We start from the raw sequence: 52,403 nt of genomic DNA, 5'->3' as shown, positions 1-52,403 counted from the left end.
TTTGAGTGATGGTGTTGGAGGCGAATATTGAAAGTGCCAAGGGCTGCCAATAGAACCAAAACATCTGTGTTGGAAGAAGTGAAGCCAGAGTGCTCTTTGGAGGCCAGGATGGTCAAACTTTGTCTCTCATACGTCGGACACATTTTCAGGAGGGTCCAGTAATTGGAGATGGATATCATGTTTAATAAGATGGAGGGTCAGAGAAAAAGAGGAAGACCCCCAGTAAGATGGATTGGCAAAGTGACAGCATCGATGGGCTCAAGCATGGCAACAATTGTGAAGTTGGCCGAGGATCGGGCAGTGTTTCGTTCTGTTGTGCATAGGGTCACTATGAGTCGGTACTGACTCAATGACACCTAACAACAACAACAACAACAACAACAACAACATCCAATCCTGAGGAAGGGAAGAGAGGAAAGATTCGTCTCCTCTGAGTCACAGTCCCAATCTCCAGAGCAAGAACTTCCAATGTATTTTAGGGATAGGGGCGCTTTCTCTCCTTGCGGCCACCTAATTTTCACAGGGCAAAAGCTGTATCTCTGTTTCTGAGCACAGCATCAGACACATATGTAGTTTTTTAGGAGAGTAATTTTATAAAAAGTTCAAAGGAAACTTAAAATCAGGTCATGTGCCTGCTTGACAGAGAAGCAGCTGCACAAATGTTACAAGAGTTCTAACAGGGCCCAGAAGTCAACAGTGGCGAACTGAAAGTAACACAGAGAAGTGGCGAACTGAAAGTAACACAGAGAAAGTAACACAGAGAAGAGATGCAGAGCAGACAAGGAGCCCTTTGCTGGGATGTTGCCATTGTTAAGTGCTGTCATGTCATTTCCAACTTATAGAGACCCTGTATAGGGTTTCTGAAGAGTGGCTGATGAGTTTGAACTGCCAAATTTGCAGTTCAAACTGACCTTGCTGTTCAATGCTTATTCTACAATGCCATACCAGCTGTTCCTCAGAAAAGGAATAATACAGAATGGGAAGCCAATAAAATATTTTGAATATAAGTTGTATTCCAATCTGCTGGAAACTTCTATGGATTCAAATGGAATACACCTCAAAACTGAAGTTTAAGAGATGGAAGAGATAAACATTTATCTCTAGCTCCTGTTCCCCTTGGGCGTAAGTTGCCCCATGGGATATGAATTCCCTCCACTTCCCCACAGGGCATGGATGAGTACCAGGTGGTTTCTCACAGACCTCACACATAGTGATTCCAGAAGAGCCTCAGCGCAAAGGTAAAAGATCTCAGCTCAGTTGATACATGGTTGTGACAGGACCAGCTGGAATGGAGTTTCTGGGTGGTAAAAATGGTTACCATTTTTGACTGAGAACTAAAAGGTTGACAGCTTGAATTCACTCAGGGGCACCTATGAAGAAAGACCTTGTGATCTATCCCTAAAAACAGCCATTGAAAGCCGCATAGAACACTGTTCTACTCTAACAAACGTGGAGTCCCTGTGAGCTGAAATTGGCTAGAAGATAACTGGTTTGATTTCCATGTGCCAAACCGAGTTTAAAAGATAATAAAGAATAACACACACACACACACACACACACACACACACACACACAAATTAATCCATGTGCAGTGCAGTCAATTCTAATTCCTAGTGACCCTGTATATTTTAGAGAAGACTGTGTTTCTTAGTGTTTTCAGTGATTGTAACCGTTTGGAAGTAGATAACAGGTCTTTCTTCTAAGATACCTCTGGATTGACTTAAACCTCAGTTACTAACCTCTTAGTTAGTGTGGTAATAGAGTCACTTGTAATTCCTAGTGACCCTGTATAGTGTTTCTGAGGAGTGGCTGGTGAGCTTGAACTGCCACCCTTGAAGTCCAGAGCATGATCCCACAGGGCCACACCAGAACTCTAATGCTCAATATTTAATGATACCATAGGGTTACTAACAGACCTGAATGCCTTACATGACCTAGTCCTGTTTCTCTAACTTCATTTTCTAATAACACTCTCCCTGTTCATTATCAACATGCCATCGACATTGCCAACTGATGTTTCAAAAACTCACCAAGTATGTCCATAACTCTGGACCTTTGCTAGTCCCTCTGCCTAAAGCACATTCCTCCATGGCTTATGCCTCACTGCTTTCATACCTCTACTCATTTTTCTGTTTATCCAAGAATAGTTACTTTTCCACTCACATCGTCTACACTCTTGCCCAATCTTTTCCCATATGGCATATATTACTGGGTGGCATTACCATAAATAGTCACTCCCCCCCTGTTTCTCCACTGTAGTGAAAATGGAATAATGACAATGCTATTCCCTATTTTATTTATTCCTGTATCCCAATGGCCTAAAACAGTGTCTAACACCTAATAGCTGTCCAATGAGCATTTGTTCAATGCCCGCTTAGTTTTCACTGTAAAAAAAAAAAAGACCCAAATCTAGTTCTCTTATTTTATTTTAAATTCATTACACTGAGGGAATTTACAAATGTAGTTTTATAAAAATTCCATTTTTCTATCTGAATAACATTAGACTAAATCAATAAAAAAAAAACTAAGAAAATTCTGCTTACTCTGTATCTTTTTCAAGAAATCACATCCAGAACCACCATTTTGAAACTATGGCCTTTTTGCAAACAGCTGCCTTTTATAGGACCTAAGCTGACATTTAAGCATTAAATAAACCTGAAATTGGACAAATTTACAGGACTTAAGGCCTAGCTAAGTGGTCTGCATGGTAATTGAAAGTATTATATAAAGTATCATTAGCGTTCCCAGACAACATATGGCTTGCTGGGAGAAATATTTGGGCATGAAGAGTTACAGCTGAGTGGTGATAGAATTACTAAGGTGGTCTATTCTATGTGTTTGTAAATCAAAACTGTGGGCAAAAGAAATGTTCTTCACAGTTAAAAAACACAACAAAACAAAACTACTATAATACTAAGGTTTTAAAGCTATTCGTCATATTACTTAGCTGAACTCTAGATTACTATTACGGGAGTTCAGTTTTCATTAAATAAAATATGTGCTTTCTAGTAATTTTTTTAACTGACAAACTGTACAATGTAAGTCAAAATGCTTGACTTGAACATAAAATCTACTTTGTATTAGTATATATTTGGTATATATGTAGTTCACATGGCTTTGATCTCAGGGTTTGCTGATCACAAAGCTGGGTGGTAGTGAAGGTATAACAAAAAGAATCATGATTTTTACACCAGGATATTGTAACTCTGGAAGGCAGAAGACACATACAGATTTAGTTTTGTTATCTAGGTACCCTTGGGCTGAGCTAATAGCCATCAAATCTCACCTGGGTAAGTAAGGAGAAAGAACATTCACATGGAGGGGTGGAAAAACACTCTCTTGAAAGCAGAGATTTTTTCTCACTCAGTCATGAGGCCCCGCTAACTAGGATCTAATGATTAACTCAATCAACTTTTGTTGTTGATTTGTTCTAAACAACATTATTTGTTCTGCAAAACAAAATATCTTCTCCTTTGAATCATTATGTGAGTGTGTATGTGTGCATGTGTGCATTTGTGGGTGTATGTAATGGTAAGATCTTAGTAAGTTTAGCAAAATGACATCCAATCATACAGTCCAAATATTGAATAAGTAATTTGAAATGTACAATTTCCCTACCCATTATCTAACAAATTATTTTCTGATGGATATTTTTACAGGAGGAGGAAAGAAGGACTTAAAACACATCTTATATCTGAAACCTCAACAATTTAATAAATGTAAATCACTCACCTGCTAGTATTTAAAACAACAATAGTAAAACTCCCAGCATCACAGCAACACACATGCCACAATAGTATGACAGAGTGACAGCCACGTGGTGGAATCTATAAGTTACATCATCTTTGTTGGCTAGTTGTACATGTCCCTCTAATGATAATAGAATATGATACCAGCAAGGTCAACAATAGTTGATAAATGTCAGCTGAGCTTCCATACTTAGACTCGGAACAAGAAAAGGTGAACCATTTCTGAAAGGTTTTCCAGTGAAAACCTACAGCATAATATTGTTAGATAAAGAGCTAGGAAATGAGCCCCTCATGTTGTAAGGCACTCAAAATACAACTGGGAAAGAGCTGCTTCCTCAAATTACATGGACTATAATGATGTAAATGGAGCAAAGTATTCCAGCCTTCATTTACTGATGTGGCAAAACTCTAAATGGAAAGAATAAGCTGCAAATATCCATTAATAATAAAAATGTGGTATAAAATATGAATCTAGGAATATTGGGAGTTGTCATATGATTTACTATCACAAAAGAAATGTACAACTAGTCAATAAAGTTGGCACAACTTATATACTCCTATTGTGAGTTGTGTGTTTCTGTAATGCTAGAAACTTGTGTAGTGCTGTAGTGCTGGAAACTATACAGTAATTTATTATCCATCGTGTGTGTCCATTTGTTGTGATGTAATGCCTTGTGTGCTGCTGGAAATTATGCCACTGATATTTTAAATATCATCCAGGTCACCCCATGGTGGACAGGCTTCAGTGGAGACTAAGACAGACTAGGAAGAGGGAGAGGTTAACACTTCTGAATGGTTAGCCACTAAAGCCTTATAAATTGAGCAGTACATTATCAGATAGAGTGTTGGAAAGTGAAAACAGTATGAATGTTATTGTTGTTGTTAGGTGCCATCGAATTGGTAGACTCATAGTGACTCTATGCACAGCAAAATGAAACACTGCCCTATCCTGAGCCAACCTCACTATTGTTACCATGCTTGAGTCCATCGATGCTGCCACCTGGCCAATCCATCTCATTGGGGGTCTTCCTCTTTTTCTCTGACCCTCCACCTTACCAAACATGATGTCCTTCTCTAGTGACTGGTCCCTCCTGACAATATGTCTGAAGTATGAGAGACAAAGTTTGACCATCCTGGCCTCCAAGGAGCACTCTGGCTGCACATCTTCCAACACGGATCTGTTGGTTCTTTTGGCAGCCCATGGCACTTTCAATATTCTCCTCCAACACCGTAACTCAAATGTGTTAATTCTTCTGTAGTCTTCCTTATTCACTGTTGAGCTTTCTCATGCATATGAGGTTATTGAAAATACCATGGCTTCGGTCAGGCGCACCTTAGTCCTCAAGCTGACATCTTTGTTCTTCAACACTTTGAAAAGGTCTTGTGTAGCACTTTTGCCTAATGCAATAATACGTCATTTGAACTCTTGACTGCTGTTTCCGTGAGTGTTGATAGTTGATTCAAGCAAAATGAAGTCCTTGACAACTTCAATGTATTTTCTATTAATAAGAATGTTGTTTATTGGTCCAGTGGTGATATAGTGTTAGAAAATGAAAACAGTATGAATAGCACCAGACTATTGGCAGATATAGTGCAGTGCCAGAAGTTGAGTCCCTCAGGTTGGAAGGCTCTCAAAATACAATTGAGGAAGAACTACCTCTTCAAAGTGTTGTTGTTGTTGTTAAGTATCATGGAGTCAGTTTCAACTAATAGTGACCCTGCACAGGGTTTCTGGGGCTGTAAATCTTTACGGGAGCAGACCGCCTCATCTTTTTCCCATGGAACCACTGGTAGTTTCAAACTTCCGACCTTGAGGTTAGCAGCCTGAGTTGTAACCACTATACTACCAGAGAGCTGATCAAAATGACATGACCAGAATAAAGCTTTTGGGACCTTCATTTGCTGATGGGGCACAACTCAAATGAAGAGAAACAGCTGCAAACATCCATTAACAATCACAATTTGGAACATCTAGGAATTAGTGAGCTGAAATGGACTAACATTGGCCATTTTGAATCCGACAATCATATGCTTTACTACGCCAGAATGACAAATCAAAGAGGACTGACATCACATCCATCACAAAAAAACAACATTTCAAGAGTTATCTTAGAGTAAAATGTTGTCTGTGATAGGATAATATCCATATGCCTACAAGGAAGATTAGTTGATACCAACAATTATTCAACTTTACACACCAACCAATAAAGCTAGGAATAATGAAAGTGATTAATTCTATCAGGTGTGGCACTGTAGGATATGCACTGCAATGCAGACCAAAAGGTCAGCTGTTCAACCACCCCCAGCTACTTTTTAGAAGCCTATAGTGGATTTCTGTGACAGCATTTAACAACAACACTTCTTAAGTCTAATATTGATCAGACATTCAGTCAAGATTCATTGATAATTATTGGTTATTGGAATGGAAAACTTGGAAATAAAGAGGAAGTATCAGTAGTTGGAAAGTGTGGCTTTGATGATAGAAAATATGCTGGAGATTTCGTGACAGAATTTTGCAAGACCAATGAATTATTTATTGCAAATACCATATTTCAACAACATGAAAGGTAACTATACACATGAACCTCATTAGATAGAATACTCAGAAAGCTAAGTGACTACATCTGAGGGAAATGACAATAAAACAAACTCGATATCATCAGGAAAACACGGCTAGAGGCTGACTATGGAACAAACTGCAGTTGTTCTTATCTAAGGTCTGGTTGAACCTGAAGAAAATTAAAACAAATCCATTGTTGTTGCTGTTGTTAAGTGCTGTTGAGTCTGTAACCATGCATAGCATTTCTGAGAATTTAAATCTTCACAGGAGCAGAAAGCCTAATTTTTCTCCCGTGGAGCGGCTGGCTGGCACAAACTGGGGATCTTGTGGTTTATAGTCCAGTGCTTATTGTAGTTCAGTGCTTAATGTATGGAACCACTGCGGTCCCAAAACAAGCCCATGAGAGCCAAAATATCACCTTGAATGTTGAGTGACAACTCAAAAAAAAAAAAAAAAAAAAAAGAATCAATTCCAACTGATAGTGAGCCTATGCATAACAGAACTAAACACTGCCGGATCCTACAACATCCTCACAATTGTTACGCTTTAGCCCATTGAGGCTGCCACTGTGCCAATTCATCTCTTTAGGATTCTTCCTCTTATTCACTGACCATCCACTTTACCCAAGTATGATGTCCTTCTACAGGGACAGGTCCTTCCTGAAAACATATCTGATATAAAACATGAATCTCACCAACTTGGGTTCTAAGGAATATTCTGGCTATACTTCTTCCAACACAGTTTGTTTCCTTTGGCAGTCTACGATACTTCAGTATCATCGGTTCTTTATCATATGCTCTCTCTTTTTTGTACAGTGATATTCCTTCCATTTTCTTTTTATGCTTTTCACATGGTATTTTCAATAGCCTCATATGCGTGTGAAAATTGGACAATGAATAAGGAAGACCATAAAAGAATTGATGCATTTGAGTTATAGTGTTAGAGGAGAATATTAAAAGTACTTATCATGAGGGCCTAGTCCCTGAAGAAGGACATCATACTTGGTAAAGTGGAGGGTCAGCGGAAAAGAGGAAGATCACCAATGAGATGGATAGGCACAGTGGTAGCAGCAGTGAGCTCAAGTGTAGCAATGATTATGAGATTGGTGCAAAACCCAGTAGCGTCTCATTCTGTTGTACATATAAGGTCGCTACAGGTAGGTACCGATTCAATGGAGCCCTACCACAAAAACATCAGTTATATTTTGTGTGCCTTCCAACCTGAGTGGCTTACCTTCTGGCACTATATCTGACAATATTCTGGTGTTATTCATAATGTTTCCATCTTCTGGCACTGTATCTGACAATGTTCCACTGCTTGTCTTAAGGTTTTCAGTGACAAAACATTCACAAGTAGGCTGCCTCTCCTTCTTCCTATTCTTAGTTTGGAAGCTCTGTTGAAACCTGTCCACCATGGGTGACTCTGCTGGTATTGATAATGCTAGTGTCAGAGTTTGCAACATCACAGCAACACACAAGCTACCACAGTACAACGAACTGACAGACGAATGGTGATTAAGAGAACTGGTACTATTGCATTTTAAATGCATTTAACTTGTGTTGAAGTATGAAGATAATTTCTATAGATCTAGTCATGTTTTTTTTAATGATTTCATGCCAAGTAGCTTGGCTGCACCATCCACAAATATCAGTTTAGAAAAAAGAACAAAAAACATGTCTGTCAGCAGTTCATTTCCCCATCAATTTAAGCTTCTAAAGTATAAATTTGTTGAAAACTGCAGATGGCTTCAAAGATTGTGTTGTCTGTATAGAAAATATGCTGGATGCTTTTTAAATGTATAGTAAAATCAGATATTTTCCTAAGCCAAAACACCACGTCCTTCTCAGTAAAAGCCAGGAAAATATTTGGATTATTATTCAAATGTTCTCCATTAGCCTTTTTCAGACATAATATGCATTCCAATAAATAGAAAACAAAAGTATAAATAAAAATCCACATGAAAGAATAAAAAGCTGTGTGTTACCTTCAAATTTTCCCAATTCATGCCCCTAAATTTAGTCAAAATATATGGACAGACACATTTTGTGAGTACATGTTTGCACACTGATGTCAGTGATTTTATAAAAATATTTTAATGGTTCATTTAGCAAATCTAGTAAAGAAAATTTAAAGCAATAAGAAGGCAAATCAGAGGAGATATCAATGCAATTACATAATAAGGCAAGGTAATCACACTTTACCAGTTTTAAAAGATATTTACTACTATGCTTTACGTAGTTCTATTTAGGTGCCTTGAGCCACCCTGTGTACAACAGTATGAAACACTGCCCAGTCTTTAACCATCTTCCCTACAATTGTAGTCACTGTATCAATCCATCCCATTGAAATTCTTCCTCTTTTTCTCAGACCCTCTATTTACCAGCATGATGTCCTTCTTCAGGACTTGTACTTTTTGATAGCACATCCATGCTATGAATGATGATATTCTTGTGCTATTCATAATGTTTCCAAGGAGCATTCTAGCTGTACTTTTTTCCAAAACAATTTTGTTCATTCTTCTTGCAGTACACGGTATAGTCGATGTTGTTTTCCAGAACCATGATTAAAAGGCATTAATTCTTCTTCAGCTGTCTTTATTCATAGTGCAGCTTTCACATACATATGAGGTAGTTGAAAATACCATGGCTTGGGTCAGGTGCACCTTCGTCTTCAAGGTGATATCTTTGCTTTTGAACAATTTAAAGAGGTCTTTTGCCCCAGATTTGCCCAATGCAATACATCATTTGATTTCTTGACTCCTGCCTTCATGGACTTTGATTGTGGATCCAAGTAAAATGAAGTCCTTGTCAACTTTACCACAGACTGGTACCTCCTGTTAATATGCCCCAAGTATGAGAGACAAAGTCTTACCATTCGGTTTCTAAGGAGCATTCTGGCTGTACTTGTTCCAGTACAGATGTATTTGTTCTTCTGGCAGTCCAAACTACTTTTGATGTCCTTTCCCAACCCATAACTCAAATGCATCAGTTCTTCTATAGTCTTCCTTATTGATTTTCCAACTTTCAAAAACATTTGAAACTATTGAAAATACTATGACTTGAGTTAGGTGTACCATAGTCCTCAAATTGACATATTTTCTCTTGAACACTTTAAAGAGGTCTTGTGCAGCAGGTTTGCCTAGTGCAATTGTATCATTTGATTTCTTGACTACTGCTTCCATGAGTGTTGATAGTGGATCCAAGCAAGATGAGGTCTTTGATCAAATCAAACTTTTCTCCATTTATCATGATACTATTTATTGATCCAGTGTTGAGGCTGTTTTTTGTTTTGTTTTATTTTTTTGTTTTTTTAACATTGAGATGTAAACCATACTGAAGTCTCTGGTCTTTGATCTTCATCAGTAAGTATTTTATGTCCTCTTTGCTTTCAGCCAGGAAGGTTGTATCATCTGCATATCACAGGTTATTAGTGAGTCTTCCTCCAATCCTGAATGTCAAGTTCTTCTTCATCTAATTCAGTTCCTTTGATTATTTGCTTAGCATACCGATTGAATAAGTATGCTGAAAGGATACAATCCTGGCACACAGTTATCTTTTTGTTGTTGTTAAGTACCATTGAGTCATTTCCCACCCACAGTGACCCTGGATGGAGTTTCTGAGGAAAGGCTAACTGCATATTTGGGTACTGATGGTGGTCTTGGTGAAAGTTCCCAATACTGATTTCCTGACACTGCCTCCATCTGTGACATTTTTTTCAATAACTATTTTATGAAAAGCATTATGTTTTCTCCAATCTCTACTACCCTGTTTATATCTTATTTTCACAATTTAGATTAACATATCTATGAGGATGAGTCAGAAACTATCTACAACCCTTATGGAAATGTCTCTCGGTCTTTTCGTAATAATAGCCTGGTACTTTTCTAATTTGAAATAGAGGCTTTAGGGAATCTTATTTTTCACACTAGCAATAGGATTTCTTTGAGACATCTGGACCATGCACTCATTTAATTTTCTATGGCCCAATGATGAAATGTGAAATCAAGAGAGTAATTATCCCATGTATGGCAAACTAAAGACACTTATAACTCTTTTACCACAACAGTTCCTGAGGATTGATGTAAATGCATTACCATTCTGCCAGGAACTGAATTTATATGCTAGTTTGCATAAGAGCATCATGACCAGTAAACATTTTATGTTTTAAGACATCATAATTAAGAATTTTCAACACATCTATTTTCCTCCTTTGGAAAAATAATTAAAAACATTTAAGATAATGTGATCTAGCATCCTAAAGTTTACAATAATTTGATGGGAAATTAAACAAAAAGAATATTATAACAGTTTGTGTAGATTTTAGTTATTTTTTTTATATAAACCAGAAAGATGAATCAGAGTTACTCCCTTAATGAAAAATCACTGATAGTTTCCCACATTTGTGCCATTTATTACAGCAAAATGTAATAGCTATTAATATAATTATGTAGTCCTGGTGTGACATTGTAGAATAAGCACTAAGCTGCTACTCACAAGGTTGGTAGTTCAAACCCACCAACTGCTCTTCAGAAAACCTACATAGGGTCGATATGAAATGGAGCTGACTCCAAACACTTAGCAACAAAATATGATTGTAATGGCTCTGTAGGATAAGCACTGGACCACAAGGTTGGTTTGAACTGTAAAATCGGCAGTTCAGACTCTTCAGCTGTTCTTTGGAAACCCTATACAGGGCTGCTGTGATTCAGAAAGGACTCTTAATGGCACTTAACAACAAGTATTTATAATACAATTAGAAATTTCTATTTTCTAAGATATACAATTAACAAGTCCCATGATAGAACTCATGACAAAGAAATATATAGTGTGCTTGTGACGAAACCCAAAGCTGAAAGATATATGTAAGTTTCATTGAGCGTTTGTTCCTATGACAAATTCAAAATATACACAATCTTTGTACATCCTTTTATGCACTGGATTATGTTGAACATATGCCATGTGGTTAATATTATTCTCTATAGCAATTCTGACAGCAGTTGTTAAAAGAATAAGTAAATAAATGCTCAGAAGCAGATATAATTCATATATACGATTATTACAATCCTGTCACAAGTGTGACTGCATTTACAAATTAAGAGGCATGGATTATGTCAGATCTCAGGGAAAAACCAAGCAATCACAGATGGAACCTACTGAGCATAGTCTTGGGAAATGTACACTAGTGTTTATACATATGAAGATGAATGGATGGGTGGATAAGAGAAAGATGGCTCTCTGGGCTGTGAGTGATCTCAGCCTGAACATCTCTTGCAGACAAAGCAAAGTGAGGAGGGCAAGAGTGGGGGAAGGGTGGGGTCGGATGGTGTTTCTATAACAATTTCTAAACACTCCTAGGATATTCTATAACAGTCGTTGTGCTTGAAGCTGATGTTTCTAGTCAAGATGACAAACTTGATATGACCTGTGTGTTTGTGTTGGGTCCACAAAATGTGGTGTATTCAAAGTAGAAAGGAGACAAGGGCAATACATGCAACTGAGTCATCCATGTACCTGGGTCATTAGTGTAGCTGGAATGGTCAATGTACCCAGGCTATCATTGAATCCAATTTGGTCAGTGTTTCTCAGTCAGTCAGATATCCACACAATATCTCTGTTTAGAGTGCGGGCTCTGGAAAGGTCTGGATCAACTTGTTTTCAACAACTGACCCCTCTGTAGGACTCCTAAGCCACAGCTTGGGCCCCAGTTGATGTGGGTCTGTGCCATCCCACTTCTCAATCTCAACTGATCCCTCCCAGAAAATTCTGCTTACAGTCAAGGACAACCCTTAGAGTGCTGCAGCTCTGGACTTTGTACCATGAAGACCTATGGGAGGCAGCCTAGTGAGTTGGCCACATATTAGTGTGAACCCCAAAGTTAGACAGTCTGAGGTAACATGCCTGTTCTGCCACTAAGATGTCAGGGGATTTTAGAGCAAGTCACTTAGCATCTTTAAGATTCACTTAACACTGTAGGTTAATGCACTGGACTTTAAGATTGGTTTGAACCGCAAAGTCAGCGGTTCAAACTCACCACCTGTTCCTCAGAAACCCTATACGAGGTCTCTGTGAGGCGGAACTGATTTGACAGCACTTAACAACAAGGAGCTCTGGTAGCGTAGTGGTTACGAATCGGGCTGCGAACCTTAAGGTCAGCGGTTCGAAACTACCAGCTGCTCCGCGGGAGAAAGATGAGGCTTTCTACTCCCGTAAAGATTTACACCCTCGGAAACCCTGTACAGGGTCGCTATGGGTCGGAACCGACTCGACGGCACTTAACAACAACAACAACAACAACAAGACTTATCTTTGGAGGGGTGGATGCAGTGACTTTGTAGGATAAGCATTGGACTGCAAGTCACAAAGTTGGCGGTTTGAGCCCACCAGCTGCTCTGTGGGAGAAAGTCATTCCCACAAAGATTTACAGTTTCAAAAACCCTAATAAGGACCTCTATAAGTTTAACTGATTCCATGGCACTAAACAACAACAACAGCTAATCTTTAAAATGAAGAAATCAACAGCACCAACATATAATGATTTCACGAGTCCACAAATGCCTAGTACCATGCCTGGTGCTGAGTAAACAATAAAGAAATGATAGGTGTGTTCTTTTACTTTCATTTCTCAACAGATAACTTTTAAGGTTTGTTTCATTCAATTAAGTATGCTTTTTTCTTATTAGTTAAGCGATAGCAAATTCATATACCAATTCAAAACAGGAAAACCACTCAAAGGTGGACTAGAGGAAGCAATGGGCATACCTTTCTTAAAGTCACCCTCTTCCCATCCCCTCTAATTCCTGGTCTTATCTTTATAGTTCTCTGCACTGCCTTCTTCATGCCTTCACTATGAGGCTTCTGATCTCCTTCAAACAGGTCTTTCACATCACTCTTTTTACGCTTTTCCTCCTCCCATCTTGTAAATTCCTTCTTTTAGACTTAGATTAAATATCTCTTCTGTAAAATTACTACTGACACTCCAGGAAGAGTTGAAATTTCTCATTTGTGCTCCTAGGATACTTTGACCACACTATTTTAAATGCTTCTCAGAAGAACATTATTCAATTCTGCTTCTGTGCATTGAGGAAAAGGCTACTTTTAAAGTTTCAATTCTCAGGAATATAGGCATCTTTCACTGAAAATAATGAAAGGTCAACATTAATACCACATAGTTTTAAACCATAGGCTTAACATATATACTTCAAAGGTATAAAGTGTTACCATTATACTCTGGATTGACAAAATTTTTTTTTTCTGGACTGATGTCAATTTTCTTCATTGCAAGATTACTACGTTGATTCCTAGTTTCTTCAGTTGAGCTGGCTTATCTATTTGCTCATTTGAGTTAAGACAGTTGTTGTTATTGTTAATTGCTATCAAGTCGATTCCAACTCATAGCTACCCTGTATAGAGTCTTTGAGGAGGAGCCGGTGAGTTTGAATCGCCAACCCTGCAGTTCCAACTGACCTTGCAGTCCAGCATATTAACCCACAGCACCACATCGGGACTCCAAGAGTAAGGTCCGGTGACCGTGCCCAGGTGCAAAGAGGCACCTGGTATTTCCAGATGGTTTCCCATCCAAATAGGCCCGATCCTACTTAACCTTCAAGATCAGATGAGATTTGCATTCAGGGTGATGATGACAGGAGTTAGATGACAATAAATACTTTCTGAATGTGATGTTTTGATCTCTAAACGATGTAATTAGGCATTAGTATCTAACTTTGAGTAGGTTATTTTGAAGATTTTAAAGCATTCGAACAGTTGATTCATTTCTTAAATGCCACTTATAAATCCTTCAAGGATCTTATATTGATCCTGGATTAAAGTTCATTGTATCATTAAATCAAATAATGGGAAATATAATAGACTTTCTTAGTATTTTTTAGTTAAGGTGAGCAAATCAACACTACTTTGGAGGAAAATGCTCCTACATGTGTATTTTTCTTCTTTTTTTTAATGTTTTCTTTTTGCCTGCACCTAATTTATTGCATTTTAAAGTGATTCATTGTCACTATATCTCCTCAAAGCATTTGACATTTCATACATACATGAACACAAAAAACTCTTTCCAAAGATTTCTATAATACAAAAATTTACGTTGTAATACTATCAAAAACATCAGCAGGACCAGTTTGGGGAACAAATACAACTGGCTCTTATTAACCACAATTTTTTAGAGGAAATATTAACAATTTAATTGTAGGTAATTTAAAGATTATCTTGTAGATGGGTTACAAGCATTTAGCGTTCTATGGGAATCACTCAGCTATGCTTTTTATAGGGGAAGGAAATTTTATTTGGGATTGAGAATCTACTAATTACACTCACTGAGGTGAAAACATCCATTTGGCGTAAACTCATTCTTTCGTAGTCTTTTAATAACATAGTTTTTTATGCAGATTGAGCATAAAAATGCTAACCTAATTATACAGTTAAATGAATAAGTACAGATTACAGCAGAGAAAAACAGCTGTCTGACTGAATCTGAGACAAGAGCAGAAAAAATGCTATAGTGAAGCAAATACTGGGAGAGAGGTCTAGATTCTAGATTCTGTTAATTACTGTGTGGCCAGCACAGGTCCCGCAATGTATCTGAACCACTGGTTCCTCACCTGCAAAGTGGGGATAATAGCTGCCCTTCTAACATAAGTGATGAAAGTGGATTCCTAATAAAATCTTAAAGTGGCAATGAAAAAAATTCATATATTTTATATATCATATTTAATGGCTGGAAAATTCAATGATTAAAATGAATAAATAATTATCACATGTTTCTTAGCTATCAAAGTCTTGCTTTAAACAAAATGTTATTTGTTGTATCCATATCACAGTAGATAATATCAAGGAGATAATATCTGGATATCTAAGGGGAGGGAAGTCCAAAATTCTAATTTATGAGGCTGTAAGGCAACCCTTAAGCCATTTTCACTCATTCCAAAAAATCCAAGAAGTAGAACTTAATACCACAAATCCAGGTCAGCATTTGTGTTTTGCAGATACAAAATCTGAGGATCAGAAAGGTCAACCAGCTAATCGATTGAACCTGGGGAAAATAGAAAGTCTTTGGTTACTGTGTGAGCACTTCTTACTTTTTGGCAATTTGTTCATGAAGTGCCTTCAAATAAAGAGTTCTACTTAACACATTACTCTATTTATTTGCTGGTTCATTGAAAGTTTACTGGAAAAAACAGATGAGAAAAGCAGCATGCATGGTCAGAAGACAGCATGCACACTGTCAGCATTTCATCTAAGGCCAGCTATGTTGGGATGTATGTTTGTTCATTCATTCTACAGCTTTTGAACACCTACAACATGCCAATGCTGAAAATATTTTACCCAATTATTTTTTAAATAAACCAATTTCATTTAGGTAGAATTTCAATATGATGGCATTTTAAATACTTCTTCTGAAAGTTTCTGTATAATATTGTAAAGGTATATAATTTCTATTTTCACAGATGTTGTTAGGTGCTGTTGAGTCATAACAAAACACTGCCCAGTCCTATGCCTTCCTCATAAACATTGCTATGCTTTAGCCCCTCACTGTGACCACTGTGCCAATCCATCTAATTGAAGATCTTTCTGTTTTTCACTGACCCTCTATTTTTCCAAGTATGATGCCCTTCTCCAAGGACTGGTCCTTTCTCATAACATGTCTAACGTATCTGAGATGAAATCTTTTCATCCCTACTTCCAAGCACATCCCAGTTGCACTTTTTCCAATATAGATTTGTTCATTTGTTTTATGGGTATCAAGACTGTCTTAATCGCTGTCACGCGCATACACATACATACACACAAATATCCACCATCAACTTTCAGCAAGATAGTGGAGTAGGCAGACATGCTATCCAAATCCTCAAGAACAAAGACATGAGAGATCCAAGGAAGCAGATACAGATGATAATCCTGGAACTCTGAGGTTCAAAGGATTGCATACTGACTAGGGAAGAAACTCAACAAAAGTAGTGAGTACAGGGGGCAGAGAGAATGGACGAATAGTCTGCTGACCTGCATCAGTGTGGCCATTTTGAACTTCTGGAAGCAGCATTTCATTCAGCGCTTCACTGTAGTTGTTAAGTGCCATCTAGTTAGTTTCAATTTAATAGTGACCGTGTGTCGGGTTTTGAACTGCCGTCTTTGAAGTCAATTAGTTCCAATTGTCCAAAACCACACAAGCCCCCACATAGGTGGCTGGTGACCAGGCAGTCACCCTGTACCAAGCCTGTCCCTGTTAGGTGTCATCAAGTCAGTTCTGACTCACAGCAACCCTCTGCACAACAGAATGAAACACGGCTGGGGCCTTTAACATCCTCAGTCCCAATGTTGTTGTATTTGAACTCATTGTTGCTATCACTGATTTAACACATTTTTCACTAGCCCTCCACTTTTCCAAACATGATTTCTTCTCTAGAGATTAATTCCTCTTGATATCCAAGGTACAAGAGACAACATTCTCATCTTCCTCACTTCTAAGGAACATTCTAGCCATACTTCTTCCAAGACAGATTTGTTCGTTCTTCTGGCAGTTCATGGTATTTTCAATATTCTTTGCCAACGCTATAATTCAAATGTATTAATTCTTCTACAGTCTTCCATATTCATTGTCCAACTTTCGCATGCATATGAAGTGACTGAAAATACCAGGGCTTGATTCAAGCACACTTAATCCTCAGGCTGACATCTTTGCTATTGAACACTTTAAAGAGGTCTTCTGCAGCAGATTTGCCTAACGCAATACTTCGTTTGATTTCTTGAGTGTTGCCTCCATGAACATTGATTGTACATTCAAGAAAATTGAAGTCTTTGACAACTTCAATCTTTTCTCCATGTACCATGATGTTATTTATTGGTCCAGTTGGGAAGACTTTTGTTTTCTTTACATTGAAATATAATCCATATTGAAAGCTATGGTCTTTGATCTTCATTGGTAAGCATTTCAAGTCCTTTTGGCTTTCAGCAAGCAAGACAGTGTCATCTGCATATCATATCCTAATGCCACATTCTTCTTCATATAATCCAGCTTCTCAGATTATTTGATCAGCATACAGACTGAATAAGTATGATGCAAGTACATAACCTTGACACACACTTTTCCAGTTTATGAACCACTCAGAATTCCCTTGCTTGTATACAGGTTCCTCATGAGCACAATTAGAGGTGTTTTGGAATATACATTATTCACAATGTTATATGTAGTTTGTTAACATATATACAGTCAAAAGCCTCTGTATAGTCTAGAAAGCACAAATAAACATTTTTTAAACCAAGATCCATCTGACATTAGCAATGATATCCCTAGTTACAAGTCCTCTTCTGAATCTCGCTTGACTTTCTGGTAGCTCTCTGTCAGTGTACTATTGCTGTCATTTTTGAGTGCTCGTCAGCAAAATTTTACTTGAAAGTGATACTAATAATATTGTATGATGATTTCTGCACTCTATTCGGTCACCTTTCTTTGAAATGGGCACAAATATGGATCTCTTCCAATTGGTTACACCTTTAAACAATTTCTTTTAAAGGCTTTTTGTTGTGGATTGAGTAAAAGTTTACAGGGCAGATCATCAGTTTTACAATAAACAAATCGTACACATTGTTTTACTACAATGATTGTAATCCCCTCTGCATATTATCAGTTAACAGTGTTCACTTTAGTTTTTGTTTGTGTGTGTGTGTTTGTTTGTTTGTTTTTTAACATTCAGGCTTATATAATAATTTACACCACCAAAGGGCACATTCTGCAAATCTGCCTTCTGGCTGCCATCTCTTAGTCCCTCACTTCCCATGAATCAAGAGTCCTTAGCTGCTCCCTCTCTCCATGTCCCCATCTCTGCCTCCATTTCTGGGGTTATACATTTTTTAATATAGAGAAGTGAAGGCCTCCAGTTTGTTGCAATATTTCAATTTGTATTCCACCAACTCCTGGGCTTTGTTTTTCAGCAATGCCTTCAGCGCTGCTTCAACTTCTTCCTAAAATACCATTGATTTTTGATCATATGATACTTCTTGAAATGATTGAACATCAACCAGTTATTTTTGATACAGTGACTCTGCTTATCGCTTTCATCTTCTTTTGATGCTTTCTGCATCATTTAGTATTTTTCCCATTTTTGTTAACATGCTGTTGAGTCAATTCCGACTCATAGCAACCCTGCATAGGGTTTCTAAGGACCAGCTGGTTAGTTTAAACTGCCAACCTTGAGGTTCAAACCAACCTTGTGGTCCAGTGTTTATTCTACAGCACCATACCAGGACTCCATGTTGCCCATAGAATTCTTCAATATTGCTAATCAAATCTTGAATTTTTTCCTTCAGTTCTTTTAGTTCGAGAAATGCTGAGCATGTTCTTCTTTTTGGCTTTTGAACACCAGGTCTTTTAATATTTCATTATGATTTTACTTGATCTTTTGAGCTCCCCTTTGAAATTTTCCGTTTAACTTTTTACTTTCTCATTTCTTCCATTGCTTTCGCTAATCTTTGCTCAAGAGCAAGTTTCAGAGTCTCTTCTGACATCCATTTCAGTGTTTTCTTTCTTTCCTGTGTTTTTAAGGACCTTTTCCTTTCCTTCTTGTATGATCTTATTGATGTCATCACACAGATCTGATTGTCGGTATTGGTTTCTAATGCACCAAATAAACTCTTGAGATGTGCATATAGTCAAGGTCATATTTTAGTTCTCATGAACTTGTTTTAATTTTCTTCAGCTTCAACCTGAACTTGCATATGAACAATTGATAGTTTGTTCCACAGTTGGCCCCTGGCTTTGTTTTGGCTGATGATATTGAGCTTCCTCACTGTCTCTTCCCCTTGGGTTGGCAGAAACTCCTTTTGGAACCAAGCACTCTAACTTCAGCTGACCTGTCATTTGGCAGGAATCATTCCAGGAACAGGTACCACGCCCCAATTTCTTTCAGAGGTGAGGAAACTTTTCTTTTGCCAAAATCTATACCATTATTCGCGAGCCATACAAGATTATCAATTTAAAAATTAGCCTGTTATATTTAGTTAAGCATTTTATTAGCTCACCTCTACTGTGACGGCTGGAACTGTGGTTGCTTTGGCAGGGCCAGACCCAAAGATTTTGTGGTCCTTATACAGCCCATAGGCAGAATGTTCCCCACCCCGGGTCTATAGGAACTCATTCCAGGATCAAGCATCCTGCCCTAGATGTCCAGTGGACTGTCAGGAATTTCTTACAGAACAAAGCGCCCTGTCTCTGGTCACATTCTAGACAGGCAAGAACACTACATGACAGGCTGCCACACTTCCCACGGCCTCCCCAGCAACATGGACACACTGAATGTCCTGCTCCCTGACACACCTTCAGCTGGCTTAGGTACCCTGCACCCCTCACCTCCTTCCCTCACAGTTTTCTTGCTTCCTTTTCCTTGTTGTTTCGTTCGTTTATTTTTTCTGGTTTTTCTTTTCTTCTTTTTCTCTTTCCTTTTCCCTTCCTTTCATTTTCTTTTATTTCTTTCCCCCCACTATATCTTTATGTATTCTCAAAGAAATATAGTATATTCTTTATAGAAATAGACTTCTTGTTTCCCCTCTCTAGTTTTTCTTTCTTTCTTTTCTCTTCTTACTTCTTTTTAATTTATTATTTTATTTTGCTTGATATTGTTTGCTTAACCTTTTGCTGTTTTTCTTAAAACAATTTTTTTGACATTTTTTTTCTTGTTGTGGGGGCTGTTTATTCATATATTCTCTTGTTAGTTTTTTTTTTTTTTTTTTGCAGTCAGGAAACAGCAAATATGTCCATACTACCTAGACGCATGCATACCACCCTCACTATGACCAGAAGACCTGATTAATCTTGGAGGGTAGTCAAGAGCAACACCAGCCCAATATGCCCTCATCTCACTTGTATAAACAGTGAACAGAGAACTGTACACACAGCATTCTTCTATCACACTCACCGTGAGACAGTTGGTGACCACCTAAGTGTTGCCAAGCTATTAGGAAGAGTGGAAAATCCAAACAACTCAGGTATATTGACAACAACAACAACAAAAACTACTAGGAAAAGTACACCAATACACAATCTCCAATCAAATACAAGTTCAACATCACTACAATGTCTTGGAGATAATAGCCAGCCTCAGTTAATATGAGGATCTAAGACAAAGTGGCATAAACAAATGACAATCATAATACAGAGCTAGAAAACTCTCCTGTGGAAGAAATACCATTGCAGTTCAAACTTACCTTGCAGTCCTAACCCAGTCAGATTTTGTCAATTCCCACTGCACATTACTGATCTCTCCCTCAGCTGTGTAGGTCAGTACAGGGTCCTCAATACGCCGGCGCATTTGCTGGATGTCTCAGATGAGAGCATGATGGTCATCCACTACAGTACATATGTGGCAGAAGGAATGTGGGGCCCAAGCAATGCCATCAACATATGTTCAGGGTTATTTAAAGCCTGGTAACAGGTGTGCAGGGAACTCAAACATCCAGGATCACCACCTCCATTCCAGTCATGGTCATGGTGTATAGGTAGTTAGGGCCTTGCATATTTCAGCAGAGACGTAGCAGTGGATGACACTGTTGGTCTTCATAAATGATGGTGGTGTTCAAACATCTGACCCACAGAGGCAAACGAGTCCTTGCCACCCCTAACCTGGCTAACTGTAATCTCATAGATCACTTTGTCATAGGCAATCATTTGGGTCCTTACATGACCAAACACAAGGTTCACTCACCCCAGTACCTGCCCTGTCTCCAGCCCCAGATAGTACAAGTTGTAACAATGCTTGAAATACCTAAAAGATGAAGATCCACCTCATTCCAGTTGAAGGGGTTCAGAGGAGCATAGAGTCAGAGTTCTGGTGATTGTTTATTCACCAACCTGCCACACATGGAGGTAGCTGGCACTAGTTGCCAGGAAACACATGAGGTTTGTGGTGGGGTACAGATGGTCAAAGATGTTTGAGCAAATAAGCTCACTTCATCTAAGTCAACAAGCTGGACCTTGTTGCTGTACTCATCCATGAGGTTGCCCAAGACTAGTTGAAAGTGCTTATGGAACTACATTCTCCAATTCATGGTGCAGATGGTTCTGGGTGCTTCATACATGTAGATCTCCTTCCGTTTGCCATGCAGGGACATGGTAGTGACAGATAGACTTCAGTGTGGGGCAAGTTGGGTGCAAACAGGGCGAGGAGCTGGCTTGGGACCGAGGGGTCTGATGGGAGGTGAGTGGGCAGGAACAGTCTATCCCAACAGTGGGGCCATGGCAACAAACAATGGTACCCACGATTGACCCTCCAGTTTCAAACACAAAAGATCCGATGACAAACTAGATTACGAGGACCTCATAAAAAACACACTTATGCACTTATCAAAAGAAAAGAAAAAACCCCAAAGAATTGGCAAACTTTTTTTTAGTAATGACTTATCAGACAAGGGACTAATCCCTAAAACTTATAGAAAATTGCAAAACAACATGAACAAAAAGACAAACAATCCAAATGAGCAGAAGACATCAACAGACACGTCACCAAAGAAGACATTTAGCCAGCAAACAAACACATGAAGAAATGCTTGCACTCATAAGCCCTTGTTGTTGACTTTGTGATTCAAACCAACATTGCAATCGAGTATTTATTCTACAGCGCCACACCAGGACTCCTGTAAGCCATTGTTGTTGTTGTGAAGTGTCGTCGAGTTGGTTCTGACCCATAGTGAACCTGTATAGGGTTTCCAAGAAGCGGCTGGTAAGCTTGAACCTCTGACCTTGCAGTTCAAATGGCTTTACTGTGTGGCACATTAACACACAGCGCCACACCAGGACTCCATTGTTGTTGTTGTTGTTGTTAAGTGCTGTCGAGTCGGTTCTGACCCATAGGGTTTCTGAGGCTGTAAATATTTATGGGAGCAGAAAGTCTCATCTTTCTCCCATGGAACTGCTGGTAGTTTTGAACTGCTGACCTTGAGGTTAAGCAGCCCAACTTGTAACTACTACGATACCAGAGCTCCTAGAACTCCATTGTTGTTGTTATGTGCTATGGAGTCGGTTCCGGCTCATAGCAACCCTGTACAGGGTTTCCAAGGCTGTAAATCTTTATGGGAGCAGAAAGCCTCGTCTTTCTCCTGCGGAACAGCTGATAGTTTAGAACTGCTGATCCTGAGATTGGCAGCCTGATTTGTAACCACTATGCTACCAGAATTCCTTAGGATTCCATTAGAAAGATGCAAATCATAGCAAGAGTGAGACGACATCTCATCTCAGTATTAATAGCAAATTTAAACAAATAAACATGAAACTAAACTGAAGAGGGTTTCAAGAGATTGGCCCCCTCTTGCAGTGCTAGGGATTGTCAAATGGTACAATCACTGTGGAAAATAGTATGGCACTTCCTTGAAAAGTTGGAAATAGAAATACTATTTGTTGAGTTGTTATTGTTAGGTGTCATTGAGTTGGTTCTGACTCATAACAACCCTGTGCACAGCACAAGAAAACACTACCCAGTCCTATGCCATTCTCACATTGTTGCTGCCACTTTGTCAATCTCTTTTGTTGCAGATCTTCCTCTTTTTACCTTGCATAATGTCCTTCTCCAGGGACTGAACCTTCCTGACAACACATCCAAAGAATGAGAGACAAAGTTTCATCACTGTTGCTTCTAAGGATCACTCTGGTATACTTCTTCCAAGACGAATTTATTTCTTCTTCTAGCAGTCCATGGTGCTTTCAATATTATTTGCCAACAGCATAATTCAAACACATCATTCTTCTCTTTTCTTTATTCATTGTCCAACTTTCTCATGCATATGAGTTATTTGAAAATATCATGGCTTGGGTCAGGCACTGTATTAGCCAGTAATTCTGCTACTTGATTTAAGAGCCTTACATGAATGTATATATGCACATCCATGTTCATTGCAGCACTATTTACAATAGTAAAAATATGGAAATAACCAAAATGTCCATAAATGGAAGAATAAATAGACTATGACATATATACACTCAATGGAATACTAATCAATGAGAAAGAAAAACAATGAATACAAAATACATCATGCCTTGGGTGAACCTATAAGATACTGTGCTTAGTAAATCAATCATAGAAGGAAAATTTTGTAAAATTGCTCTTGTAAAATAACAACAAAAGATTTTCACACTAAAAGAAACATTCATTGATGGTAACTAGGTGTGGGAGGAGGAGAAGGGTAATCACTAACTGGATGATTGTTGTTGTTAAGCAACACTGTATAGAGTTTCTGAGGAGCAGCTAGTGGGTTTGAACTGCTGACCTTGTAGTTTGCACTCCAGTGCTTATCCTACAGTGTCACACAAGGAGCCACATTTTAACTTGGGTTAAAGAGAAGGTTGTTAAGTGCTGTTGAGTCAATTCCGACCCATAGAGACCCTGTGTAGGGTTTCCCAGGAGCAACTGGTGAGCTTGAACCACCAACCTTGCAGTTCAGATGACTTTGCAGTCTGACACATTAGCTCACAGCGCCACACCAGAATACATAATAAGTAGGGAGGTCAGCAAAAAATAATGAAGGCCGAACAATTCTCTAGAAGGAGTACATGAATAAAAGGCAGCAGAGATAAAAATTATTATATTCACAATCCTGCTATTGTATATTAATCTATGAGTGGATACGTAGATAGACATGCAAACTGAATAGATGTAGCTAGGGAAATGAAATATATCCAAGAGTATATATAAGTTTGTCAAAGGATATTTTTACATATATTTTTACCTATGCTGCAAAGATGATGGCCTTTCAAAAGGTTCATGGGAAAATTCCATTATCTTTTCATTACATTTTCTATAAGCTTTTTTCATACATAACATTAACACTATATTAACAATATATGAAGTTTCCTCATATATCGTTAATATAGTAAAGCATACAGTGAGCAAAGTTATGAAAACTTAATAGCCATACCAAACACCTTGAGGGACTTGGGGTCTCAGAAGAACCATAACTTGGAGGACACCAAGGTCAATTGGCATAACATAATCAGCAAAGACAATGTTCTGCATCCTACTTTGGTATGTAGTAACTGGGGTCTTACAGTGGCCATCTAAGGTCTCTCCCTATATAGATCAATGAAGAGTGAAACAAACTGAAGACCCAAGGAAACAATTCATCCAATAGATTAATTGCTGTTGTTGTCAAGTGCCATCGAGTCAATTCCGACCCATAGCGACCCTGTATAGGGTTTCCAAGGAGCAGCTGGTGAGCTTGAACCGCCGACCTTGCAGTTCAAATGGCTTTGCAGTCTGGCGCATTAACCCACAGCATCACACCAGGATCACTTGAAATTCAGCCTACAGAGACCAGACCTGAGACCAGAAGAACTAGATGAGGCATTATTTTCAGTACCAAGCTGTCTGAAAGGAATCTCATAGAATGTGAGAAAAACGTGGAACAAAACTCAAAGTCATAAGACACAAAAACAAAACAAAAACAAGGCTTTCGCTATGGGTCGGAACTGACTCGACAGCTACTTAACAACAACATAGATTGGCTAGAGACTGACAGAATCCCTGACACTATAGCCGTTAGTCATCCTTCAGGCCTAGAAATGAACTCATGCTTGTGGCTCAGTTTTCAACTAAATAATAGAAAGTTTTATAATGTGAACAATAGCATTAGGGGCTGCACATTCCTTAAAATAGTCTACCAGTTGAAATGCAAAGGGCAACATTTTCCCAATTACAAAGTTCAGAAGGCAGGAAGAGTTAGGATAGAAGGAGGAATGGAAATGGAGGAAGAGGGATTAGTGCTGCTACCTTGTACAGGGTCGCTATGGGTCAGAACCGACTCGACGGCACTTAACAACCTTGATTTCTGGAATTGCAATCAATGACATAAAGCAAAATATGTATGAATTATTGAATGGAAAATGTATTTGTTCTGTAAACCCTTATCCAACTCACAATGAAAAGTTCTTTTAAAAAGTATACAACACTAAACACACACACACACATATACAGGAAGAAATAAACTGCTCCAATAAGTAAAGTCTAACAATTACCTCAAATAATCTTAAAATATTAGTTACAAGCAGTTAAGAAGTAGGACTTCCTACCTAGAGAAAGTTATCACAGGCCCAATTCAAGTGTTTTTAAGTTTTTCTTATTGGTAGATTTTAATGGGAAAAAGATAATACCATTTCTGTCTTAATGTGAAATAAGGACCAAATATTTTTTTAAATTGTCTGTAAAACTTCCCAACTTTGCTAAAAGGATAAAGTTGGTTCCCTTTTGAATGTGAGAAGCTTATTGAAGCAAAATAAGAGGAATCCTAAGGGACTGAAACTTAAATATGTCATGAAATAATACTTTAGGGGAGAAGAGGGAATACTTTTGACCCAGTGGGAGGAACTCAGATTAAATTTACATTGGAAAAATATAAATAGAGGATAGAATGCAATGTAGTTAACTGGCTTGTAATGTAGAAAAATAAATTAGTAAAAGAACTTTAAAACACAATCTGGCAAGGGGATACATATTATAAAAATAAACTACAACTAATGGAAAAAATAATTAAGGATGAAAATAAACAGTATTAAAGTCAAAGAGAAATTTGCCAGTAATTGAAAATAAATTTGAGGTCATACAGACATCAATAGTTACACTTGTGCAAATCTTCTTTGAATAATATACTCATTTTAATTAGAGTTTCTTACTGATGAAGGACTCTGCTCTGAGTAGTGTGTTTCCTCTTTATTCATAACTGAACTGATGGTAATGTTTCTCCTAATACTTAACCTAAATTAAGGACCTCCTGTTCAGAAGCATACTTCCAATTCCTCAGGCAGTTCTACCAAGTAGATACAATTAAAATAATCTTTTTCACACTTCCAAGTAAGTTGGCCCTGGACTTTCTTAAGTAGATTAATTCTTTCCTCTATTTCTATTTTCTTTCTCCAGCACTCACATTCTCTTGTTAAAGATAGTGGGCTTCTCCTAGAGCATTGTGGTTTTCTTTTTCTGTTCTCCAGAATCAAAATATAGCAGCATACCTAAATTGGCATCCTTGAACATGGAATTTGTTAGATAATAATTGAATGACTTCTTTCCTGTAGTAAAATGTCCCAGATACTAGCTATAATTTAGATATATTTATGATTCAGATTAAACTAACAAAGAATTCATTTCTCAACATTGTATATTAAGTGTTACCTTAAAAGTACATTAATCTGGGGTTATTGGATTGCGTTTTATTTCTAAAATAAGTTTTGTGGGTTTAGGATAAATTCATTCTAATTCCATCATTAATTCAATCTCAGTTGCCTAGTGTTTATTGAAAACCTACCTCTAAATTAAAGTACTATGGAAACCCTGTGCAGGGTCGCTATGAGTAGGAACCAACTCCATGGCACACAACAACAACAACAACAACAATGGATGGTACAAAGAAGAACCAGTAAGTTTTTAGGAAGAAGAATGTACCTTCTTACAACTTTACTACAAACTAGACAACGATACATTTTATAAACAGCCCCCGACTAAAGGGCTATGAAAGGCTCATTGTTCCCTTTTACATAATATTTTCTCTCATTTAGGCTAACCTCATTTGGTTGAGGTCAATGTACTCCTTATTGCTTGATATGAGGGTGAGTCAAAAATTATCCTCACTCCAGTTAAATTAAAACAGCCCATCCACTTACTTCCACAGCTGATGACAACATTGAATGTACACATGAAATGATTCTGTCAAATAGACGAGTAACACAGTGGATTATGTGACAAATCATTCACAAATCAACCATGGCTCTGCCTATGAAATAATCCACGACAAATTTGGGTTTGGAAAAGTTGTTGCGAGATGGGTACCTAAAAAACACCGGGAAGAGGATAAATAGAAGCATCTGGATAGCTGAAAAAAAAAATAAAATTGGGGACAGCTAATCAAAGGAAGGTAAAAGTTCCTAGTGATGAGACATGGATTCATCACTAACAGCCTGAGAGTAAATGACAGAGTTTGAAATGGAAATAACTTCAATCGCTAAACAAGAAAAAGGTCAAAAGTCAGCCATCAGCTAGAAACTTGATGCCTACAGTTTTCTGGGATTCTCAAAGGCCAGTATTGGAACACTATCAGGAAAAGGTTCAATAACCAACAATGCTCATTACAGTGAGATGCTCACTGAAGAGCTGAAGCCCAAACTCAGATTAAACTCAGAGGACTGCTATCCAAGGGTTTTGTGATCTTACATGACAATTCACGTCCTCACACCTCTGCCTATACTGTTCAAGGATGAAGTTTCAAGGATGAACTTTCTCTTCAAGGATGGAGTTTCACCTCTGATGAAAAAGTGAAAACAGTGACTAGCATTTTAGTCTAAAACATTATTTGATAAAAGGATACAAATGCGTGTAGAAAGATGGACAAAGTGCATTGAAAAGCAAGGTGATTACATTGAAAACCAATGTATTTGTGTTTTCTAAAACTTGATTAAAGTAAATTTTACAGTCAGAGTGTGGATAATTTTTGTCTCACCCTGGTAGATTCTACAATGCATTTTAAACAATAAAAAAATGTACTGGGATGGCAGTCTTTCAGCTTCTTTCTCATAGGGACATTTGTAGCAGAGGGAGGAGTAGTAAATAGTATATTCTGCCTCATTTTCATCCTTTTACTTTTGTTTTATGTGAACAAGGAAGTATATAACCCCAGACTGTTAATAGGCAAGTTTATCCTATGCTATTCACGGGGAAAAAAATGTTCCATTCTTTCATGCTAAAACAAAAGCTCATATCTCAAATGCTTTCTAATCATTGTAGTCCAGGATGTGAAGACTCATATGATTAGCTCAATATAAAAATTTAGGATTTGGATTCTCATTTTGCAAATATTGACACTTTGTTTTGTTTTGTTTTCCTATTAAAATGTCACATTGAATAAAGATTTTTACAGTAGAGGTATTTTGAGAATCATTTCTTATAGATAGGATTAGGATTAAGCAAATGAAAAGCTTGTCTTATAATATTTGTATAATTTAAAATTAATTAAGAAAATACCAAAATTTTAAATAAGACGAAATCAATATTATTCATTTTTCTACTTTGTCCCAAACTGTGCTAAATTTCAACAAAGCAGTGACATTTTCGCTAAACTTTTGATGTCAAAAGTTAGAGTTGAATATGAGATTTATTTGTTGAAATAAGTGAGAAGATACGTAGCAATATAGTTAATAAAGCAAGTTTTATCAAACCAGTCCCAAACATTTTGCTTTGAACTAATTTAAGTCATAAATAAGCTTAATGACATGTAGAAATCACTGTAATTGCTCTTTTCTGAGAACTTCGCAGTTCTCTTTTTATCTTGTTGTAGTCTTATTTCTCTTGTAGACTATGTCTTACTTTTATAGGGAACAACTTGCTGTATTTTGTATGAATTTTTATTGCCATTTTGGAATTTTTTTTTTTTTTTTTTGTCTTGCTTCTTCTCCTGAACTTAATAAACATTCTATGAAGATTTGGGAATCATAAATCAAAAATGTAAAGCTTGGCTATAAACTAAAATTTAAGTTTACTCTAGAATTATTCACTATCATTTCTGGGTACTTTAAACCACAATAAGTTATGTCTCACATAAATTGTTTCATTTATTTATTTTTCAAAAATGAATTGTGATTGCTTTGTGGTGGTTATTGTTTCTGTAAAGTACCATCAAGTCGGTTCTGACTCATAGCGACCTGCATAGGGTTCCAAGTAGCCACTGGTGAGTTTCATCTGCCGGCCTTGTGGTTTAAACCGACATTGTGGTCCAGTGCTTATCCTACAGCATCACACCAAGATGAGAACAAAATATTCCCAGTAGAGTGGAAAGAGAAATAGTCCCAGTAGATTGTAAATCTGGCATTCACAGTGCTAAATATCCCAGTGGTTTATTATTTTTTTCATGTTCTTTAAAATTCTTAAGTAACCCACATTATCTAGTTTAAACCAGCTTCTACTATTGTTTAGAGACATCAAGTTATTTCCAATTCATAGTGACCCTACACATAACATGTGTATGAATGAAACACTGCCCAGTACTGCAACATCCTCACAATTGCTTTATTTGATCACATTGTTGTCTGTCTCCACTGTGAATATTCGTCTCATCGAGTGACTTCCACTTTTTCACTGACCCTCCACTTTACCAAGCATTATGTCCTTCTTCAGAGACTGGTCTTTCCTGACAGCATGTCTTAAGAACAAGATACAATGTCTTGCCATCCTGACTTCGAACATGCTGCATTTCTTCCAAGACAGATATATTTGTTCTTCTGGCAGTCCATGGCACTACCAATATCCTATGCAAACATCACTATTCAAGTGCAACAACTCTTCTGTGATCTTCCTTATTCATTGTCTAACTTTCACATGCATCTAATGTTATTAAATTTCCAAAGTTTGGATAAGGAGCACCTTAATCCTCAAAGCGACATCTTTGTTCTTGAATACTTTGTTGTTGTTGTTAAGCACTGTGGAGTCAGTTCCGACTCATGGTGACTCTGCGCAGGGCTTCCGAATCTACAAATCTTTATGGGAGCAGAAAGCCTCATCTTTCTCCCACGGAACAGCTGGTAGTTTCGAACTGATGACCTTGAGGTTAGCAGCCCGATTTGTAACCGCTACTCTACCAGAGCTCTTTTGAATACTTTAAAGAGGTCTTTTATAGCATATTTGCTTAATGTAATACATCGTTTGATATCTTGATGGCTGCTTCCCTGAACATTGACTATGGATGCAAGCAAAAAGGTTTTGACAACTTTTATTTTTTCTCCATTTATCATGATGTTATATATTGGTCCAGTTGTGAGGACTTCCATTTTCTTTACATTGAGGTGCAATCCATACTGAAGATTGTATGTAGTCTATGATCTTCATCACCAAGAATTTCAAGTCCTCTTCACTTCCAGTAAACAAGATTGTGTCATTTGCATATCATAGGTTGTTAATGAGTCTTCTGCCTCTCCTGATCCCACATAATCCAGCTTCTCAAATCATTTGCTCAACATACAGATTGAATAAGTATGTTGAAAGAATACAATCCTGATTCAGAACTTTCCTTAACCTTAACCATTCAGTGCTATTTGAACTAATGCTATTTGAACCTAATGCTATTTGAACAACTGCCTCTTGGTCTATGAACAAGTTCCTCATGAGCACAACTGATTGTTCTCAAATACTCACTTCTCAATGTTATCAATAATTTGTCAAGCTCACCAGATGTTCCTTGGAAACCCTATACAGTGTCTCTATGTGTCAGAACTGACTTGATCTCTCTGAACAACAATAACAACACTTTCAAATGCTTATGCATAGTCAGTAAAACATAAGTAAACATCTCTGTGCTAATGAGTCCCAGTATGGCTCAGTAAGATAAGCATTGGACTGCTAACTGCAAGGTTGGTTGTTGAAACTCAACAAATTCTCCTTGGAAACCCTATACAGATTGGCTTGAGTCCAAACTTAACAACAACACTGCTTTCAGTCAAGATCCATCTGATGTCACCAATGTTATTCCTTATTCTATGTCTTTTCTTAATCTGGCTTTTACTTCGGTACTGCTACAGTCATTTTTGAATTATCTTCAGCAAAATTTTGCTTCCAAACATTCTCTAAATTTCTTGGCAAGAGGAGTGACCACCTCCAGCATTGCATTGGTTTGTAGAAGCATTTCAATTTTTTTTGCCAATGCCTTCATTGCAGCTTTGAATCCTTTCTTCAGTACTATTGGTTCTTGACCATATAGTACCTCCTGGAATGATTAAACGCTGACAATTTTTTTTTTTTTTTGGTACAGCGACTCTATATTCCTTCCATCTTCTTCTGATGTTTTGTGTGTCATTTAATATTTTGCCCATAAAATTCTTGAATATTGCAACCCAAGGTTGAATTGCTTCTTCAGTTCTTTCATTTTAAAAAATGCTGAGTGTGCTCTTCCCTTTTAGTTTGTCCACTTCATTATAATATTTTACTTTTCTTCATTGGTTGCCTTTAGAAATTTTCTGTTCTGCTCTCTTACTTCAGGATTTCTTCTAGTCACTTTAATCTAACTTAAGAGCAAATATTACAGTCTATTCTGAAATATCTTTTGGTCTCTTCTTTATTTATTGTCTTTTTAATGGCTGTTTGCTTACTTGAACTCTTGATGTCATCCCACCACTCTTTTGATTTTTAGTCATTAGTGTTCAGTGTATCAAAATTGGTCTTAAGCTTATCTCTAAACTCATGTGGGACATACTCAAGGTCATATTTTGGTTCCCATTGACTTCTTTCAATTTTCTTCTACTTCAGCCTGAACTTACATAAGAGCAATTGATGGCCTGTTCCACAGTCAGCCCCTGGTCCTATTTTGGTTGATGATATTGAGCTTCTCCATTGTCTCTTCACAAAGTTGTAGTCAATTTGATTCCTGTGCATTCCAACTCATGAGGTCCACAAGTATAGTTACCATCTTTGTTGTTTAAAAATTGCATTTGCAATGTAAAAGTCATTTGTCTTATCAAATTCTATCATGCAAACACTAGCATCATTTCTTTCACCAAGGTCATATTTTCCAACTATTTATTTTCCTTCCTTGTTATTTCCAACTTTAATTTTCTATCACCTATAATTGTTAGTGCATCTTGATGCTATATTTGATCAATTTCAGAGTGAAGAAGTTGGTAGATTCCATCAGTTTAATCTTCACTGACTTTAGTGGTTGTTGCAAAAACTTGAATAATAATGATATTAGCTGGTCTTCCTTCACTATTTGTTTGTCATTTTGTTACACCGTGGTGACTTACAAGTTGTTGTAATGTTGGAAGCTATGAAATTGATACTTTGAATGTTGACAGGGTCACCCATGGTGGACAGGTTTAAGCTGAGCTTCCAGACTAAAACTCAGAGGGAGGAGAGACAGAATATTTCCAAATTATTAGCAACTGAGAAACACAATTATCAGTGAAACACTGTTAGTTAAAACCAGAATATTGAAACATGAAGAATAGCACCAGCATACTGTCAGCTATAATGCCAAAAGATGAACTCAGATCGCAAGGCACTGAAAATACAATTGCGGAAGAGCTGCCTCTTCAATGTAGAGTTGATCATGATAATGCCAATGGAGTAAAGCTTTCATTTCAGTACTTTCATTTGCTGATGGAACACAACTCAAAATGAGGAGCAACAACTGCCAAGATCTACTAATAATTAGAACATGGAATGCATGAATAATGAATCTAGAAAAGTTGGAAGTTGTCAAAATGAATTGCAATGCATAAAAATTGGTAACCTTGGCATTAGTGAGCAAACATTAGCCATCGTTAATCTGACAATCATGTGGTTTACTATGCTAGGAGTGACAACTTGAAGAAGAATGGCATCATACTTATCATCAAAGAGAAAATTTCAATATACATCTTGAAGTATAATGGGAAAATATCCATGTTCTTACAAGTAAGGCCAGTTAATATGACTATTTTTCAAATTAATTCACGAAAATTAAAGCCAGTGATGTTGAAATTGAAGATTTCTAGCAACTTCTTAAGTTTGAAATTGATTAAACATGCAAACAAGATGTATTGATAATTACTGCTGATTGGAATGCAAAGGTTGGAAAAACAGATGCAACAGTAGTTGGAAAATATGACCTTGGTGATGGAAATGATGCTAGAGATCTCATGATAGAATTTTTCAAGACCAATGAATTCCTCATTGCAAATACCATTTTCAACAACATAAATGATGATTATAGACATAGAATTCACCAGATGGAATTCATAGCAATCAAATTTAATAAATCTGTGGAAAAATATGGTGGAAAAGCTCCATATCATCAGCCTAAATAGGCCAAGGTCAGAATGTGGAACATATCATTAATTGCTCATATGCAGGTTCAGGCTGAACTTGAAAAAACTAAAACAAGTACACAAGATCCAAAATATGACCTTGAAGATACTGCACATGAATTTAAATATTATCTCAAAAATAGATTTGATGCACTAGACACTAATGACTAAAAACTTGAAAAGTTGTTTGATGACATAAGAATATCATAGAGGAAGAAAGAACAAGGTCATTAAGAAGGAGAGGAAGAAAGAAAAGAACAAATTAGATATCAGAAGGGGCTCTGAAACTTGCTCTTCAGCATTGTTGTTATTGTTAAGTGCCATCAAGTCATTTCCTATTCATAGTATCCCTGTATAGGGTTTCTGAGTAGCGGCTGGAGAGCTTGAACTTAGCAATTCAAACCAACCTTGCAGTCTAGCAGTCTAGCAGTCTAGCACATTAACCTGCAGCACCACACCAGGACTCCACTCTTCAGTGTAGAGATGTCAAAAATAATGGAAGAAATAAGGAGGTAAAAGAGCTGAACAGAAAATTTTGAAGGGTAGCTCAAGAAGAGAAAGCCAAGTATTATAATGAAATGTGCAAAGATCTGGAGTTAGAAAACCAAAAGGGAGAATACTCCCAGAATTTCTCAAACTGAAAGAACTAAGGGAAAATACCAAGCCACCACTTGACATACTGAAGGATTCTTTGGGCAAAATATTGAATGATGCAGAAAACATCAGAAGAAGATGGAAGGAATACACATACACTGTACCAAAAATGAATTGTTGATGTTTAGCCATTTCAAGAGGCAGTATATGATCAAGAGACAATGGTACTGAAGGAAGGAGTCCAAGGGCATTCACAAAAAACAAAACTACAGGAATTGATGGAATACAAATTGAAATCTTTCAAAGAAATGATGCCGTACTAGAGGCATTCACTCATCTATGCCAAGAAATTTGGAAATCAGCTGCCTTGCCCACTGGTTGGTTGTGCACATTCCAAAGAAAGTGTGACCTGATGGAATGTGTAAACCATTGGACAATATTATATGAAAATAAAATGTTCCTAAAGATAATTTAAAAATGGCTACAACTGCACATTCAGAGGGAACGGCCAGAGATTCAAGCCAGATTCAGACTAAGATGTGGAACAAGGAATACCACTGCTGACTTCAGATGTATTTTGACTGAAATTAGAGAACGCAAGAAAAATGTTTACCTGTGCTTCATTGACTATACAAAGACTGTGAGGATCATGACAAGTTATGGACAATAGTGCAGAGAATGAATATCCTGGAATAATTAATTGTGCTCTTGTGCACTAGGTTTGTGTTGTTTCACCATTCTTATTCAATCTCTGTGCTGAGCAAATAACCTGAAAAACTGGATCATATGAAGAAGAATGTGGCATCATTGACAACCTAGGATATGTGAATGTTAAAACCTTGCTTGTTGAAAGAAAAGAGAACTTGAAATACTGATGAAATTCAAAGACCAAGTCTTTGGCATGGGTTGCTCTTCATTGTAATGAAACCACAAATCCTCACACTGTACTAATAAATTAAATCATAATAAATAGAGAAAAGATGGGAGTTGTCAAAGACTTCATTTTCCTCGGATCTACAATTAACACTCATGGAAGCAGCAATCAAGAAACCAAACGATGTATTACATTAGGTCAATCTGCTTCACAAGACCTCTTTAACCTCTTCAAGAACAAAGATGTCAGTTTGAGGACTAAGGTATTTTCAATAGCCTCATATGATAGTGTAGTGGTTACAAGTCAGGCTGCTCATCTCAAGGTCAGCAGTTCGAAACTACTAGCTGTTCCATAGGAGATTTACAGCCTCAGAAACCCTATACAGGGTCGCTATGAGTTGGAACCAACTCCTTGGCACACCATCGCCACCATATTCATAGCTGGACAATGAATAAGGAAGACAATAGAAGAACAGATGCATTTGAGTCATGGTGTTGATGAAGAATATTAAAAGTACCATGAAATGCTAGAAGAACAAATTTGTGTTGGAAGGAGTACAGCCAGAATGCTACTTAGAAGCCAAGATGAGCAGATTTCATCTCTGATACTTTGGACATATTATCAAGAGGACATCATGCTCAATAAAGTTGAGGGTCAGCGAAAATAAGGGATGCATCCAACAAAGGCATCAGCAGTGGGCTCACAATTAACATCAATTGTGAGGATGGCACATGACCTTGTTCTGTTGTACATAGGGTTGCTATGGGTCAGAATTGACTCGACGACACTTAGCAACTACATTTCATTGTAGGCATTTTGTGTCATAAATCATGTTTATGATACCATATCATGGTGTCATAAACAGTTTTGTACTTCAAGACAGATCTTGAACTGTTCTTTTGATGATAAATGCAACATCATTCCTTTTCAGTGTCAAGATCAGTCCACTTCAACTCACAAATGCCTTTAAGCTTTCAGTTTTCTTACATTCAAATTTGTACAATCTTTGGTTAGACTATAAATGGATGTTTGCAACTGCTTCTTCTTATTTTGAGTTGTTCCTTGTCAACAAATGAAGGTTTCCAAAAGTTTTGCTTCCTGTACATCATTATGGTGAACTCTGCTTTGAGGATCTCACTCATCTGTCAGTTTTTGGTACTGTGGGGTTGCTGTTAGGCTCCAATTTATGCCACTGGTATTTTAAATACCAGCAGGGTCTCCCACAGTGGGCAAACTTCAGCTAAGCCTCCAGAATAAGGCAGAATAGGAAGTAGGAGACGTGGACTACTTCTGAATGTTTAGCTAATTAAAATCTTATGAATAGCAGTTGAACATACTCAAAAAGCATAAGAATATTGAATACTGAAGCATTATGAATAGCACCATAATATTATCATATATAGTGCCAGGTGATGAACCCTCAAATTGGAAGGCACTCAGAAAAAGACTGGAGAAGAGCCACACCACAAAGTAAAGTTGACTGTGAAAATGCAAATGGAGTAAAGCTTTCAAAACCTTCATTTGCTATTGGGAACAATTCAAAATGGGGAGAAAGATGTGTAAACTTCCATGACAAATCCAAACATAGAATATTTGAAGTATGAATCTAGGATAATTGTAAGATGGCGAAAATGAAATGGAACACATACAGATCAATTTCCTAGGCATTGTTGCTATGTTCTGAATCATAGTGACTCTGTGTAGGGTTTCTGTGGAGCAGTTGGTGAGTTTGAACTGCTGACTTTCATGTTCAAACTGACCTTGAGTCCAGTTTGAACCACAAGGTCAGTGATTCAAGCTCACTAGACACTCCTTGGAAACCCTATAGAGGGTCACTATGGGTTGGAACCAACTCGACGGCTCTAAATAGCAACACTAACAAAAGCCTAAGGGACGATTGTGGCACTATACCATACAAGTTTCCATTTTTCATAAGGTTTTACTGGCTAACCTTTCAGAAGCGATCTGTTTCTTCTCTTCCTTGTCTGTCTTAGTCTGGAAGCTCTGCTGAAGCCTATCCATCATAGGTGACTCTCTTCCTGTATTTAAAATTCTGGTGACATATATTACAGCATTACAGAAACATACAAGTTATCACAGTATGTCAAACTGACAGACAAGTGGTGGAAATCAGCTTCTAGTTTCATATAATTTAAAGTGATGAGTAAGAACATTACAATAATATACTCTCCAGCTCTCCCTCCCATCTTTTCTTCTATTATTGTCATATATTTTATTTTTATATAGGCTGTAAACTCTAAGTACATTGTCACTAGTTTTGCTTTAGGCACACAGATTTTTAGAGTAATTGAAATAAAATAATATTTCAAGTATCTTAATTTTATCCATTTTGGAGATATTCATTTGTTTGTATATACTCAAATGTTTTTCTTGTATGATATCATATTCTTCTGCTTAAAAGATTTTTCAAAAAAATGTAAAGCAGGTGTTTTTATAAGAGCCCTGAAGGCACAATTGTTAAAGCACTCAGATGCTAACAAAAGGTTGATGGTTCAAGCTTACCAGGTACTCCAGGGTAACAAGAGTTGGCAGTCTGTTTCTATAAAGCTTTGCAGCCTTAGAAAACCTATGGGGCAGTTCTACTCTGTTCTTCAGAGCTACTATGCCTCAGAAGCAACTCAAGGATAGTGGGGTTTCTTTGAGATTTGCTTTAGATTTTTTGGTAATTATTCTCTGTTTTTGTTTATCTAAATAAGTCTTTAATCTTCCCTTTTTGTGACAAATATTTCCTCTGTTGAATAGAATTCTTCATTCTGCTTTGTTTTCTTTAAGCAGTTTAAATGAATTCTGACTTGCATGATTCCTGCTATGGATTGAATTGTGTCCCCCAAAATATGTATTATAAAATCTAATTTCCATACCATTGAGTGAGAGAGTGCAGTGGTCCCACAGGGTGAGCACTGTGCTTCAAATAAAAAGGTTGGTGGTTTGAGCCCATCAGGCACTCCACATGAGGAAGATGAGGTTTTCTGCTCCCGCAAAGATTTACAGCCTGGAAACCCTATACAAGGGCACTATGAGTCAGAATCAATTCAATGGCACTTAATAGCAACAACATACCTCTGGCTGGAGTCCGAGTGTGGCTCTGTAGGATAAGTGCTGAACTGTGAACTGCAAGGTAGATGGTTTATACCCACCAGTTGCTCATTGAAAACCCCATATGGGGTCGTTATTGGAAACGACTTTATAGCATTTAACAACATACCTGTGATTATATTCTCATGTGTTGTTGTTGTTAAGTGCTGTTGAGTAGGTTCTAATCCACAGTGACACTGTATAGGGTTTCCAAGGAGCAATTGGTGAGCTTGAACAGCCAACCTTGTAGTTCAAACTGACTTTGCAGTCTGTTGCATTAACCCACAGCACCACATAGGAATGGATTTTTTTATTATGTTAATGAGACAGTATTTATGTAGGGTATATCTTAAATCATTCTTTGTTGAGATATAAAAGAATTAAACAAATGAGAAGCAGGAATGCCACATCACATGGAAATCACCAAGGAACCAAGCAAGACGGTCCTGCTGCCAGAGCCAACAGAAAGAGAATGCTTTGTCCTAGAACAGACACATTGAATTCAATATTAATGTAGGGAAATTGGGCCATGTGATATTAAAACTTTTCATCTAAGACTTAGTGAGTATCTGTAAAATTTTAATGTTCTTTTCTGTTTCTCGGTAGACTTTATGTTTTTGCATATGGTGCACCATCTTGTACATTTCTTGTTAAGTAGATTCCTATGCACTTTAAATTGATTTCCTTCTAGTATTTCACTTGTTATTTCTTGTGTATGTGAAGTCCACTAATTTATATACATTTACTTTATAAAAACACTATTGATTGCAAATCTAATGAGCTAGATTTTTCCTTAATGGTTATGATTATTGAGCCTCAGTGTTTTCATATGGGTTACAAACACATTTTGAATGATTAAATTTTTCTAGCTATATTATTAAATAATCCTTGAAACATCATCTGCATGATGGATAATTTCCTTTTATGTTTAAAATGATAAAATCCCTTGGTAATGTATGTGCTGCTAACTTCACATTTACAGATGCCAATTGACATACAAGACTTGGGCTGCTATTTGCGTTAAATTTCTCTTTCATCTCTTAGGGAAGATATTGTACAACACATGAAAGTTCTTGAGTGGTTTGAAACACAGATTGTGTGTTCAGACACATCTGACTGGGCATTTCACTTGTGCCATTGAAAATTATAAGAACTTGGTCAAGATCACCAATAAAATACTTGACACACAGCTTGAAATAATGTTAGAAATCAATAAATGGAACCATTTTTAAATAATATAATACACTAATCTGGTAGCGTAGTGGTTACGAATCGGACTGCGAACCTTAAGGTCAGCGGTTCGAAACTACCAGCCGCTCTGCTGGAGAAAGATGAGGCTTTCTACTCCCGTAAAGATTTACACCCACAGAAACCCTGTACAGGGGTCGCTATGGGACGGAATCGACTCGATGGCACTTAACAACAACAACAACAACATAATACACTAATGTTATTTTTGTTTCAGGGAAATTTTGGTATACACATAGGATCACCATGGAACATATAATCCAATTCAAGATGCATCATTGTCATAGATTAGCACAGACTAGCACTCTCTCTTTGTGCAGTATGCAATCAAAAGGACCAGGACTAGGATGGCATGCAATTAAAATATAACAATTATTTAATATTTAATAAAATATTAAATTTTTAATTAAATATTTTATTCAATTGTCAGGGCATACATTTTTCATTTTTCCTTATACTTTAGTGTGGCTCTTCATGTCAGTATTTCATCCTCTCTTTCTATAAATTTTTTATTGTATTCATCATTGTGTTTTGCTATACATTTTTAAAAATTATTGCAATGAAATAGCATTTATACTATTTAATGATTGTTTGTCCTCTATCCCCACTTAAATTTTGAACCTGAGTTGTTATCCGGTGCCATCAGGTCCGTTCCGACCCTTAGCGACCTTATGTACAACAGAATGAAACACTGCCTTGTCCTGTGCCATTCTTACAATTGCTGCTATGCTTGAGCCCATTGCTGCTGTCACTATTCCAATCCATCTCACTGGTGGTCTCCTGAGGCCTGTTCTAACAATAAACACAACTCTACGTGATGGATTTATATATACACCTACCATATGATGATGATATTGAAAATCCCAAACATATTCTTCCATGTATGCTATCATCTTGAACTCAGTCATTTGGGACAGAAACCTCAGAAACCTACTACCAGGCAAGTTGATTCCTACTCATAGCTACACCTGACAGAATAGAGTAGAACTTCTCCCTAGGGGTTCTGAGGCTATATGCAAATCTTTATGGAAGCAGATTGCCTCATCTTTCCAATCACTGACCTTTGGTTAGCAGCTCAATGTTTAACCCCAGGGATCCCAAAAACCTCAGAGATGACCTTTATTAATCTTTTTTCCTCTATACCTCACTCATGTGCCACATAATGTTGTTGTTGTCATTAAGTGCCTTTGAGTTGGTTCTGACTCATAGTGACTCTATGTAAAACAGAAGGTCCTGAGCCATCCTCACAATTGTTACTATATTTGAGACCACTGGTATTGCCACTGTGTCAATCCAGCTTGTTGGGGACTGTCTCTTTTTCTGTGATCCTCCACTTGGTCAAGCAAGATGTCCTTCTCCAGTAACTGGTCCCTTCTGACAACAAGTCCAAAGTACGACAGATGAATTTTCACCATTCTCATTTCTGAGAAACTTTCTGCCTGCACACTTTTGAAGACAGATTTGTTTGTTCTGGAAGTCCATAATACTTTCAATATTCTTTGCCAACACCATAATCCAAATGCATCAATTCTTCTATGGTCTTCCCTATACATTGTCAGCTTTCACATGCATATGAGACAATTGCTACCATGGCTTGAGACAGGTACACCTTAGTGCTCAAAGTGCTATCCTTACTCTTTAAAGAAGTCTTGTGCAACAGATTTGCATAATGTAATATGTCACCTGATTTCTTAACTGTTGCTTCCACGCTTGTTTATTGTGGATACAAGCAAAATGAAGTCTTTGACAACTTCAATATTTTCTCCATTGATCAAGATATTATTTATTTATCTAGTTGTGAGGATTTTCATTTTCCTTACAATGTTGTTGTTGCTACATGTCATTAAATTGGTTCCGACTCATAACAATCCTGTGTAGGGTTTCTGAAGCTTTAAATCTTTATAGGAGCAGAAAGCCTCATCTTTCTTCTTTTTCCCACAATATATACAGATAATTGGATTAAGAACTGATCCAACTGATTTTTTTATAAGACACATTCTACAGCAGGTTTTTATTACTTCTTATCAGTCGCCTTAATTCCATGTCTAGATTTCCTGGTCTCCTTTCTTTCTTAAGCCTCACTGTCCTCGTTCAGAAAAGCCAGAGGAATTTTTATAAAATGTAACTGGGATCATGCCAATTATTTCACATCTGAAGTGACATGACCTATGGTTTGCTGCACTACTAGGATCCATTTCCTTACAAATTGGGTCTTAGAGCCTCAAGTGTTTATATTCCAATCACCATAACCTTCCAGTGGCTGTCTATTTCAGTCAGAATGAAATTCAAATTCTCTTGTACATCCCAGATAATTACAAAACTTAATTCTAGCTTACCTCTCACTCATTACCTCCTACAAGTTATTCTTATTCCAATATAACCAAACTAGCCCCTTTCTGTTCTTCTGCCCTTAATTATTTCCCACAAGAATACTGGTAACTTTCTAGTATTCTATTACTATTTGTCAGTTTCTTTATTTCTTGTCTGGCTTTGATGCTGGAATATAATCTATATGAGACAGAGATTTATTCCGGGCACATTGTGTTCCTGATGCCAAGAACTCTGCCTGATATTTAGTAATGATGAAATAAATATTTGTTAAATATGTGCATATATGCTTAACATGTATTTGTTAAATATATGAACGAAAAAGAACCCTGATGACATGGTGGGTTAAGTGTTGGACTGCTAACCAAAAAGTCAATGGTTTGAGGAAGCCACTCTGAAGAAGAAAATTGAAGTAGATGACTTCTATAAAGATTATAACCTAGAAAATCCTATGGGATGGTTCTACTTTGTCCTGTAGGGTTGATATCAATCAGAACCAACTCTATGGCAGCGTTTATATGAACAAATGTTTATGGTGATGATAATTAGTTCATTAGAGATTAAGCAGAAGATTACAATCAGTCTAACAGATTAAAATTAGACAACAGATTAAAATAAAGCCCTAAAAGTCTAATCCAGAATCACCTGACATCTATTGGGGGTAATGTTTAAGTTATTTATACTAGTTATGGCTATTAATAATCAAAATGTCCATTGAATTAATAAGCATTGTAAAATTTCTCTGTTGGCATTATTGTACAAGAGGATTTTTTTATTTTGTTGTTTTCTCAATGAGTAGTGGATTAAAAAGAATGCTTCTAAATTTTCTTTCCATTGTCATTTCAGGAGTCCTGGTGTTGCAGTGTGGGTTAATACACTAGACTACAAAGTCAGTTTGAATTGCAAAGTCTTGGTTCATGGTCCCAGCTGGTCATTAGAAATGCTGTGCAGAGTCCTATGGGTCGGACTAACTGAACACCATTAACAGCAACATTGTCATTTCAATCAATTAAAATGCTTGGAAAAGATAGTAATGATGATATGTTGTCAAAAGAGTTTTATAAATGTTACCAGCAACTAATTATAGTTAACTAGCTCACCCATAATGTCCATAAAGCTTATATACAAATGGAGAGTTTTAAAGATGAAATACAATTTATCAAATAAATTGATCTTTGGGTAGTCATACTTAAAGGTCATCCATTCAGAATACATTAATATGTTGTTGTTATTGTTAAGTGCCATCAAGTCTGTTCCGATCCATAGTGACTTTGTTTAGGGTTTCCAAGGAGCTTCTGGTGAGCTTGAACCATCAACCTTGCAGTTCAAATTGCTTTGCTGTCTAGTGCATTAACCCACAGCTCCAGAAAAATCATTGTAATAGTAGAAATCATCATCTTCCTCCTAGGGAGTAGCTGGCAGACTCAAACCACTGATTTTGTGGTTTGCAGTCCTGTGCTTATCCTACAGCTCACCATACTCTTATTAACAGGGCAACTGAACTTAATAAACAACCCAAAATCCCTGGAAGATAAATCTTACATAATATAAATTATGAGGATTGGAATGTAAACACTTTGATGTCTGAATATTAGGTTTAATATGCATATGTTCATGTGTATGCACATGTGTGCATTGCAGACTCTGAGAAGCAGTTGTTTAAAATGAATCCTTTTATTAACCCTTATTGGAGTCCTGGTGTGGCTCTATAATATAAGCACAACAATACAAGGTCAGCAGTTCAAATTCATCAGCTGCTCCTCAGAAACCCTATACAGGGTCACCATGAGTCAGAAGCCATTCATTCATCAGTTAACAACAACAACTAGACATGCACATCAGAGGCAAGCAAAAGCACTACCACGACATTCAATATCCATGTACAGCAACACATTCCCATGGTTTTAGTGTTACTTTGAGTATTTCAGAGTCTTGGTATGGCACTGTGGAATAATGCACTGGACCACAAGGTCAGTTTGAACTGCAAGGTCAGCAGTTCAAATTCACCTCAGAAACCATATACAGGGTCGCTAAGAGTCAGAACCAACTTGACAGCATTTAACAACAACATACGTATTTATGCTAAATAAAAACAGAGGCAAGAGCTTGGGACTATTTCAGGCTTAAAATGAGATCCTGATGCTTCCATTCTAAGCCAAGATCCTTGAAATGAACCAACATGGTCCTACTTAAGTAAAAACCCTTTGGGTTCCAATAGAAGCAAACACAATTTCTCTTTGAAGAAGAAGTATCCTATATTTGAGCTCTCAAGACACCCACTGTTTAAATCAGTGAAAGACTCAAAATGAAAACTTTTAAAAAGTCAAAAACAAAAAAATTCATGATTGCATGACAGTTTCAAGAATAAATAATCAATTTGAGCCCTGGAACTTCAGATATAACAACTATTAGACATCTCATGTGACAAAAGAAGGAATAAAGAAATGACAGCTATATTTTCTAAATATAAAAGTAATGTTAAGTGCTGCCGAGTTAGTTCTGACTCATAGTAACCTTGTATACGGTTTCCAAAGTGCAATTGGTGAGCTTGAACTGCTGACCTTGCAGTTCACAGCAACTTTGTAGTCCAGCACATTAACCCACAGTGCTACACCAGGACTCCAAATAAAGAATGAGAAATAGTTTAAAAGAATAACATGAGAAATAAACAACAACCAGATAGAACTTTTTGTTGAAAAAATGTAACTACTGTAATTAAAAATGGAATTAAAAATCTAAATAGAGATAATTAATAAACTTTAAAATGTATCTGAAGAAATTATGTTACATGCAACACAGAGAAACAAGGCAATATAAATTATGAATGAGAGATGAAAAGGTACAATGGGTGTTATTATTTATTTTTATTATAAAAAACTTTAATATAATACCTGTTTAGGATTCTTATAGAGACTAGGAAGTATTAGATAAAATCTGAAGAGCTAAAATTGATGTAAGTGGCTGTCATACAAGTACAGGGAAGTCTAATTTAAACTAAAAAGTAAAAAAAAAAATCAATCTTAGAAATACTGAAACTGCAAGTTGAAAATCTTAAATTATAGAGAAAAAAGTGATTATTTAGGAAAAACAATTAGATTGATAGCCAATCTCATCAGTAATAATAGAAGCCAGGTAAACAGTGAAATAATGTCTTAAAAAAGGTTAAAGAAAATAATCATTGTATAGAATATCCAGAAAAATAATCTTTTAAGATCAAGAGTGGGATAAAGTTACGTTGATTAAAGAAAAACTGAGTGAGGTTACCATTGTTGTTGCTGTTGTTAAGTGTTGTCGAGTCGGTTCCGACCCATAGCGACCCTGTAGAGGGTTTTCAAGGAGCAACTGGTGAGCTTGAACCACCAATCTTGTAGTGCAAACCGACTTTGCAGTCTAGAGCATTAACCCACACTGCCACACCAGGACTCTGAGTTTGCCCTTGTTGTTGTTGTTTTGTGCCTTGGAGTTGGTTTCAACTCATATTAACCCTGTACTGGGTTTCTGATGCTGTAAATCTTTACAGGAGCAGAAAGCTTCATCTTTCTCCTGAGAAGCAGCTGGTAGTTTCGAACTGCTGACTTTGTGGTTCACAGCCTGATTCATAACCACTAAGAAGCTGCTAAAGGATACACATTAGAAAGAAAGAAATTGCCCCAGGAGTAAAGGAAATCTGAGCACAGATATTGGATAACTTTTATATAGACATAAATAAATAATGCCCACACTAAATATCAGTTAGGTTGATTCTTTAAGTTTATAAAAAGATGATAATAGTGGATAATGATGGTATCTGATCAGGAAGAAAGTTATTTTCAGCAAAACACTCCCTCTACTTTCTTTGTAAAATAATTTATTGTTATTATTATTATTATGGTATTGTTGAGAAAATGCTCTACACTTTGAATATTGGCGAGGCTAATAAATTGATTATCTTTCTTCTTTGTTGAGTCTACTTTATGATTTTTTAAGAATAACCAATAAAATGGATTCTACAAAGGTGCTTCAAAAGTTCATGGAAAATAGAATTAAAAGGTAATGGAATTTTTTCATGAATGTTTTGAAGTTTCCTCATACACATTTTAACCAATAAGACTAAAGAATATATGAAAATATATTCATGTTCTGTTTGATTTGTGAAAATGAATATGAGAAAGATAAATTAAGCAAATTAACTTGGTAACCTACATAATAGATGAAAATGTAATGAAAGAGAATGGGTAGAAAAATAAAAGTTATCTAGAAAAATTTTTTTAAATAATTTTTGAGTTTTGGATATTATTATTTTCTCATCCTTCAAAAGCAAATAAGAAAAGGAAAAGGAAAATTCATATAAAATTTGAATGATATTTCAAGATAGATCTCAAAATACAATGCTGCAAGAGATAGGATAATATCCACACAGAGAATGTGAAAATTAATAAACAATATTGTTAGTATCACATGAAAGTAAAATTTTGTTGATAATTTGAAAATGGTTAAAGCAGTAATTCAAGCCATATCTAGAAGAGAACATGGAAGTAGTGATATCTTTGCTGAAATCAGATGAAAATTGGTTGAAAGCAGAGAATTATAGCATGATGTTTACTTGTGATTCACTGACTGTTTGAAGACGTTCAGCTGTGTGGGTCAAAACAAATTATAGATAGCATTGTGAAGAATGTGTATAGTTGCAGAACCAGTACATGACCAAAAAGTAGTCTTTCAAATAGAACAAGAGAATTCTGTATGATTAAAATTAAGTAAAGGAGCTCTGCTAGCATAGTGGTTATGAATGGGGCTGCTAACCTTATGCTCAGCAGTTTGCAACCATCAGCTGCTCCAAGGGAGAAAGATGAGGTTTTCTGCTCCAGTAAAGATTTACAGCCTCAGAAACCCTGTACAGTGTCACTATGAGTCGGAACCGACTCCACGGCACATAACAACAACAACAAATTTCAGTAAAGTTGTGTATCAAGGTTATATCCTTTCCCCCATACTTACTCAATGTGTATGCTGAGCCACTAGTACAAGAAACTGGGGCATAAGACATTGCATACTGCATCAGGATTGGAGGAAGACTCATTAACAACCTTTCATATGCAGATAATGCTACCTTGCATTCAAAAAGTAAACAGGATTTGAAGCACTAACTGATAAGGATCAAAGATTACTGCCTTTTGTATGGATTACACCTCAATTAAAGAAAACAAAAATTCTCACAACTGGACTATTAAGCAACATCCTGATAAATATAGAAAATATTGAAATTGTCAAGAATTTTATTTTACTAGAATCCACAAAGGAAACAGCCACCAGGGAATCAAGTGAAGTATTACTTTAGACAAATCTTCGAAAATATCTTTAAAGTATTAAAATAAATAAAGATTTCACTTTCAGAATTAAGGTGCTCCTGACCAAAGTCATACTATTTTCAATCACCTTATATACATGTGAAAACTGGACAATGAGTGTGTTGTTGTTGTTAAGTGCCATCGAGTCTGTTCTGACCCATAGCGACCCTGTATAGGGTTTCCAAGGAGTGACTGGTGAGTTGAACCACCAACCTTGCAGCTCAAACTGACTTTGCAGTCTAGCACATTAACCCACAGCACCACACCAGGACTCTGGACAATGAATAGGAAGGGCCAAATAACTGATGGCTTTGAATTATTATATTGACATAAAATACTAAATAGACCATTTAATATTTATTCCTGAGGAACAAATCTATGTTGTAAAAGGACAGCCAGGCAACTCTTTGGAAGCAAGGATGGTAAGACAAGACTTCATCTCATGTAGTTAGGAAATGTTATAGAAAGACCCAGAGAATCCTTCAAATGTTCTGTTCAGCTCTTGTACCTCCTCATTTCTTCCATTTGTTTTAACATCTCTACTCTGGATAGCAAGTTTCAGTGTCTCTTCTGACATCCATTTTGATAATTTCCTTCTTCCTTGTCTTCTTAATGACTTTTTGCTTCTTCCTGTGTGATGTTCTTGATGTCATCCCACAATTCTTCTGGTCTTCGGTCTTTAGCATTTAATGTATCAAACATTTTCCCAAAGAATTCAGCTGCACCCTGTGGTCAGTTTTCTTGGGAGCTTTACTGGCACCCTTTTTGTCACCAAGGAGACTCACAATTACCCTAACTAGCAACTGTTATACAAATAAAAATTGGTGTGCAATAGCTAGAAAAAGCAAGTCTAACTTAAATCAAGGAAGAGAAAAAGAAATCCATCCGTAGACAGAAAAATTGCAAACTCAAAGTTACTGTGTTGATTGACTATTTATATAAATTTAGGGATTCTTAGTAAGTTAGGGAGATGGATGGATGGATGGATAGATAGATAAATGATACATACAGGGATGGATGGATAACAGATAGAGATAGATGTAAATATGTCTTGAACTAGAGTCCTGGTGTGGTGCTGTAGGATACGTACTGAACTACTCAATGAAAGGTCGGTGGTTCAAACCAACCAGTTACTCCTTGGAAATACTATAAAGGGTTGCTCTGAGTCGGAACCTACTTGACAGCACTTGTTGTTGTTGTCGTTGTTAAGTGCCGTCGAGTCGGTTCCGACCCATAGCGACCCTGTATAGGGTTTCCGAGGGTGTAAATCCTTACGGGAGTAGAAAGCCTCATCTTTCTCCCGCGGAGCGGCTGGTAGTTTCGAACCGCTGACCTTAAGGTTCGCAGCCCGATTGGTAACCACTACGCTACCAGAGCTCCTTTAGCAACAACAATAACATGCATTGAACTGTCTTTCTTTCTCTATCTTAGTTTGGGTCTTGGTTTCTGAACATTACTTCCATTAAAATGAACCAGAAGTTCTTAGAGAAAGTGTGATTCCAGAATTTTATTTAACAATTATCCACTGAATAATCCCTCTCCAGAAGCGCTAGCTCTTTCCATCCAGTGACACTCTTTTCACTATGTTTAAAGATATATTTTCCAAATCACTTAAAACTGATCCCAGTTGGAACTCTTGCTCTGTGTTTCCTTTTAATCACTTTTAAGACTGCGTCTTGGTGTGGCGCTGTGATTAATGAGCCAGACTACAAAGCCATTTGAACTGCAAGGTTGGTGGTTCAAGCTCACCAGCTGCTCCTCAGAAACCCTATACGGGGTCGTTATGGGTTGGAACCAACTCGATGGCACTTAACAACAACAACAAAAGCAAGACTGCAAACTACAAGGATGATAATTCAAACCCACCAGCTGCTCCTCAGACACCCTATACAGGGTCACTATAATTTGGAACAGACTTGAGGACAAGAACAACATACTTAATCCTTCAAAAATTCCCCAATACAATAAATACATTTCTCAGGAGAAAAATTCACTCACTTCATAATTTATTGCAATGATCTGACTTCTGAATATGTTTTCTGAAAAATCACCAGTGAACTTCCGTTTTTGCAGAGATCATTATACAATTTCTTGACGTATGCCCAACATATAAAACTACTTCTTATAGTACAAATGAATCCCATTCTTGGCTTTGGTGGCAGTTGATTCTTCTGATTCATTCTGACTTCTCTGTTTTTGTAGCTACCAACTTTGTTATCTTGTTACTTTATTTTTCTTTGCATGACTTCACTATTTCCAAATAGCTCTACTTTATTGTTTGCTTTAAATTGAATGAGTTAGTGAGTACAAGCACACTGATGAAGTCTAAGCCATCATTTTATACATCAATCCTCATCTATGATTACTCTTGACAGATCACTCAGCATTAGCTAGCTACATTTGTAAAGCATTTATGGTCTGTCAGTCACTATATAGGTTAAATACTCATAGACTATTTGCAATAGCCATATGAAGTATGCACTTCAATTATGTTCTTATTTTACAAATGAAACAACAGAAATTTAGAGAAGTTAAGTGGATTCAAATGATTACACAGCTTGTAATAATTTGAATATGTACTTGCTATATATGTTGCCTTTCTTGAAAATCTTCTGATATACTCTTCCAATTTTTGAAAGATCTTACTGTTAACAATTTGTTTTTGATTTTGAAGTCTATTCCCCTTGTAGTTTCTACTTTGAGTACTAGCTAGGCTTTTGAAACACTGCAGAACATACCTAATTCCTCCTTCATATTACTAATACTGAAGTATGTGAAGAGAGTTGTCACAGCTCGTTTAATTAATTCTCTTATACTCTAAGTTAAGTAGCATCAGAACCTTCTTCCATTCACATCATATGGTTTTAAATCACTTCATCCTTGTTTCCCTCTTCTGTAAGTTTTCAGATTTGTAATATTTTCAATGACAATCAGTGCCCACAATTGACTATAATCTCCATATGTGGTCTGGCCAATTAGGGGTAGTTCTCATGCCATTCCATCTGACAGGAATACTCTTCCTCTTAAGCATTCTCTTCCTTTTGGAATTATTTATTAGTTATTCAAATATCTACTTCAATTATCACTTATTATATGAAGTCAAATTTGTTTTGAAAGGCCGAAGTTTCCTCTAACTTTTCTAAAGTCTTTGAGCACTTCAAGCTCTATTTTGTCCTCCCCATTCTTTGTTTTCGATTTTATTTCTTGTATATATATTCCATCTCTCCAATTAATCATATTTTTTTGAGAGAAGGGACCAAACTTTCATCTTTCTATTTCTGTTTCTTACAGTATCTATAGTACCATATGTTCTTGTAAGAGTTTTTATGTGATAATATGTACTAAGTACATATTGTGATTCCATTTATTGATTCTTCGGTGCGATGTTACTTTCTGGAACATAGTAGAAACTCTGTAGATATGTGTTTATTCATTATAAAATAAAAGTAACAGCTTTTATATTTAGAATGTTCAGATGATGCATATTTAATATTTGAAAATATCTTCCTAAAGAAAAACTGTAGATGTTTTTATTTTCATTGATTCCAGATCAATTTAAATAATCATTTTTCATATTATATATAACATCTGTATCTTTCTAAATATATGCTCAACTGAACTATTTTCTGCACACTAGAATATTTCTATTATATAAACACTATCTCAGTATTTCTCTTCCAACCAAATACAGAAACTAAATCTAATAACTTTTAAATAAACATTTCAAAATCCTTGGAATTAATCTATAAATATTTTCATATTAAAAGAATTAAAGAAAATACACATGAATATGTTCAGGCAAATAAGAAAAGTATTATTCTCTTATCATTTCAAACACAGTGGGAAGGTGAGGAGGGGTAAAAACAGAACAAAACAAACAAACAATAACCGGAGTTTTAAATTTCTTTGCCTTGAAGGTTTTATTATAATTCATATTTTTACAAAATCAGACACTTTTTTTACTATTGACAATTTAGTAATGGAATAAAGAAAAACATGAAATTAAAAAGTTGTAATAACAGTCTTTTTTGTTCCATTTTTATCAAAAGATCGACAACATCATTTGATTCTCCCTATGTTTTCATGTATTTGCTGCTATAACTATTCAAAGAGTGCATTTTTTGTAATCATTTCTCAGTTCAGTGCTTAACGAAACATATAACTAAGCACATAATTTTTAGGTCCCTAGTGTTCACTTGGTTTACCAAAACTTTTAGTAGCACTAAAATTAAGCCCACTTAGAATAGTCAAAAAAGACAGGAGTGAAACACAAATAAGAACTCAAGAAATGCAGCTCTGGGTTTTGACTTTTGCTTTGAAAAAAAAGTCACCCAAAGTGAGTAAAACAAAAATCCTGTGGCAGTGTCCTGAGTATCAGACACCACTCTAATCCTTGTGGTGATTACTAGTGCATGGAATGTGAAAAGCTTCAGAAATGGAAGCCAGGGACTTTGCATATAGAATGAGGTTTCCATTGTCTGAGTGAAAGCCACACTTGTTATGCTTCCACCCTTGTAATAATCAATCCAGCCAACTGCTTACATGCTCTCCATCATGTGAATGTTGGCTAGGGAATGGCTGTTGCAAAGACATTTGCTTTCCATTTCCACTTCAGAACCCTGGGAGTGCACCAACTTGAGACACAGACAAATTAACTTTCTTATTCCAAGTAAAAAGAGAGGAACCTGTGGACCATTGAAATATATGTGGCAGTAAACCAAGGTGCTTAGTCTGAATTATAATGCATAAAGTTCAGTTCCCAAAGGAGAGGAAAGGCAAAGCAAAAAAAAAAAAAAAAAAGCAGATAAGAAAGGAGGAGAGAAGTGTTCAGACAATAGTGTGCTGTACCAACATTTTTGTTGTTGTTAGTGCTACTGAGTTGGTTCCTACTCATAGAAATTATGCTGGAAATTACATGATACAATTTGGCAAGACCAATGACTTCTTCATTACAAATAACTTTTTTTTTTAAACAACACAAAAGACAACTATACACTTGGACCTCACCAGATGGAATGTACAGAAATCATATTGACTACATCTATGGAAAGAGATGGTGAAAAAGTTCTTTCATTCTGTACAACAGAATGAAACACTTACAGGTGCTGCATGAATCTCACAATCATTGTTATGCTTGAGCCCTTTGCTGCTGCCACTGTGCACTCCAGCTCACTGGGGGTCTCCTTCTTTTTCACTGACCCTCAACTTTACCAAGCATAATGTCCTTCTCCTAATAATATGTCCAAAGTATGAGAGATGAAGTCTGGGCATCCTGCCTTCTAAGGAACATTTTGATTGTACTTCTTACAACACTTTCAGTCACTAAATATTTGGAAGTAGTCTGTCTCTCCTTCTTTCTTGCCTATTTTAACCTGGAAGCTCAGCTGAAACCTGTACACCATGGTTGACGCTGCTGATATTTAAATATCAGTGGCAGAGCTTGCAGAACCACAGCCACACACAAGTCACCACAGTATGACTAACTGACGGATGAGCTGTGGAGCTACTCTTTAAAAACACTATTTAGGATCATTATGAGTCAGAACGGAATCCTGGCTTGACACTGTGGGTTAATGTGCTAGACTGCAAAGTCAGTTTGAACTGCAAGGTTCTAGAGGGTTGCTATGGGTCAGAACCAACTCGATGGCATTTAACAACAAATGAGTCAGAACAGATTGGATGGCACTTCACAACAAACATATTCCTGGTATTCCCTACTTTCATTCAGTATCCATGTGACATCCCTTATCCCATGTCCTCAACTGAATTCAACTTGAGTTTGTGTAGCATCCTATCAATAAACAGTGTTTCTCTGCTATTTATAG

The 52,403-nt window shown here is 36.8% G+C and overlaps 1 pseudogene; it reads right to left on the bottom strand.

The window, feature by feature from the left end:
• Positions 1–10,422: 10,422 nt before the first annotated feature.
• On the bottom strand, positions 10,423–21,128 carry LOC102837404 (annotated as a pseudogene).
• Positions 21,129–52,403: the final 31,275 nt, after the last annotated feature.

This window comes from Chrysochloris asiatica, unplaced genomic scaffold, assembly GCF_000296735.1.
Source record: "Chrysochloris asiatica unplaced genomic scaffold, ChrAsi1.0 scaffold00027, whole genome shotgun sequence".
Taxonomy (NCBI): Eukaryota; Metazoa; Chordata; class Mammalia; order Afrosoricida; family Chrysochloridae; genus Chrysochloris; species Chrysochloris asiatica.
Note: the sequence above shows the minus strand (reverse complement) of the source record. Positions and strands in the feature narration are given on the sequence as shown.